At 37.0% G+C, this 68316-nt stretch overlaps 8 protein-coding genes, 1 non-coding gene and 1 pseudogene across 68 annotated transcripts; 2 read left to right on the top strand and 8 right to left on the bottom strand.

Annotated features, from left to right (window-relative positions):
- Window positions 1-71: 71 nt before the first annotated feature.
- Window positions 72-6863, bottom strand: LOC137732946 (zinc finger CCCH domain-containing protein 44). The gene is made up of 10 exons (XM_068472182.2): window positions 6139-6863; window positions 5818-5897; window positions 5523-5707; window positions 4296-5205; window positions 4077-4204; window positions 3547-3606; window positions 3411-3461; window positions 3129-3199; window positions 2748-2899; window positions 72-2637 (listed from the first exon to the last, which is right to left on the bottom strand). Exons 1-10 carry the CDS (start codon window positions 6495-6497, stop codon window positions 302-304), a joined length of 4332 nt encoding a protein of 1443 aa, XP_068328283.2. The 5' UTR covers window positions 6498-6863; the 3' UTR covers window positions 72-301.
- Window positions 6864-21852: 14989 nt separating this feature from the next.
- LOC137743157 (PHAF1 protein At3g51130) lies at window positions 21853-26013 on the top strand. Its single transcript, XM_068483053.2, has 15 exons — window positions 21853-22097; window positions 22479-22561; window positions 22783-22857; window positions 23414-23481; window positions 23554-23659; window positions 23767-23827; window positions 23922-24088; window positions 24336-24398; window positions 24506-24553; window positions 24641-24754; window positions 24858-24957; window positions 25043-25116; window positions 25285-25389; window positions 25614-25680; window positions 25829-26013. Exons 1-14 carry the CDS (start codon window positions 22001-22003, stop codon window positions 25662-25664), a joined length of 1212 nt encoding a protein of 403 aa, XP_068339154.2. The 5' UTR covers window positions 21853-22000; the 3' UTR covers window positions 25665-25680; window positions 25829-26013.
- A 423-nt stretch (window positions 26014-26436) lies between these two features.
- Window positions 26437-26509, bottom strand: TRNAE-CUC (transfer RNA glutamic acid (anticodon CUC)). Its single transcript has one exon. It is a non-coding gene; the product is annotated as a tRNA-Glu (tRNA).
- A 46-nt stretch (window positions 26510-26555) lies between these two features.
- Window positions 26556-29041, top strand: LOC137734527 (protein CHAPERONE-LIKE PROTEIN OF POR1, chloroplastic). 9 transcript variants are annotated; one of them, XM_088686334.1, is made up of 6 exons: window positions 26556-26771; window positions 26971-27059; window positions 27175-27337; window positions 27426-27529; window positions 27949-28393; window positions 28627-29041. In XM_088686334.1, the coding sequence occupies exons 3-6, from the start codon at window positions 27189-27191 to the stop codon at window positions 28775-28777; spliced, it is 849 nt and encodes a 282-aa protein (XP_088542460.1). In that variant the 5' UTR covers window positions 26556-26771; window positions 26971-27059; window positions 27175-27188; the 3' UTR covers window positions 28778-29041. The 9 variants fall into 9 exon arrangements, with proteins under 9 accessions (XP_088542460.1, XP_068329893.2, XP_088542462.1 ...); XM_088686335.1 differs by having other exon boundaries at window positions 26606-26771; window positions 26971-27088; XM_068473776.2 differs by having other exon boundaries at window positions 26631-26771; window positions 26971-27088; window positions 27423-27529.
- Window positions 29042-30269: 1228 nt separating this feature from the next.
- On the bottom strand, window positions 30270-33847 carry LOC137734516 (putative serine protease EDA2). Of its 2 annotated transcripts, XM_088686330.1 has the most exons (12): window positions 33422-33847; window positions 33169-33324; window positions 32897-33079; window positions 32658-32774; window positions 32491-32544; window positions 32336-32407; window positions 31829-32034; window positions 31607-31701; window positions 31263-31337; window positions 30952-31035; window positions 30624-30722; window positions 30270-30539 (listed from the first exon to the last, which is right to left on the bottom strand). In XM_088686330.1, exons 1-12 carry the CDS (start codon window positions 33749-33751, stop codon window positions 30532-30534), a joined length of 1479 nt encoding a protein of 492 aa, XP_088542456.1. In that variant the 5' UTR covers window positions 33752-33847; the 3' UTR covers window positions 30270-30531. The 2 variants fall into 2 exon arrangements, with proteins under 2 accessions (XP_088542456.1, XP_068329867.2); XM_068473766.2 differs by having other exon boundaries at window positions 30401-30722.
- A 1064-nt stretch (window positions 33848-34911) lies between these two features.
- LOC137715030 (putative serine protease EDA2) lies at window positions 34912-38688 on the bottom strand. Its single transcript, XM_068454239.2, has 11 exons — window positions 38137-38688; window positions 37888-38043; window positions 37599-37781; window positions 37367-37483; window positions 37191-37244; window positions 37036-37107; window positions 36410-36615; window positions 36196-36290; window positions 35816-35890; window positions 35396-35479; window positions 34912-35173 (listed from the first exon to the last, which is right to left on the bottom strand). Exons 1-11 carry the CDS (start codon window positions 38605-38607, stop codon window positions 35058-35060), a joined length of 1629 nt encoding a protein of 542 aa, XP_068310340.2. The 5' UTR covers window positions 38608-38688; the 3' UTR covers window positions 34912-35057.
- Window positions 38689-39634: 946 nt separating this feature from the next.
- Window positions 39635-41887, bottom strand: LOC137715667 (B-box zinc finger protein 19). Of its 2 annotated transcripts, XM_068455010.2 has the most exons (5): window positions 41522-41859; window positions 41146-41242; window positions 40911-41026; window positions 40565-40810; window positions 39635-39902 (listed from the first exon to the last, which is right to left on the bottom strand). In XM_068455010.2, exons 1-5 carry the CDS (start codon window positions 41612-41614, stop codon window positions 39897-39899), a joined length of 558 nt encoding a protein of 185 aa, XP_068311111.2. In that variant the 5' UTR covers window positions 41615-41859; the 3' UTR covers window positions 39635-39896. The 2 variants fall into 2 exon arrangements, with proteins under 2 accessions (XP_068311111.2, XP_068311107.2); XM_068455006.2 differs by lacking the exon at window positions 39635-39902 and having other exon boundaries at window positions 40206-40810; window positions 41522-41887.
- Window positions 41888-48541: 6654 nt separating this feature from the next.
- On the bottom strand, window positions 48542-49140 carry LOC148690803 (uncharacterized; annotated as a pseudogene).
- Window positions 49141-49950: 810 nt separating this feature from the next.
- Window positions 49951-54177, bottom strand: LOC137729275 (uncharacterized). 50 transcript variants are annotated; one of them, XR_015957135.1, is made up of 9 exons: window positions 53832-54173; window positions 53285-53449; window positions 52999-53073; window positions 52222-52288; window positions 51983-52067; window positions 51687-51749; window positions 50836-50914; window positions 50414-50481; window positions 49951-50307 (listed from the first exon to the last, which is right to left on the bottom strand). XR_015957135.1 is itself a non-coding variant. In XM_088686671.1 (9 exons), the coding sequence occupies exons 5-9, from the start codon at window positions 52006-52008 to the stop codon at window positions 50179-50181; spliced, it is 333 nt and encodes a 110-aa protein (XP_088542797.1). In that variant the 5' UTR covers window positions 52009-52034; window positions 52222-52288; window positions 52999-53073; window positions 53285-53449; window positions 53832-54145; the 3' UTR covers window positions 49951-50178. The 50 variants fall into 50 exon arrangements, 19 of the variants coding, with proteins under 19 accessions (XP_088542797.1, XP_088542795.1, XP_088542793.1 ...); XR_015957127.1 differs by having other exon boundaries at window positions 51983-52082; window positions 53832-54172; XR_015957118.1 differs by adding an exon at window positions 51351-51557 and having other exon boundaries at window positions 51983-52294; window positions 53832-54170.
- Window positions 54178-56450: 2273 nt separating this feature from the next.
- On the bottom strand, window positions 56451-57628 carry LOC137717481 (glyoxylase I 4). The gene is made up of 3 exons (XM_068456867.2): window positions 57385-57628; window positions 57086-57188; window positions 56451-57001 (listed from the first exon to the last, which is right to left on the bottom strand). Exons 1-3 carry the CDS (start codon window positions 57546-57548, stop codon window positions 56714-56716), a joined length of 555 nt encoding a protein of 184 aa, XP_068312968.1. The 5' UTR covers window positions 57549-57628; the 3' UTR covers window positions 56451-56713.
- Between the last annotated feature and the right edge of the window lie 10688 nt (window positions 57629-68316).

Genomic DNA, 68316 nt, shown 5'->3' on the forward strand with positions numbered 1-68316 from the left:
ACCCTATATTTAGGTATGATTGGATGGAGTTGCCATTTAAGATCAAGCAACTTAGCAAAATGCACGAGAAGAAAACACAAGGAATTAATTCTTGAGTTGGGTAAAAGGTCCATTGTGGACGTCATTACTTGTTCATCAGATATTACTTGAAACATGGAATGAATACCACAATATCATGGTACTCTAAATTAATATGCTAAATCTAATCCCAAAAAAATAATTATTCACTTAAGCAGTCTCCTCATTATGAGCAATGAATTCAGAATTAAATGTGTCTAATTTTGTTGTTTGAGACCCAAAATCAGGGGTGCAAATAACTACACGACGCTCCCTTCTTGCAGTGCCCGCTTTCGTAATATTTACAAACCCGCTGCCCTTTGGGGGGAGGCCTGAACGAACCTCCGTTTCCGTTTCCGTTTCCATTTCCATACAATGTCTGCCTGTTCCATCCAAACCTACCCCTACCGATACCTAAATCCCTATTCTGGAAACCACGATCTCGTGGACTGAAGAATCTTTCTTCACCATATCTTGGTTGGCTTTCCCACATGCCCCTGGCCGGCAACTGATGACCTGGATGTATGCTCGTGTTTCCATGTGTTATGCCCTGACCACCTCCCCAACCCAGGTTTACACTTCCTTGGTCTGGTCCTCCCCATCCCATGTTGGCATTTCTCGGAACTGGCTGAACTGCTTCCCAACTCCTTCCTGTGCTTTCTGACCTACCATTCCAATGGTTGTCTGTACTGGCTATGTCCGACGGTGCAGTGGTTCGTATCTCTGTCCCTGCCTCAAATTGGTTAACTGAAACATCACTGTACTTTCTGTCTCCCTCCATTCCAGGGCTTGTGGACGAATGTACACCAGATCTGTTTTGTAGATCAAGAGCATTTCCCTGACATATCCCAACTGGTTTGTCCGTTTCCATGGAAACTTGTAAATCGCCAGTGGAGCTCAAATCAAGAGCATTTCCATGACGTACCCCAAGTGGTTCATCTGCCACCATGGAACCCCGTAAATCACCAGTGGAGCTCAAAGCATCACCTTTTCCAGGGTCGGGTGCTGGGCTAAATCCATCTACAGAACTTATACTACCGTTTTTTGAACCCTCTGTAAACTCCCCTCGACAGTTCATGATTGAAGTTGAGTTAGCCAAGCTGGTGAGAGTCTCCATTGCTTCAACTTCAGCCAGAAGATCTGAAACTGATTCATCAGGTAAAGTACAAAATTCAGTTGGTTCTGTAAACTGATCCATCTCGCTTGGTTTAAAAGAAGATGCAGAGACAAGACTGGATTCCCATTCCTCTATAGAAGATGGTTTAGCTGGAGTAGGGGAATATCGACCCCAGTCACCACCTACTTCCGGAAGTGGTGCCCCACCACCCACTAAACTAGAAGAAGTGCTCCAGCTATGGCCAGCGTCCTGAACAGGAGCATTTGAAGGCACAAACTGTCTAATTTCAGCAGCCTGACTTTTTAAGTCTCCGTTGCTTGGTTTTGGAGTGGGACTGGACATATCTGAAAAATTGTGTTCCTTCTGATCTTGTTCTGCAGTCTCAGGTGATTTAGCGAAAGGAACAAAAGTCGAGTTGGAATGACAGCCGTTTGAAGGACTGCTTACAGGTGGAGGTCTCCAGTTTTGCCCTGAAGATTGGCCTGAATGGCCATCACTATCAGATCGGCTCTCATTACACTGTCCATTCGCAATTTGACCTTGAGCAGTTTGTTGGGGATCCAAATTTCCATTCGTCTGATCAGAGTTAATTTCCGCTCCTCTACTTTCCCCTTCTTGATGCAACAGAGTTTCAGATGGCATCACGGGCGGAGAAGGTTGTGAACTACTCTCTTGGGGTTGGTTAGGTGAAGAATTATTATCCTTCAAAGGAACCTGGTTTTGCAAAACGATTCCATTTTGTTCATCACTAGAATTGACAACATCTGCAAGTGCAGTGTTCCTTACAAGTTCACTACTGCCACTATTATGCAAACTCTGGCCATCCTGCTTCGTGTTCCAGCTCTCTTCAACCTGTTTATCATCCACTGCAGCTGGGTTCATACTCTTGTTCCTTCCATCATCCTGACCATTGTTTCTATCATCCAAGGCAACTGTAAATCCCTGAGAAAGTAACGGGCTGTCATGCAGCAATAATGGTTCTTTATACTGTCCACTCAATGCATCAGCCAAAAGGACGGAGTCACCTGGATTCTCATTTATCTTCCATATTCTATGATCAAGAGGGAAGTGCCCAGCTGTACTCCATTTACGCAACTGCATCAGTGCAAATGGTCCTTGAACTTTTCCAGTGGGGTCCTGGTAGTGCCATATTATGTCTGCCTCAAAATCATCAACACATAGGTTCGCATTCGTCACTATAGACAAGGGCAATGATGAATTTTCTGATGCAACCTCAGAAAGTGTATTAGATTCAACTGCTGATTGATTATTCCCATCAAAAGACACCAAACCAGTGAGATTGACCTGGCTCCTTGTTGTATTGCGTCCATTAATTCCAAATGTTTCTCTACCCGAATTTTTCCGTCCCTTGCTTCTTGAATTGCTTGAAGCATCACCTTCCCTTGGTTGTGAGAAAGGTTCCCTTCCCCTTCTACCAGATCTTCTTGGTCTTACTTTAGCATCTGCATACACATCAGCGCAATTAAAACCAAATTAAAATTTCCAAAAGAAACCTTGAAAACTAGAAACGGACAAGATGTTATTCCATGTCTATTAAATCAATGCAAGGGACCTTGTTTCTTATCGAATGCTCCAGCACTGTCTTCAGATTCGCAACTTGGATCCATAGTAGGATCAGGTCGTACTTCAGGAATTTCACTGAGTCTGCGCTGACGTTCCTCTGGCGAGTTCAGAAGCTGTAGTTTCTCCACGCATTGCTTAAGCGTACACTATGGTCAAGGAAAACTTGATGTTCTTAGACCAAAATACCTCAGCCACAAGACAGTACGAAGAATAGAGTACACAGGTACCCATGAAACGGCCTCTCATACTAAGTAATGTGCTACAAGTAATCAACAAGTAAACCGAGAGTGAAACTGGAACAACCACAACAAAGTGCAAGAAATGTCTACATAGAAACTAAAAGCATTGAACAATCAACAAAAAAGGATATTCTTTTCTGCGTCCTTTTTCACTTGCTCGATCGCGAAGGTGACTAATCCGTAATACCTCTGCAGCCAGACACTAGATCATAGAGCAAGACCATTGGCAACCAAAAAGCAATATCAGACGTCGCACTTGATTTATTTAGAAGAAACAATAAAAGCCAATGAATATACTTAAATGGGGCAGTATAATTATTAACTAAAAAGGGAAAAGAAAATTCATCTAAAATCCTTCCATAAAAACACATGTATTCTCTTCTTGCCTCAGCATTAAAAGTAACGAAACTTACATCATTTACTCTAACTGCATGAAGTGCCATTGCTTTCTCCTGAATCTCACCCTACACCCAGCACAAATTTCCTTTGTAAAAAGAGTTGCAATTATCTTGCACATGACATACAACAGAACATAACATGCAAACCTACCACAGTCAACTGTTTGCTGAGCCCACACCTTATACTTTGACGTAATCGTTTGCATTCATCCTGTGAAAATAAGTAAAATATCCGAATTGAATAAGAGGGGATGAAAGGGAATAAGTATCTGAACATGATCAACACACCTCAATAGACTGTCTTGTGACCAAAAAAAAAACTTGTATGTAAACACTAGCATGCCTTAATCAATGTATTTTTTGGTTATATCATTATTTTCCATGTTAAGAAAGGATTGAAAATAGTGTGCATATGGGTTTCAGGTCAGTCATTAATGGTGCGGGTAAACGTTCCCCCAGCATCCTTTCATGCTATAGTTCACATAACTGAAAAAAGGAGGGCAAAAATAAATAATTGGGCTCCAAGAACTTTCATTATTGATATATATATACTAATTCACACGTATTTTTAACCTTCAGTTCCAAAAGAATTATCGAAAAAAGAAAATCCTACCATGCGTAGATAAGTTATATCAAGGAACCCTGGTCCCTGGGAGGAGAGCAGGCAATAAGTTCACTGACCTGGGAGAACTCCTGATTAGAGATCTCGTCAATTGATATAACCTCTTTCTTGTTTAAGTTCAAGATCTCAAGTTTAACATGAGTTGTTCTTGTGCCAACTTTATAAGGTTCAGCAACCTTGCAGGTACCTGCAGACAATGATGTCATCAATACAAATATTGCATGGCTTATTGTGAAAATATAATAAATAAGTTGGAGCATTGGTTGTGTTACTAATACCTACGACTTGGACAAGCCTATAAATATCTTGCTTTTGATCACCACTAGGAATTCTTATTCGCACAATTGAACCAACCACCTTCTCGTGCAATTTATCAATGTCTTCAAAAAAATTCTCCATCGAGTTACGACGCAAGTAAATCAGATTAATGTTGTGAACATCAATCGCTGCAAATGCATCTGGATTGGTCAGTGGTCCTCTCTCATCTACCCTTTTGCGTGTTTTACGCTTCTTATCATTACCCATCATGGTTTGATGATCATAGTTCCCATCAATCTCCATTTGGCTGGCAATAGTATTAACAATTCCAGCACTACTAATATTATCTGCCTTGGAACTTTCCTTTACGGGGAAGTGAAATTCAAGAAGCTTTAACATTTCAAAGTGACCCACACATTCTTTCCCAAACAGCCTTATGAGCTTCGAATCACAAATAATTTGGCATTTCTGGCCAGGATCACGAAGATTGTTTTTCTTTATGTACTCAAGCAAAAGCGCCTGGACCTCAAACTGAGATAGCACAGATATATCACCATTTCTCATATGAGCAACAAACTCCAAGAGCTCCTTCGATGCCCAAACTGTGTCTTCAGGGAGAGGCATCCCTTTTTCACCAAGTGATTTTTCAGCACTCAAGTCCTTGTCAGAAGTTCTAGGCTTTTTATTACTTCTTTTGGAGTGTGTAGCTTCCAAATCTGCACAACAGTTGACAGCACCTGAATTTGTTTTATTACCATCGTAAAGTTCAACTGAAGAATCCCTCTTACAAACCATAACAGTAGCTTGATTTGATGGATTTTTAGCTTTAATAAGCTCGTCCAAAGTTAACGATAGTTTCCCTTTCAAAAGAATCCAGTAAACCTTGAAGAGATACTCCCAGCTGCTTTTGTCATCAAAATCAACTTGAGCCTGCAGAAAATTTCAATGAGAAAGGAAAACGATAAAATTGCACCGCCAGATGGAAAGAAACAAAATAAATAAACCTCCAAAAGGGTAGAACGTGATGGAATGCCACTTTAATTACAGCAGCAAATAATGCACTAATGCGGGCACAAAGTACAATTAAAGAAATAAATAAAATAAAAACCCAAAACGATTCTCAATATGAAAGAGTTCTCTTCTGTTCTTAAATCAATCCAATCCCTCTCCAAAATTCAACAAAGCTGAGAATCTTCAATCCATAGGTAAAAATGTCTGTAAATAAATAAATACGTGTTCAAGCATACCCCTTCCTTGTTTTCTTGCATATTCTCAATTAGCATTATAGTTCTCATACATGTTCCGCAAAATCCTTTATTTGCTCGTACACATTGATAATCCGCGCCTTTAGTACATCCTTTGCACAGAGAATATGTACAAGTATAGCACCAATAATGGGCAGCCTTCTGACAACTGCTACATATATGCCAACCTGACATGATTAATATCCAGGAACACCGAAATGTCAACAAACCACACAACCATGATAACTCAACTTACCAAAGAGACAAAAAATGAACAGGTTAACATAGTGCAACATACCACAATTCCATTTGGCTTTCGATTTAAAGAAGGCCTCATCCCGCTTGATGCACGAAGGATGGTAAGCCTTAGGGCATCCCCTATCAAGTATCAATCCACAAACAAGACTTGATTAAGCAATGCAAATGAGCAACAACACATCCACTAAATTTCACAAAACGAAACACAAAATCGACTCGAACTGTCCATTCGATTGCCAATAAGGAGATGAAACAACCCAAATCAGCTAAATTAAGTAAAATCTCTCAGCTTTTATAACATGGACTAATCAAAATTGGACTGAATTGACTAAGCTGCGACCATGAAAAACCGGATTCTCACCTGCGATCACAAAGCACGAGGCTTCCGCCGTCAAAGCAAATGAAGCAAACGTCTTCTTCTTCGTCCTGCTGCTTCCTCACCGCCGTCGCTTTCGGATGCCCGCTCGGCGGCCGGCCCCGCCTCCGCTTCCCCAAGCTCTTTCCCGCCTCCTCTTTGACCACCACCATCTGCCCCGCCTCCCCGGCAACCATCCCCCCGCCGATCGTTTCGCATTGAAAGGCCGCCAAGATTTCCTCCCCCGCCGGCATCGACCGGTCAAACACCTTCTCCGGTTGCGGCGGTTCTCCTCCTCCGCATCCGTCTTCTTGTTTACTGGGTCTGTAGAAGGCGGAGGCGAGCTGAGCTTGCTCAAGCTCCATACAAACAATAACTGAAAAGAATTGGATAGATTTGTACAGAGAGAGAGAGATTGAAAACCCTAGGAGTTGGAACTGCAATTATAAAAAGTGACTAAAGCGGCAGCAGCAGCAGCGCACATGGAAGATCGGGTGCCGATGGGACAAACATTTATCGGGTCGGGTTTAGGTCCGGTCCGGGTAAATGGGCTTAAAAGTGAGAAGGACCGGCGACACACGGCGCTGCCGAAAGACGGACACCTGGGAGGAGATTGGCTTGGAGAAAGAAAAAGAGAAAAAAAATGGAGGAGAGAGAAAGAGAGAGGGGAGAGAGGGGGGGAGGTCGTTGTTTGGGTAGGCAGGGAAGGCAGGGGGCTGTCACACAAAGGTTGGATGAGTGGAAGGGAAAGGGAGGGAGTGGGTTAAATTACCATTCTGCCACATGAGGGGGGTCAAAACGCGGCTCTTGTGAGCCTATTGATATTCGAGCACCACGTGGTGAGTAGGCACCCAGAAAAGGTGATCGGCTGTGGGGGCCGCCCTTGAATTTTTGTTCAACTCTTTAAACATGACGATACCGGATGCTCACTCCTCTTGCATTCATTCACTTCCTAACTTTGATTTTCTTGTTCATATTATCTTTTTTTGGGTATGAATAGTAAATTTCAGTAATTTTGTTCATAATTATTGCAGTTATATTTAAAATAGGAATGTGATTATGTAAATTCTAATATATATATGGATATCTCTTATATTCCAATCAGGAATTAATTATCTATTAAGAATTGTAATCCTAAAGGGTAAAGTTTTTGTCTATCCTACTATTATAAATAAATGCACAATGAGATAATATAACACACACCTCACAATTAAATCTCTCTCTTCTCCCTCTTGCTACCACCGGCCCCCTCTCTCTCTAATCCCTTAGATAGCTCAGTTAAATAAGCCTACAACACGTTATCAGTACACTCTTGCCAGAAGCTGAGAAATTAACAGACCATAGGAAAAGGCTATCTTCCACAAAATTCAAAAGCTCTTCTTTGTTTTCTGTCAATCATGTACGCTTAAAATAAATGAAGATATTTGAAACGTCCACGAAGCATGAAAACATTCCCCATGATGCATGAACCCTTATATGTTTATATTTTCCTTACGATATATATATATATATATATATATATATATATATATATATATATATATATATATATGTTTCATGCATTACGCAATTAAATTGCTATGTGGAATTGTAAGTCAAAGAATATAAATAAATTAGAAGCAACTCTAGGGTTTGTTCAAACCTTAACCATGTCGGAAAAAAAAATTTAAAAAAAAAAAAAAAGAAACAAACAAACAAACAAACAAACAATTTTTGCATTGGCACTGTGCGGCACCACCGCCGCACCCCCACCGTGGCATCATCTGACCATCACTGGCCTGAAACCCAGTCGAGTGGACCACATGGCAACAACCTTTGGGCTTGCTGCACTGACCTAGACATCCCAAAGCCTTAGGGCCTGATCTAGTTAATGGGCCTGAAGTCCCTTAACCTAAACTAAAAGCCTGCAGCCTTTTGGGCCGATGTCTTGCGAGTCCCTAGCCTACTGGGTTATGCCATTTTGCCCCAGCTTGCTTCCTGCAGCCTTGTCTGCTAGGTTGAGCTTGCCCCGACCTGAACCCAACCTTGGTTAGGTTTCCTACACAAACCCAATGCCAGCGTTCCGTTGGGCCTGACCCATGCCCTCCCATTCGGCCCAAAAGCTAGTAGCTGTTGTTGCTGGGCTCACCTGTCTCGACCCGTGGCCTGTACCCACTTATGGGTTGCTATTGCAGCCACGCTCAAGCCCAAACCCCATTCTTTGGCTATGTTTTTTCAACCCAATGCTATTATTTTGGCATTATTTTGCTTCCACAATCGACCCCGTTTGGTCCCAATCTATTGAATTAATTAAAAGTGACCTGCAATCGATTAATCTGATAATGAATCCAAAATTATTGACTTGAAAATCACTTTTGGACATTAACGATTCAATAATTTATTTTTATACTTTGAACCGTTGACATACTTTCGTAGTAACGAAGCTCTCACACTTGAGTTCCTGAAGAAACTCAAATCCACTACACTTAAATCAGCATATTGCATTCTATGATTCTTGCAAGAACCTCCCCTCTATGAACTAATCGTTCATAAAAGCTAAATTGAACCTATAGTTTCATAGTTAGTGCCTTTGAAACCTCGAAGTTTTCATTCAAAACTTACCACATGAAACCTGTAGTTTTCATGCATGAATTAAACCAATACATGTCTATAGAATCTGAATGTACTACGATATATGTCTATGGATTACCATATGACTAATCATGTCTTTTTTTGTACCTTCCATTTTAGGGGCATGTCGAACTTGAACAAACTCGATTTCACCACTCTGGAAATCTCTAGAAGAAACTACCTAAAGTGGGTTCAAGATGTGAAGCTTCATCTTACTGCAAAGGGTATTAGAGCCACAATCAAGGCACCCACCGACAACAAACATGTCGACGAAGCTTAGAAAGCTACTGCAATGATCTTCATTCGAAGACACATCCATGATGCTCTGTAGACCGAGTACCTCGTTGAAGAGGACCCACGCACCATCTGGCTTGCTCTGGCCCACCGTTTTGATCATCAGAAAAACATATATTTGCCTGAAGCAAGACACGACTGGCAGCATATTCACTTTCAAGACTTTAAGTCCGTGAATGAATACAACTCTGAAGTTTGTAGAATCTGATCATTGCTGAAATTCTGTAAAATGGAACTAACCGAATCAGATCTCCTGGAGAATACTTATTCGACATTTTATGCCATCAATATTGTCCTGCAGCAACAATATAGGGCACAAAATTCACAAATTTTTGGATTTAATACCTATCATTTATAAGTGAAGAAGAGTAATAAAAGACCATATCATATAACTAAATGAAGGTAAGCATGTTTTAATAAATATAGAAATATCAAGACAATTCAAATACATTTTCTATGTGATTAAAGATGTTAATGTTAGAATACTAATCGAACTTAAGAGGTCGAAGACTTGCTTGATTTGTTTTTTTGGTCAACTTCACTCCGGCACGTTATTGAATAATTTAACACATTTTGGTAGATGAGGATGATCATAATGTAGATACTTAGAACTTAGGACCATTTGCTATTTTTTCCACGTTAGGACCATTTGCTATTTTTTCCACGAACAGAAAATTTTAATTTCGAAAGCAACCTCTCATAAAAATGGAAGCTATACACGTAAATAATTAGAAAGGGAGAAGTGTCAACGAGGGTTGGCTCAGTTGGTAAGATCCTTGCCTTATGTGTTGCTTCATCAAAATTCGAGTCCTGCTATCAGCACTCCTCATTGGCGAACAATTTGTAAATCCTATGTATATCTATACCGGTGGCACTTGATTGTTAGATGTTAGGTGTATGTCCTTTCAGTTTGAGATTGTGGGTATGTCCTGGCGCTGGAGATGAGAGTAACCAATCTCCAATCTCCAATCTCCATTCTCCCCATAAACCTTATTTCAAATATTGTCAAACATTTCCTGGATGTAAACTATCAAATATTCACATTCACAATTGAGCAGTTTCGAAGAATCAAGGGAAGAATTAGAATAGGAAATTTAAAGGGGCTTTTAGATCTAGGTCCAAAAACATAGATGGTTTTTAGGAGGGAGTCCAATTATCTAATTACATGTTTTTATTTCTTTTATACTCATTTTATATTTTTTTAAATATTAAAAATCAATTAAAAATCTTCTAATATTATGCATTTTTCAACTCTGAAAAATCTAATTAATATCTTACAACAACAAAAACTAATATACTAACATAAATTATCTACAAAACATTCTACCTTAACTCAAGTAACAAATATATGAATATATATTATACCTGTAAGCGAGATATGAAACCTAACTAAAAGGTGGGAAAAAACATAATATACCTACAAGAAAGACACATTAATTTGTGACACGTTGATTATAAAAAAGAATCTGTTATATAGATACATAAAAATAATTAACATGTGATATAGGTTGATTATAAAAATTAAAAATAAAATCTACAAATAGGGTTTAAAGCAGGAGGAAGAACAAGAAATAATAAAAAATAAAAATAAAAAGAAATAATCAAAGAGATAATTAGGAAGAAATTTGATTTTTTTAGTAAATCTTATCATTGAATAGATAATTATTGATAATTAAATAATTAAATTTAAGGAATTGGACTTATTTTAATAAATTGGACTATTCCTACTATTGGCTAAAAAAATTAGACTTATATCAAGTTTCCCCAAATTTAAAATCACGAGTTCAACAAGCAAAGCTATTTCTAGGTGTGTAGAAGTGCAACAAATGTAGAAACACTGTTGTAGGTTTACAGCAAGAAACGTAGAAAACTAATGCAGAGATATTTGTGGAAGTGACGATATTTCATTCCTTCATTTGTTGTATATATATAGATACATGTCTATCAACTATACAAAGAGTTGTAACAGGATTATAAAATACCCATCATAATCTGATATTACAACATAAGTGAGTAAATCAAATATGTAACAACCTAAGATAAGGTTGTTGAGTACTACGCTAACAAGGTGGATAGTAATTGTTGCTTTAGCTTTGGCTATGAGAATTACATTGCTCCCCATTCTTTTGCGGCAAATTAAGTTGATAAGTATTGTGCAGTTACTTCCCAAACGTAAGTTTTAAACTTTAACTTGATCACTTCATTGGACTGCTTTGTAGTTTTACTCTTGCAATTATATTTTGTAGATTGAATGCTAAAGTTTGGTTTAACTAGAAACAATATTCATCTCGTTTGGATATTTAATAAAATATCTTTTAAATATATGTGGTGCGGTTCGGTTTCGGTGCGGTTTTCAAAAGTCAAAACTGATACCAAACTGCTTTCTTACACTGTGGTTCGGTTTCAAACCGAAACCGTTTCAAAACTGCAAAACCAAACCGTTTTGTGCGGTTTGATTTGGTTTTGTTTTTCGGTTTTGGTTTTCGGTTTCAAGTGCCTACCCCTAGGTTTAACACAAATTCTCTCAATATTGTTGTATTAAAAAAGTAAATCGAGTTAATACATGGTTAACTAACCTATAAGTCCAAAATAACCTCTGTGACGATTAACAACAGCTTAAAATACATTGGCGTCGGCTCTGTACTAACTTAGCTGTGCCACTTACCTCAATGTGCTCAAATCTTATCCTTTGTTCCAGGCGGACAGAAACTTTCAGCAAATTTTGGTGCTTAGCGGGTTTATGCAAGTTGGTAGGTTCTATGGGTTTGTAGCGGGCAACAACGGTGACTTAGAGCAACTCTAGCGTTGGAACCTTTCTCCCAAGTTATTCACTATTCAATCCACCTTATGAATAGTAACTGCCCTTAATGAACAGTAATAGCCCTGACAATAGCCTTTGCATCTCTACCGTTACACTTTAATAGCCCTGGCAATAGGCAATAAAATATTAGTATTTTTTTTATTTATAAAATAATACAAAATAATTTTAATTGTAATTTCGGATAAGATTTTTAATCGTTCTCGTTGCGCCACGTGTCATTATCCGAAGTATTATTAAATAATACAAAATAATTTTATTTGTAATTTCGGATAAGATTTTTAATTGTTGTCGTTGCGCCACTTGTCATAATACAAACAAATAATTATAATGTAAGTATGTAACAAATAAATAATACAAACAAATAATTATAATGTAAATTTGGGTATCAAATAAATAATATATTGTTACCTGATCCGAGTAATTTTCTCTACTTCGAATATTACTACTAGCTTGTGCCAATGCGTCTCTCCACGTACTAAGCGATTGGCTAAGTAATTTCCAACAACTGGACATCGATTCTTTGGTTCTTTTCCCACCAATTTTCTCAAGATAATTGGTATGAATAAGACTCCACATTTCTCGCAACTGCATCTCATTACCCATAAGTGAACTATGAGTAATTTCAACCCAGCTAGTACACAACGCAACATCTTCAAGAAGCGACCAATTCGTACCTGCACTAGTAGTCATTTTGTTGAAAAAAAAAATGGATTGAAACTTTGAGACAAAGAAAGGAATGTGATTGAAAATAGTTGAGAAAATATGAAATTGTTGTGTAAGGTAGATGATAATGAGAAGGTATTTATAGAAAAGTAAAAACAATTTTTTTTACAATTTTTTACAATTTTTTTTTAATTTTTATCCAACTAATTTGACACATCCCGACTCGGAATGTCCACTAGGATCTCAAATCAAGATATGTTGGTCGACACCTGGAAGGTGGCGAAACCATAAAATGTGATAGTGTATAAAAAGTGAATAATTTTGAATCTAAAAGTGTCTAAATACTAGAGTGCGCTACGAGTGAGAGCGAACCCATTTTACACGCGATGTTAGAGCATAAGTAAGGTACAGTAGTATGGGTAAGAATCATACCCTTAAAAGTAGACACCAATACTAAGATTAGCTATATATCCTCGTCGATACGAACTCAGCAGTTAAAACCTGAAGGGGTACAAAACAGAAAGTATGAGTAAGCAATAAAACCAAGCTTCCCAAAACTATTACCTTTCTAACAGTAATAACCCCTCACTGTAATTCCCTTATCGTTTTCTATAGAACAGTACAACATATATACATATATCCAAACCATACTCAGAAATGACCAAAACCACGGTTTGCCATCAACTCCACCATACATTAATAAGTAAGCCAAATGAACTTAATCAATACAAAATGATATATCAGTCAGAGTCATCTAAAATGACATGTACAACTTATCCATATCTCATCAATCATGGCTAACATATAAGTCGGAGTCACCTATAGTGACCTGTACGACTTATCCATATCTCATCAATCATGGCTAGCATATAAGTCGGAGTCACCTCTTGTGACCTGTACGACTTATCCATATCTCATCAATCATAGTTAGCATATAAGTCGAAGTCACCTATAGTGACCTGTACGACTTATCCATATCTCATCAATCATGGCTAGCATATAAGTCGGAGTCACCTATAGTGACCTGTACGACTTATCCATATCTCATCAATCATGGCTAGCCAATAGCTCAATAAGTATACCTGCACACGAGTCGGAACCACCTAAAGTGGTCTGTACGACAGGATTGGGTGTAAATAAATACGCTTAAGTGCTACGATCACATGAAGACTGTGCGAATAATCGCGTGTCACCTACGAGTCGGAACCACCTAAAGTGGTCTGTACGACAGGACTGTGCACCTACCTTGGATCCAAGGTGAACGTAAGGTGCGGGAGGTGAACATCACGTGAAGGACTGTGCCTTGGCCACGGGCGGGAGCATTGACACCGGGGTGCAGGTTTATGAGCTATACTATATCTCAACACAATCGTACTCACTACCATCACTAACATCAACAAGTACTCGCCTGAAGCTTACCTAGCCGTTCATGGCATCATATAGCACTTCAAAGCATTCACAATAGTTAGGTTCATGTAATATCCATATGAATATGCCATGACGCAATCTATACCCAAACATTTCATGATATTCCCAAAATATATAATCCGGCGTAACATGTACAATCAATAACACCCTACTCCCAAACTATTTACTTTTGAGAGTAATCATCAGCGTTAAGCCCAATTAGACCCTAGTTACATTAACTATTATTACTTACCTTTCCTTACTTCAATTTCTTGATTCTTCATGCATTGATTCATGATCAACATTAATCGCCAAATCATAAAGCTAAATCTCACACTTCCCACCAATGTCCTTCACATTGCTCAATTTACTAAACAAAGCTATTGTCTCAATTATTTAATCTCATTTATTATATGGTTGCATCTAACGTCTTGTTAGACTGCCTACATACCCTAAATAAGGATCAAGCTATTCGTAGCTCGAAATGATTAATTGTAGGTAACAAGCATAGATCACTATAGAAGTGCTTGTGGAACTATCAATTATATGCCTATGAAAGAAAAAGGCCCACTCACCTGGAGTCCACACTATGATTATCTTGCACGCACATCGAGACATCACGATCTATCGTTGCCTGTGACCAATTATCAAATCACGTCTCAAAGTTTTTACCGATAGAATACATAATTTACATAAAACATATCCTCAAGGACTTTCAAGAATAATTTGAGACCTATTGACCAAAAGTCAACCGTCGATCAAAGATCGACGGTAGGGTTTACAACCCTGTATAGCTCGATTTGGAAGATCCGCATATCAGATTTCCAATCCACAACTCTCAACGATCCACAATATGTTTCTAGAATAACATATTAAAATTTCATTAAGATCCAACGGTTGGATCTCCGCCATTTGCCCAAAACCAAGTGGACGTGAACATTTATTTTACTAACTTACAAATTCAATTTGGGAAGATCTGTACATCGGATTCCCGATCCATAAATTCCTATGATCTTTAAATATTACGTATTATAATGTATCCAAGTTTGGTGACGATCCAACGGTCAGATCGTCGATTCACATTTTCATCAAGCAACGTATCATAACGAATTTAGGTTCCAACGATCAACCTATGTCATTCAAATAACAAAACTGAATTCAAGACATTCGGCATAGCCTCAAAATAGCATTGGCGGCCTACTGGTCACGCGCCGCCCCTACTCGCTGAAAAATCTAACTATTTCCAAAAATTCTCAAACTTCACAGAAATGAAGATCTCAGTGAGTGGAGCAATTTTCATACCTGCAACGAAGTCCAAAAGTGGACGGAAGATGGTCGATTTTGCCCACAAAGCCGGTGGGTGCCTAAAACTTCCCGATTTCGATTCGTCTTCTACAGTGGTCCAACAGGGTCAAGGTTGGTTGGGTTTTTCTCCTGGGATGATGGGCTACAAAGTCCAAGTGGTGGCATCGGGCATCACTTTGCCGATTTGCCGGAAAATAAAAAACAGTGGCCGGAGCACCGTTGATTTTCGTAGACTTTCGTGGCCTCAAACCGCCACATACCATGATTAATCAAGATGGTTCTTGGGTGGGTTTTGTAGAGGGGAATGAGAGCTTCAAGATGGTGGTGGTGGTGTCGAAAAACTCCACCGGAGTTGGCCGGAATCGGCCTTGGAAAATGGGAACTTGTGGTGGGTGTGGGTGGACGGGAAAGCCATTTCCTTTTTTTTTTTTTTTTTTTTTTTTTTTCTTTCCTCATTTCTGATTTGGTTTCGAGCGTCTGTAACTATACCGTTATAATACGGACTCACAAACGGCTTTCGCCTATACGTTCGTACCAACGAGTACTACGAGGATATGTTAAAAGAATAAGTTCCACATCTCTCAAGTCGATGGTCAACGGCCTCTAGGGCAATTTCGTAAATTCACGCTTTTAAAATAAAATAAAAACGTAAAATTTGGAACGGGTTGTCACAAATTAATCTCTGCCGTTGGATATAAAAAAATTGGAATTCCAACACTCCAGATTGTGTCCCGTGTCACAACGATAACTTTTCTTAATTTTAAAATTATTTTTTCTTTTATTTTTTTATTTATAAAGCATATTAATATCCACCGTTGATCTCAGATCGAACGGTGGATATTAAATAAGACTTTTTTTTTATTACCGTTGAGATCGAACGGTCCAAATTAAACATCCGTTGAGATCGAACGGACCATGGGAAGCCACATAGCTTCCCAACGGTAACTAAAAAAGCATTTTTTTTTTTTTGATTTTGTGTCAGCGACGCGCCCCCATGCGTGAGTGGGGTGCACGCGCCTGACAGAAAAAAATTAAAAAAGGCCTGATGCCAGGCTGACGTTACATCCACTTGGGCTCTTGGGCTGGCAATTCTCGACGGGCCTGGAGCTCGGGCCTTCACCTCCACTCGGGCTTTCCAATGCTAGTGCCGGTCCATAGGGCCTCGGGCCCCTTTTCTCTAGCCTGTCCCCCGAGCACCTAGCAACGCTGGGCTTGCTCTAGGCTTTGGGATCTCCGTTGCAGCCTCTGTTTATTGTCCTTGATAAAACTGCGGGTCACGTGCCCTGCTACCAATGCCTCTATACCCGATCTTCTTTGTAAATCCGTAGTCGGTTTAGTTTAGGTTTTTTTTATGCATTTAGTAGATTTATGTGTTGCTTTGACAATTTGTTTCTGTCACATCAATGATTTGCGTGGCATTGTTTCTTAGGAAAACTAATGAAAATGGTTTGAAAACTTTGAGTTTTAATGATAAAGACAAAATAAAGGATAAAGTGAATAATACCAGGATTGACTTTTTAGTGTAAAAATATGGTTTTTCGTTAAAGTGAACAGTACCGTGACCTTTTTGTTAAAACTCCCTTGTTTCTTTGCGATGGTTTTATGTGAGGCATTGATGACAGGTCTGTCACGTCTGTCGTCTTTGTGATAGATTTATCTTAAGATTTTTTATTTTTATGATTTTGAGTGGTGGCCATATAAGAGTTTTAAAATTATTTACTTTCTGTGCGAATTATTTCCAAATCATGAAATTGATCACTTAAGACAATATTTTTGGGAATTTTAACGAAAAGCTCTCGGTACTGGTCACTTTAACAAAAAATCATATTTTTACACTAAAATGTCAATATTTTGAATATTGTGGTACAAATTGTAAATATTTTGTAATAATAGGTCAATTACTTCTATACTTGGCAGTTATTTTTAAATTTGGGTTTTGTTTAGATGTTTATAACTAGGTGGGTTTTTGTCTAGGAAATAAGAGTTGCAAGAGTCTATATTTAAAAAAAAACCCTTTATTTTATCATTTATTTTGTCATTATCGTTAAAATTGAAAGTTTTCAAACTATTTCCATTAATTTTTCTTATATTTTTTTAACGCCTCTCCTACACGTACATAATTGTTCGAAACACCCTTTCACTCTCTGTCACAAACAATGACATTTGATAGCACTTGTTAGAATAAACAATTCATTTTGTTCATAAAAAGTCAAACAAATATAACGTTTTATGGTCAATGTCAACAACAAATATATTATGTGATTTTTTTTAAGAGAAAATAATGAAAAGTGGATGAAAATTTTAAGTTTTAAGGATAAAAATAAAATAAAAAGTAAAGTGAATAATATCATGATTATTTTTAATGTAAAAATATAATTTTTTATTAAAATGAACAGTACCGAAAGTTTTTCGTTAAATTTTATTTATTTATTATAGTGTACTAACTTCGTGGACCGTGGTGCTGATTTTTACCAACTTGATTTTGTACAACTTATTATTGTCAACTTTTCTTTTAGTGTAATAATCAAATGATTATGTGATACAATTACACGTGTTACAATACTTTAAACAACAAACTTACACTTGGTTTGGTACTGAGGTGATTCTGAAAAAAGCTAGTATCAAAAAAAGCTGGGAGCTGTTTTTGTGTTTGGTAAACATTTAGCTTCAGCTTTTTTTTTACAGTTTTGGGTGAAAAAAGCCAAAAACAAGAAGCTGCAAAACCCAGCTTTGAAAAATCGGCTTTTTTCCACATCTGTTTTACATAAAAGTTTACCAAACACTATAATATTGTTTTTTTTTCTTTCAAAAGCACTTTTACAAAAAAGTTTACCAAACACTCTGCTGCTTTATTTCATAGCCGCTTATTCTCACAGCACAGCAAAATCATCTTTTTTTCAAAACACAGCAATACCAAACCAGCCCTTAGCAAGTTATCTAGAATATAATATTAATAACTAAATATTGTGTTTTGTACGAGTTCGATTTCATTTATTTTATGTACATTGACTGCTTGTGGTAAGAAATTGCGAGTCTCTCAATTTAGTGCCAATCCTCCGCAGAAACTTTTGAGTTTTGACTACCATTATTTTATGTGCATCTTTTGGGTAAATTGTTTGTTAGTTGGTTGTTTGGTCCAAGTAATTGCACATGATCCTATAATCTATATTGGTATCAAATTCAAACTATGGACAAAAAAACTAACAAATATATGAACCTCAAACTTAGAGCCATAATTCGATACCAAAGCCCGAATTGAAGACCCAAACACAACCTTAAGATCCTCATCATGGAACTTAAATGTGAATATAGGTAAATAGGTTTAAACCTTTTTCTTTCTTTTCTTCTTAAAGGGGACCAGTTAGTGACTTTGCTATGGCAGTTCACTTTTTCGGTGAAAGTTTTTTTTTTTTTTTGAATGATCAAAAGTTTTAGTCTCGCAAAATGTCATTATTCATGAATTTGATCTCTTAAAAATTTGATTGTTCAAGTGGTGAGGGAATGAGGAGTCAAATATATTATTTACCTTATAATCACTTTGTAGCCATGAGTTTTTAAATGCGGGAGGTGATGAATGCTTGAATACTTAACTGGTGACAAAAATTATTCTCCAACAATTTCATAAAAGAAAGTAAATTTTTATTGAAATTATATGTTTCAATAACTTCCACTACCTAAACTAGTATAACCATAGAGGTTATAAAAGGTAGTCTATAGGTTTTTTTTCTAAAAATAAATAAAAATTCAACCGTTGAGTTGCTTCAGAGTCTCAGACAGTCGGACTAGTTTTCCATGTGGCTTGTGTTTATTGAACAGCCGCATACATTTTATGACCAAATTTGGTTTTTTGTTTGTTAGTGCCGTCCCATTATTGGCAGGGCTAGGATCGGGGTTAATGACTCGTTTGGATGTGTTTTTAAAATAGCTGAAAGCGTTTTCAGATAAAATATTTTTGGGCTCCAAAAACATTTTAAATGCTTTCTGCAAGAAGCACCAGTTATGTGCTTCTTCTAAGAAGTACTTTAAGTGTTTTTTTAAGATTTACTTATATTTTTACTAAAAATTGGTTATAAAAATATTTTTACCAAAAATGCTTTCAATTATTTAAAAAATACATTCAAATGAGCCATAAGTTTTTTCGACAACTTCACTACTACTTAAACTAGTATCTCTACTCTACTAATTAATAAAACACTCACTATCAACTAATACCCTATGAAATTACCGGTTTAACCCATCTAATTAAAATCAAACATGAATAAGAAATATGGAGCAGAAATGTAATTTCACACAACCAAATTTTACTTTTTTTTTCAAAGTCTCATATGCATGTAATCCTAACATATCTCTAATTAAAAAATACAAAATAAAAATAAAAATAAACTTTCCACTCCCACATTCTCTATCACTCTCTTCCACAAAAATGTAATCTCACATAACCAAATTTTGTTTTTTTTTTTTCAAAGTCTTATCTACATGTAATCCTAACATATCTCTAATTAAAAAAAAAAAAACAAAAAACTTCCTACTCCCACATTCTCTATCACCCTCTTCCTCTCTTCTTCTATTTCAAAAATAAAAATAAAAAATTTTCTCACACGCTTTGTGTGTGTCCATATGCTAGTAACAATTGAGGTTAAAAAAGTAGCCATTGAGTTTTTTTTTTTTTTTTTTTTTTTTTTTAATTATTATTTTTAAATTATTTTTATTTTGTATGTCAGCCATTAAGTTGCTTTAGGCAGTCGGACAAGTTTTCCATGTTGCTCGTGTTTATTGGACTACTGCTACATATAGCAACAAGTTTATTTTTCCTTGTCCAGCCCCATCATTGGGCACGCCTGACATGAGACTAAGGTCATCTCCAACCAACTTAGTCAAAGGGTCATAGGGCTAAAAATAGATCGGAATGACTTGAAAACTGTCTCCAACCGAGGGCTAGATCAAAGGGACGGTGGCTAAGCGAAAACCCCCAAATCAGGCCAGCTAGCTGGCCATTTCCAACTAGCCTTTCAACCCAGCCCTTTAGCGTCAGAATGTCAAGATTGACTTTGTGGCAGGTGCAAGAATACCACGCTTTCTTCATTATTGTGGCAAGTGGCACTCAAAATATGTCTAAAAGTCTTATTTTAATATGGTAATTTAGTTTAATTAACCATATTAATTCAATTAAAATAGTAAATTATTGAGGGGTTATGTTTGGCCTATGGCTTTTTGGCCCCCTCAATTGGAGATGAGTTTTTTGTCAAAGGGCTATGTTTGGCCTATGACCCTTTAGCCCCCTCGGTTGGAAATGGTATAAAATATGGTCTGACACCGTTCATTAAAATATAATTTCTTGTAAGGCTATAGGGCTAAACATGGACCTTTGGTCCTCCTTTGGTTGGAGATAGCCTAAACTAACCACTTAAAGCCATGTGATATTTTACCCTAGGTCGAACATGACGAAATGGGATCTTACTTGGCAAAGTCGTTTGTCTGGTCTTGCATCACACTCACATTTTTATTTTAAATCAAATCGCATTTTAACTTAAAATGTCGATTCTCTAACTCTTCTTTCTCTTCTAATGTTAGAAATGTTCCAAGTTAAAATTTTTGTTATCTCCATCATAAAGAGATAGAAACTTTTAAAAAAAATCGACAACTTGTATCTCAAGTAGTTAAGATCATTTAATTTGCACTCGAGATCCTAAGTTTGATCTACATCTCCAAATTTCAATTGTCACCAAATAAAAAATCAATAGCTATCTTCCAATCATAATATTAACTTAGATGAAGCCGCGCGTGAATGTAAAAGATTTCAAGAGAAAAAACAAATTTATGGAAGATAGAGAATTGGGGGGAAATGTGAAGGAGGGAGAGAGAGTAAAAGGTGGGAGTGGAGAAAGGGGTTTTTATTTTTATTTTAATAAATTAAAGACATGCTTATTAGTGACGGAAGAAAAAAATGTAAAATTTTTGTTGTGCGAAATTACGTTAATTTTTATGTTTTATTTTTGATATTTTACATTTAGTTATACATGAAATGGTATAACAAGTATTTACTTCTTAGTTTTTGGTTGATAAAGAGATTGAAAGATTATTTCATTAATAAGAAGTATAGATAGATAACTCTAGTGTTTAAATATCGATATGCAAATTTATGAAAATATAAATGAATATATCGATATTGGTTGCCTTCATGGAAATTTGCAATGTAGTAGGTATATCAACTCATTCAAATTTAGTCGAAATTCGAAAAAAAATTCTCATAAAAAATTCAAACGTTCGCTATCTGAAATGAGTTTTGAAAAAAATTATGTGGGGAATCGGTAAATATCGATATTTATTAAATTTTCTATATCTTGCTGATATAGGTTGAAGTTTGCATTTTACCCCACATTTTCATATTGATCCTTAACTTTCAAATATTTTGACAAAAATATCAACAATTTCGCAAATATTTTAACACTGGTTAGTTCCCACTTATTTTGACAAATGTAAAAGAAAAACTATATTATTCTAACAAAAACACAAAATAGTTGGGGAAAAAAAACCACAAAATATTAACGAGGAAAAAAGAAAAAAGAAAAAAAAATAGACGAACCGAACACAGGGAGATACCGGGCCCAATAATGCTGAGCGGGGACGTTTCGTACGCAGCGAGGCAAAGCATTCACATCGAAGCGTTTTTCGCGTATTTAAGCAATCAACACCTGTGCGGTTCCTTTCGCGAAAGTAACGGAGTCCACCATCGTCGCCTAATACCGTCATCTTCTCGAACCAGTAGTTATGTTGCAGAGACCTCGACGCCGCTGCGAAGGCACCGCCATGGGCGCCATCGTCCTCGATCTACGACCCGGCCTCGGAATCGGACCCTTCACCATCGGTAATCGCCAGTTAATTTCTCAATTTTTCCTTGATAATTGTAGAACTGATTCGAAATTGTTCGTTTCTTCGACCTAAGAGTAAGAATTATTTGTGAAATTGAAATTTGAATTGCATTATTTGCGAGCGATTCATCTCTGTAAAAATTTAAACTTTACCATATTTGTCAGCTGATTGATAACTGTGTAGGTTAAATCTTGGTTAAATTTGAGGAGTTGTTTTTTTTTTTTTTTGGGATTTTTAGAGTCAAGTTGATGGTGTAGAGATTGGATATGGATGATTGATTTTGCATGTGTTCGTTTTTGAAATAAATTCGTTGGTGTTAGAACAGCAGCTTGGTGAATTTTCGGAGTTGAATCATTGATTGAAATGTTTGTTACAGGAATGCCGATATGCGAAGCATTTGCTCAGATAGAGCAGGAGCCTAACATTTACGACGTTGTCCATGTGAAGTATTATGATGAGGTTGGATCAGTTTACTAAGTTGTATATCATTATGGCCTTTGTAGTATAACGTAGACGCATATTTTGTAGGATTTCCGTTTTTCTTTTTTTTCTTTTTTTAATCTTGGACGTATGTACATGTTTCACGGACTGAATCAAATGGCTAAATGATTCGTAAAGTGCATGTAATTAAATAACCAGAAGTTGTAACGAGAACTGATTACCGTTCTTCTCCCATGCAGGAGCCCCTTAAGTTGGATATCGTTATCAGCTTTCCAGATCATGGTTTTCATCTTCGCTTTGATCCTTGGTCACAGGTTTGTTTTTGCTACGCCTAATTTGTTCTCTTTGGTGCACGTGCCTTGTTTCTTTGCGTATCAAAAAATTGTTTTCACATAGGTTGTGATGTTTTGTTTGCTCTGACTCCGCATAAATATATGATCCCGAGGATTATGCATCTATTAAGTATTGGCCTTGGAACTGTGGCTTGTGGTATTTACTCATCAATTAAAATTGTTACTATTTAAAGAAAATGCATAAATACTTGACCGGATTTTGTTATATTAATGGTTGTAGTAGCTAATAGCTTGTGTTGAAAGTTACCTTCATTGGTATTTGGTACAAAAGAAAAATGCCTGTGGGATGTAAAAGTGGAATGCCATGGGTGGTCCATGAAACACTGGCAGATAGCCATTATCTTCAGCTATTATTTTCTTTAGCGTGTTATACGGCTATGCTTTTGATTGTCGTATCTGGGCTATCCTATTTAAAATGACTGGTGAATTTGTACATGATTGGTATTCCTGTTGGGTTGTAATATCTATAACTACCTCCTGTTATGATATGGCTGGTTGATTTGAAATTTTGGTGCAGAGGCTACGCCTTGTTGAAATATTTGATATAAAACGACTTCAAATGCGCTATGCCAATTCTTTGATTGGGTGAGTTACTTTACTTGAGACTTTCTATTATATACAATGGGGCATACTATTGAATTTTGTCTCTACTTTCAGTGGACCATCCACTCTAGCAACTTTTGTAGCTGTATATGCACTATTTGGGCCAACTTTCCCTGGAATTTATGACAAGGATAGAGGTGTCTACACTCTGTTTTACCCAGTAAGTAAATTTAACTTGATCTTTATATTTCTTTATTTTTATCTACTTATGAATCATCTTACAAATTGGAATCTGTTTAATGTATTTTCCAATCATGACTATGGTAGGGGCTTTCCTTTGCTTTTCCAATTCCGAGCCAGTATACAGATTGCTGCCTAGATAGAGAAGGTATTTTACTGACAGTGTTTACTTAATAGTTTCTTGCTTCAAAGAGTTTGCAAGCACTAATTACTTGATCTTTATTTGCTTTTGATTATTAAAGCGGAATTACCATTAGAGTTTCCAGATGGAACCACACCAGTGACATGCCGCGTCTCCATATACGATAGTTCTACAGATAAAAAAGTTGGTGTGGGGTCCTTAATGGATAAGGCTTCCGCTCCTCCACTACCTGTTGGCAGCCTCTATATGGAAGAGGTGCATGTTAAGGTTGGACTTCTTTCTCCATCTTCACGGCAGCATTTCAATGGTTTGTTTATTTTCTATTAGAATGAGGGGCTTCATGGAGAATTTAAATCAGGATTTGAAGAAGGATCAAAGGCTTTTGCTTTGTTGCTTCCTTAGTGGTTTACTATTGGCCCCTTATGTTACTGAAGTAAATTCTGTCAGTGAAGTTGTTTGACATTGGCGACTGTAGTTCTTGGATGTGATTCAGTTCAGTTTTTATTTTATCCAGCTAGGGGAAGAATTATACTTTGCTGTTGGTGGTCAGAATATTCCTTTTGGTGCATCACCTCAGGCAAGTGTTGTTCTCCTGCAATGAGTTCTAGTTAGTCTTTGTTTATGGCTGGGCATTTCTACCATTGCTCTGTTGTCTGTCCTGTTTAATACCTTCCTATTTTACAGGATGTTTGGACTGAATTGGGTCGTCCTTGTGGGATACATCAAAAGCAGGTACTGCTGATGTCATGTCTAAGCAGTGTATGCTTTTCTGATTGCATTTTATCACGTTGATGATTGTTGATTCTGTTTGCTTTGTAGGTAGACCAAATGGTTATTCATTCTGGCTTGGACACGCGCCCACGGACAACTCTTTGTGGCGATTATTTCTACAATTACTTTACCCGTGGGTTGGACATTTTATTTGATGGGCAGGTATTGACTTATTTCTGGTTGTTAATGTACAATCAAGATGTTTTCCATGGTAATGTTTGTATTCGGAAGTTCACAGATCACTTTTCTTTTTGTTTGTCTCCAGACTCATAAAATCAAGAAGTTTGTTTTGCATACAAACTATCCTGGCCATGCAGATTTCAACTCGTACATAAAGTGCAATTTTGTCATATTTGCTTCTGATTGTAAGTCCATTTCTGATTCGAAGTTTCCAGTTGGATCTGCGACTCACAATTCACAAACTGATATAACATTAATTAATCCTTGCAGTAGGGGGTTCTTATCAGGATGTCAATAACTGCAAACATAGGATTACAGCAAGCACAAAGTGGGAGCAAGTGAAGGTAAGCTTTCTCTTGGCCGTTTCTCAAACTGTTACGTATGTACTTTTTTCCATTGTTCTCCGACAGTGGGGACTTTCTCATTTATAGCATCTTTCATCAGTGTATTCCTTTCGGTGTATGTTGATCCTGATTGGGGTGATGGTAGTAACAAAAGATTACTTTTTGTAGGAATTCCTCGGGGACTGTGGCCGAGCTGCTATCCAGACTCAAGGTTCTACAAGCAATCCGTTTGGATCTACTTTTGTATATGGTTATCAAAATGCTGCATTTGAGGTGAGTTGATGAATGCTTGAATCGTCGTTGCTTATTTTTTCTATCCCCTTTGCAATAATGGGGAAAAGCATGTTGTAATTGAAGTTGATATTTTATGCAGGCTTCCTTTGTTGTGCAATGTTGTAATTAAAGTTGATATTTTATCGCCCAAGTTGGGTTTATTCCACCTGTGTGTTATGGTTGTGCACGGGATTACTAATAAATATTATGTTGATAATCAACAGGTGATGAAGAATGGTTACATTGCCACTGTGACTCTTTTCCAGTCGTCGTGATTATATTGCAAATAAGGTACTCTTTTAGCAATATCATGTTTTTGTACACATGGGCAAACATTATATCCCATCTTTGAGATGATCATCAACAATGCTTGTCAATTGCTTTCATCTGCCGGTTGAAATGTATTTCTTGGTTCACTGTTTTGGTTTTCTTTCGGCAGTTGGATGATGGCACTTCAACAGATGGTGAAAGCGGCAAATACTTTTTGTAGATGTCAGCTTGGCCGGGCTCAACAATTGTACAGTTGTATTTGTTAAGTTTGTACAGAATAATCTGGTACTGTAAAAACATGTAAGTATTCTGTATCTTGTGTCTGTGACTGTTTAAATGGAAGTTTGTTGTGCACGTCCCCAGATTGTATGATGGTGTTCACAGTTGGTCGACAGCTTCAGATTTCTCGTAACCAAATCCGCTTTCTATTTTTGAACTAGTCTGAGTATCTTCCTCATTCAAAACCATGCACGAGACTTTCACATCGTGTGAAAGGAGGAAAAACTCATCTTCCATTTTGTGCATCTTCCTCGCATGTGTATAAGCTAAATTCTTTGATGTCTTAAAAGTCGGAAAATGGACTAAATCTAAATTTTTTGAGGAATTCGTCATCAACGAACAACTGATTTTTTTTTTTCTTAATCGTTTCGACCTTGGCTCCATTGGAGCAAGTCGGAAAGGAGGGGAAGACACTGAAGTTGTTACTTTTTACATTTATAAACTCCCTTAAAAAAAAAAAAAAAAAAAAAGATAAAAAGAGGGTTTAAAAACGTTACATTCCGTTGCCGGGACTTGAACCCGGGTCTTTCGGGTGAGAGCCGAATATCCTGACCAACTAGACTACAACGGATTTGATGTTCTCTCGTTTAATAATTAATTTTGTACGCACACAACAAGCCAAAGCGACTTGCAGTCTAGCACCTTCCTTGGTTTTCGGCAGCGCGGAAGGATTAGGAGGGTTTTAGCCTGTTTAGCCTTCTCTTCTCCTCTCTCCGCGCCTCTCCTATCCGCTGCAGACGGCAACGACGCTGTTGCTGCCGCCACAGTCCACCGCCAAAACCCAATCAACAACGCCATCTCCAGCCCCTTCATCTTTCACCATCCGCCATCAGGTATGCTAAATTTTTTCTCAATTTTTTTCACCCTTTTTTCTGCTATAAGTTTCTTTGCCGGCTCAGAACTATCGTAGTCTGTGAGTCCAATTTCTTCATAAAAACTCCAATTTCTTCATAAAAACAAAATAAATGGATTAACTTTGCAGTTGTTAAAAACCCACAAGTAAACTTCTCTCGAATTTACTGCAAATTTCAGTTCCAGGTAAAACCATCACAAGTCAAGAAAATTGGGATTTGGGCAGCCAATTGGGATTCAATTGCATTTTCCTGGCATTGCCTTGTTGGGTTTGTGCTCCGGAATATCACCATAAATTGTCAGTTATAATGATTCAGTGGTTATCCAGAAATGAACCATTTTTCTTGATGCAGTATATTTGATTCTGTTTCTTTGTTTCGACAGAGAGTACTCCCCATATGACTTCTGTTTCGGGACTGACTGGTAGTCCCTCCAGATGCTGCTTCCAAATTCCAGCATGCAGTTCTGGTTCACTACGTGGGCAGGTTTCAAATTTTCCTCACCGTTGGAAGCCTGCAGGAAAGAATGAGCTACTTCGTGTGGAAAGGTACAGCAATGGCAGTATGAGTTATTATATAAAGTAGTGTGGTTGCCAGCTTGGTTTGTTTATTTGTTTTCTTTCTAAAATCAAGCAGAAGTTATTGGACTGGTTTTGCACAAGGGTTGAGCGCGCGGAAAACACATCTGATCAAGCTTGCCATGGATGCATCCTATGGCGATATGTCCAATGAACCAACTGGTAATTTTCATCTTATTTTTCTGGGGGCTGTTGTATTGTCATTTACTTTTGGATGTTGTTGAATATGTATGAGTGCTTGTGTATAACTTCCTTCAAGCTTGAACAGGCTGGTCCTTATTGCACAAAACTAAGAAAATTGGAATGTAGAACTTAACATGAAGGATTCTTAACAACCGTTCAGCTGGTGCATTTGATTACAGCCTTTGATGTGTCTAAACTTCGTAACCAAGTTGAACCAAAACAGTTAGGTGTATTTGTAGGAGTCTTAACACCAGTAGCTTGGTTAGGTTAGATGTATTTCGTTCAACCCTCTTAATTTGATAAATTACCATTGACCTGATTCACTTTTAGAGATTGTAACGAATCAGCATCTTTATTTCTCTGAACTGTTTTCTTCTTCACTGCCTTTGCAAGTAAAGCTATCTTTCCTAGGATTAATGTGAGGGACCCATACAAACGACTTGGAATAAGCAGGGATGCTTCGGAAGATGAGATTCAGGGTGCAAGGAACTTCCTTATCCGACAGTATGCAGGTCACAAACCAAGTGTGGATGCAATTGAATCAGCCCATGATAAAATAATCATGCAGCAGTTCTACGACAGGAAGAATCCAAAAATTGACTTTAAGAAAAAGTACAGGGAAGTCAATCAGTCCCGTGTTGTGCAGGCTGTGAGAAATAGGTTCCGAACTCCGTCCACAAAATTCATTATAAAAACGTCAATTGCATTTGTAGTGCTTGCAGCTCTCACTGTTCTATTTCCAACCGAAGAAGGTCCGACTCTTCAAGTAGCCCTTTCCTTGTTGGTTACCATTTACTTTGTATATGACAGGCTTAAGAGCAAGTTACGAGCTTTTCTCTACAGGTACGTAGATAATTTCTGTTTAATCACCGTATTTTGTATGGCTCTGTATGATTTTCTCCATATAGGGCAACTGAAACTATTCTTTATTATACTTTATGGTCATCGGCGCTCTTGAAAAACCCTACCAAAGTTTTCCCTCCAAATTTTAAGTCCGTGTTTCGAGTCCCTGCGTCCAAACCTGAAAATGTGGCAATAGTGCAAAAGGTTTGATTGAAGTGTTTGCTTTGGTGCAGTGCTGGATCATTTGCTTTGTCGTGGCTCTTGGGAACCTTCTTGATGGTGTCTGTGGTTCCACCTCTACTGAAAGGACCAAGGAGTTTCGAGGTGACAACGTCATTGATAACCTATGTGCTACTCTGGGTCTCGTCGACATACCTGAAGTAATTTCTGTTCTTGCAACGCACCTCAATTTTGTTGGAGTGGAAACCACCGATTGTCTCCGAGATTTAGCTCATGCACAAACGTTTCCTTCATCGAGACGGTGCTGATAAATCTGGCAAATTGTAGGACAAGAGAGGTATTTTATGTCATTCGGAGAAAGGGTGTAAAAGTAGATGAAGGAGCCGATCGGTTTAAGAAATTGACCTTTTGTTTCTTTGTTTTTGTTAATTATTATTAATCAGTCAATTATTTTCGTTTCGATATAAATGGAGCGCAAAGTATATATCAAGGGTCAACTGGTCAAGGCAGAGAATTTGAATTTGGTTGAGAACTGCGTCCTTAAAGGCATAAAAAGGCAGATAATTGGAATTTTGAAGAGACCTAGTGACGCATCCAAACTTTTCTAGGTTGTGATCGCTCAGATAAAAGAAGTCATCAACGCATTCGACACCAGCACCGCATTGATTTACTCACCAACCGAGTTCGGTCAACGAGTTGGCATGCTTTGCATTCAACCGAATGACATATTTAACTTATTAGCTATTCGGCTTGTGCAACATGTATGTGTAGTAGTTTTTAGAGTCTAACACAGAGAGTTGACCAGTGTTTACTCTCAAAGAGGCACCCAGCGCAGCATCCAACATCTTCTCTGCTGACGCCTCCTTCGCAGCCTCCACGATGCTTGTCCTCTCCATGGCCAACGAACTCGTCCCTCACCAGCTCCACTCTGACTCTCCTCCCACCTCACTCTCGATATTGACAAGCACTCTGGCATGTCCCCAAACCAAGTCTATGACGCTGCTGAGCTCTACCACCGGACCAAGATCAGCCCTTACTGGATGGTCCTCCAGGCACTGGAAAATCGAGCTTGACCGCGGCCATGACAAATTAAGTCAAGTTCGATGTGTGTGACTTGGAGCTCACTAGTGTTTACGGCGACTTTGGTGATGGAGGATATCGATTGCAGTCTGGAAATGCAGAAGCGGCAATTCGAGGAGGAGCAAATGACGTATCAACAGCCTTAACGACAAGTTCAGTACTCGTTTGCATCTTTTATGAGTCGATTGCAGTTGACACTCTCAGGGCTACCGAACTTCACCACGAACCACCAAGGACCATCTTGACCAGGCATTGTTGCGTCCGGGTCAAATGAACGTGCACATTCACATGTCGCATTGCACTCCGACTGGGTTCAACATCTTAGCCGCTAACAACCTTGGTGTTCGTGACAGTAACGACAACTACCTCTGGAGAAATTGAAGGGTTGATAGAGAACAGAGGTCAGCCCTCACCAGGGTTGCTCAGGAGCTCATACGTTGACGTTGCTCTTCATGGCCTCGTCAATTTCCTCAAACGTATGAAGGTCGAGAACGATAGAACGGAGGAGGATGGACCAAAACAATGAAAACAACACCGTTAGATTCGTTGGACCAAGAGGAGGAGGAAGAAGAGGCCAAGATGGGCAAAAATGTAAAACTACGAATCATTGAAGATGTAAAAATAAAATGTCGCATATTTTCCATTCAACATGGAATAAGCATCATAAGATCAATACAACGGATTACCAAAGCGGTTTTGAATGAACCCAAATGTGGATTATGAACAAAAGCATCGATATAAAAAAAAAAAAAAAAGAAGCGTACGTGCTTGTAATGTTTCAATGGATTGTCTTGCTATGTACACGAGGAAGAAGAGAACAAGTGTATACCTAGAACATGATCTGTGTACATACGGGGATATCCGTCATAGATTAATAATCAAACATCTGTTGAGAAGGTACAACGTGAGATTAAGATTAGTTATACACATAGTTCCAACGTCAGATAAATATATTACATGTAATTCCTACCAGTTTCTTGGCATTCCGACAGCCACAAGTCAATGTGTTCAACAATTTGTTGCCTTACTTTGTTGACTGCATCAGGGTTGCTGCAGTTCTGGGAATTGCCTGAAATACAGGTCGTAAATTCTAATTAAATACGATAGCAAGCACAAAAAACTGGTCAACAAGCACCGCCGTCCATGAAAATATTGTTCGGATTCCAACTAATTTGAGGGACACACTTAAAGCCCTTTACAAACATGGAAAACTTCTGATGGCCACCGAAATTGGGAAGCTTTTCATCAGAAGCTAATATGTGTCACTAAGGTTGCAGAGTTACACTAACAATACATACCTTCAAGGGTTAAAGGAGACTGAGGGCATCCTCTCAAATCAGTTCCATGGCCACAGTTATGGCAAGATATGACGTACGAAGGCACTGATAGTTATACAAAAACGAGAATTTAGAAAGATCTAACAACATAGTTCGAATATTTTTCACATCAATGCATAGGATATCATTTATCAAACTTCTCATCAAAGGCACTGATAGTTATACAAAAAACGAGAATTTAGAAAGATCTATCAACATAGTTCGAATATTTTTCACATCAATGCATAGGATATCATTTATCAAACTTCTCATCGAAGCAATGTGATACTCACTATCTGGAGATGAAGTTTGTTTGGATGCATGACGCCAGGGATCCTGTGAGCCATTTGTAAAAACTATTTTTGAACCTGCAGATTCATTTTTCGTAAGGTCATGTAAATCACCGATTGATACACTGATGTGGTTTAATGTAGAAAAAACATGAAAATGAACAAACGATGCCATATCTGCACTAGTAAAACAGATGCTCTTAGTAAGTACCAGTCTCCGGCGATAGGTGGGGTAAGGTTAAGAGCCAATATGAAATGGTAAATAGAAAATATGCTACTTAAATTGATATATAATAACCGGGGAAGATAAAACATATAAATAGGGAAAGAGCGATCAATGTTTTTACCTGCAATTTTTGTGCCTCCATAGTATAAGTTTGTTGCAACAACGTCAGGATAGATGCCGTCTCCAAAAACATTTTTGCAAAGGTCTTCATGGTATCTGCGACAATGAAAAACTATGAATCAGAGATGCATACAAGAGCTATAAAGTTGAACTACACAGGAAAAGGGTAAGTAGAAATAATAAACAAAATAGTATCATAAAACAGACATTTCCAGAAAAATACCTTGTGTCAACTTTTGAAGACCTGATGCTATCATTTGCAGGCGCCACCTGAAAATATGCAACTTCAGTACAAACTTGGAACCACCACAACCGATCAGAACTGCCCTCACTAACAGCAGTGTTCTTCAAGTGTTTCTGGTTATATGTATCAACGTCAACGCCAAAAGTACCAAGGTAAAAATCTTTAACGTATTTGGCATACGCTTCCTGCAAGAAGATTACTATATTCGATTAGAAACATTAGACAACTACAGAAAATTAACAAAGGTAACTTCACGAAGCTTAAAAAGCCCATGGACCAGAATTAGTGGCACTTCTTACAAGTTAAAACACAGAGATATATGTGCATAACAGGTAATTCATTTAGACACTGGAAGGTAGACTACAATTACTGTAAACATGTTGACCAAAAAAAAAATCTAGTACTGAGGATAATTATAGAACACAACTGTGGAACAAGCTTGCTTCAATTAAAGAACCAAATGGAATGAAAAGAAGAGAAACATACCACCAAATCCTCTCCATTCGTCTTTGCTTGAACAAGAGGTGAGCATAATTTATCGGGATTTCCATACTGAAACTGCAAAGTGTCAAGAAAATAAACATCAATAATTTGATAAACTGAAAGCGGAGTGACAAAACTAAGAAAGAAGTAACTTTTACCGCTATAACAGCAGCATCCGCCAGAAAATACATGAAGTCACCATCAATATCAAGCTGCACACAGACTTGGTCAATATGCAAGTGACAAGTGAAAAAAAAAAATTTCCCACCGGTGGGAACTGGACTCATGATTTACAAATGGTGGGTGCAAAGTGTGAAATTCCAACCTGGCTTGCACCAAACAACGCCCTTATTGCTTTTCCATTAGATGTAAGACTTTGTTCAACGATGCGAGTAGTTTCTTGAAGTGCAGCTTTACATTGTGGACCTGCAGACTCACCAATCTGCATTTTGGAGGGGATTGTAGTTAAGCGAAAAAAGATTGAAAGTAGAGACAGAAACTACAATTTCATTCTCGTCCTAAGGGCAAAGAGAAAAAGGCCAAATTAACAGAGTGATCAGACACCTGCTGGTCAAATTCAGTGAAATCATAAATCGCTTCCACAACTGCAGAACTTGCAAGACTTCCACATGTCAAATGCGGAAACTTAACACGAAACCACGCACTAAGAGCTCCCGAGTAAGAAACACCAAACACGAACCACGGATTGTCACCCTTGGTTCTATTCAGCTTCACATTTAACCAATTCTAAACAATCACAACAAAAAAGCCAGTAAATTCCAAGCTCAGTTGGGTAAACTTTTTAATTCAAGGCAGCAAATTCAGCAATTTCTTGCCTGATAAAATTCACGAAATGCCGCCAAATCGAAAAGCGCTTGCTTGGATGACAAGTACTTCAAATTCTGTGTCGTATGAGATTTGAAAGGAGAGCTCTTTCCATAGTATCGATGCTCGGGAGAAACGATAGCTGCCCCAAACTTCTTAGCCAACACCTGCACATAGACAATTCAATAAAATCTCCAAAATTTTCGATTTTTCTTCCAAATTTACAACTTTTACAACAAAATTTCAAGAAAAACAAGGACTTGCACTCAGATAGTCGTTGGAGATGCCGCCGCACGACGATTCTCCGCAAATTTTGAGGAAAATGGGTCCGTCGGAAGGTCTAAAGTAGTCGAGAAATTCGTAGTATCGCTGCGGGAATTTGCGGCGGTCGTACGGAGAGAAGTGGTCGATTGTCTGATCGAACCAAAGCTCCTCCTTCGTCAAGTACTTGCCGCCACCGCTTCCCGACGAGCTCTCCAGCTGAAGAAGTATTCGGGGATTCACAAAGCCATAAGAGAGCGGCGCCCAGAGCATCATCGTGAAGAAGAAGGAGAATGAGAACGAAAATGACGTCTTCATCGGAAGTCGCTTCATCGGAATCGGGTGGTTGATACGCCCCGGTGGTCGGTCTGTCAAAGTCTCAACAGAAAAAACAAGTGCAGCAATCCGTTACTGTCCTTGATTTTAATTAGATTTTGTTTTGGTTTTATTTAGACCGGGGCCGGTTTGTACAGTTACGGAGGGATTAGGGACCAGACCAAAATTTGGTGGGCCTTCTTGTGGGCTGCTGACTCTGATTCTGTTGTCTCGTGTGGATACTAAGAACAAAAATTGGAATCAATCACTTTTTTGGAAGTGCTTGTACAAGAATCACTTTTTGTTGTGTATCATTTGTTTGGAAGATCTTTTTTTTTATTTTTTTTATTTTTTTAAGGACGGTAGTGGATTAGACGAGTCAAACTCCGTATAAGATTTCGTCACTGGACCATAATAATAGCCTTATTTTCTAAATCTACGCAAGACAGTAAAAAAGAACCATGATCTCGGAATCAACCATCTACTACAAAGTAGGCTACTTCCTTCCTACTTAGAATGAATAGTCAGAGCTCACTTCCTAATAGATCAACCATCCCCGTCCTCTATCTTCGAATTTTATTAAATACTAAAATGTGAAAATAGAAAAATACAAGCTAAAGACAAAACCTAAACCCACGAAAAAAAACATCAACGAAAACGAAAGACAAGACGTAATCAGTGTCACGAACATATTACCTTCAAAATCCAAATACTTTAGGTGGGCATGTTACCATCCTTGTTAATCGGACTTTTTCTTTCTAATATTTTTTTTTTTTTGGAAAACGATTATGCAGTGTTACTTGATACTCAAAAATCATCTATTCTCTAAGTAACCCTTAAAGGTTAATTTTGCACAAAATTAACCAAATCAGAAATCAATAACAGTTCGACTAGCGTTGCCATAATTTTAGTGTTTAATCGAAAAACATAATTCATTTATTTATAGGATAACCATTAGATGACTTTAAAAAAAATATAATTTAGTTATTTTTTTAAGAGCCAATCTTTAAAAGAAGACCTAAAAATCAAGTTTTGATCAAATTGTCAAACATTGCAGGGTTGAGATACATGCTATAATCAAAACAGACCCAGGATCAAGCAGATGGTACTAAACACACTCTAACCTCTTTGTCTGAAGCTTGTCATCCGATGAGGCTTCACGTTCAAAGCAATCAATTTAGTATCCACTTTTACACGTCCATCGGCATTGGCATCCGGCACAAGAATAGGAGACTCCCGGGTGATTTTGCGGGTTCTCTCCTATTCTCATTCTAGGTGGCTGCTGTTGTTGTAGAACTAGTTCCCCGCATCAGATAAATACGCATTACATGTAACTCCTACCAGTGTCTTGGCATTCAGAAAGCCACACGCCAATATGTTCCACAATTTGTTGCCTTACTTTGTTGACTGCATCAGGGTTGCTGCAGTTCTGGGAATTGCCTGAAACACAATCATAAACCCTAATAAATATAACATCGTCAACATGGAAACTATCAAGCACAGCCAGCCATCCATGAAAATCATGTTCGGATTCAAATTATCCAACTTTGATGCACTTTAACGCCATTCACAAACAATAAGCAGACAAGCACTTCCACTATCAAACTAGAATTCCAGACAAATAAAAACACACACACACACACACACACAAATAAAACATACCTTTAGGGGGAAAGGGAAACTGAGGACATCCTCTCAAATCAGTTCCATGGCCACAATTATGGCAAGAGATGACATAGGAAGGCACTGAAAGTTTATTCAAAACAAAAAAGATTTAAACAACAATTTAGGAAGATCTAAAAATATGGAAATCTAGTGATAGTGTGTTTTATCCCTTATAAAACGATTTTGCATAATAGTTCAATGAAAGTCGTAAGGGCACGGTAGACATGCAATATCATTAGAATACAAGTTTTAAACTGCATATGTAACTATCGACCGAAAGTTTTTGTGGTACAAACGACTGTCTACAATTTGGTGTGGAATATAAAACCTGATACAAACAATATAGTTCGAATATTTTCACATCAATGCATAGGACATCAATAGTGAGACTTCTTATGTGAGAAATGTGATACTCACTATCTGGAGATGAAGTCTGTTTGGATGCATGACGCCAGGGATCCTGTGAACCATTTGTAAATACTATTTTTGAACCTGCAGATTCGTTTTCATAAGATCATGTGAATGAATGCTAATCAAGAAATGAATAAATGATGCTTTTGGCGAAAAAAAAAAAAAATGATGCTTTTGACCAAAAAAATTAAATAAACGATGCCATATCTGGTAGTAAGAAATGCTTTCAGCTATTAGGGGTTTTCTGGTAGGCAGCAAGGCTGGAGGAGAAGGGGTAAGGTTGAGGGCCAAGATGAAAGCGTAGATAGAACTTATGCTATTGAAATATTAATATGCAATTACGAGGAAAACATATAGATAGGCAAAGAGAGATCAATGTCCTTGACCTGCAATTTTTTTGCCTCCATAGTATAGATTTGTTGCAACAACATCAGGATAGATGCCCTCTCCGAAAACATTCTTGCAAAGGTCCAAATGGTATCTGCAACAATGTAAACTATGAATCAGAGATGCATACAGGAGCTACCAGACATTCTACGGTCTGTAGAAAAAGATAACAGAAAAATCGTATTTAGATTAAAAATATTTTCAGAAACATGCCTTGTGTCAATTTTTGGAGACCGGATGCTATCATTTGCGGGTGCCACCTGAAAATATGCAACTTCAGTACAAACTTGGAACCACCACAATCGATCTGAACTGCCCTCACTAACAGCAGTATTCTTCAAGTGCTTCTGATTATATGTTTCAACATCAACGCCAAAACTTCCCAGATAATGATCTTTAACGTATTTAGCATATGTTTCCTGCAAGAGGATTAAGTTTTTGCCATTAGAAACATAAAGAAACTTGATATAGGCATCTTCATAAAGTTAAGTCCAAGAACCACGATTATTGGCATGGCGGCTTACAAGTTACGAAATAGTTTTTTTATCCATCATTCTTACTTTTCACTGAAGTTTAAAATGAAAATATTATACAGCATACACTATGAATACCAGAGGAAATCGCATGAAATTTTCATACTACTGCTAAGTTCGAAGTTTGAGATTTGACATAAAGGGGTTATTTATTTGGACAATGCAGGGTATACATGTTGCCCGTAAGACAAGCTCAGTAACCGAGGGCTAATTATAGAACATAACTCTGTGATTACATAAAGAGCACAGTGGACCAAGATTATTTCAATTAAAGAACCAAATGGAAAGGTATGAAGAGGAACATACCACCAAATCCTCTTCATTTGTCTTTGCTTGAACAAGAGGGGAGCATAACTTATCTGGAATTCCAGATTGAAACTGCAAATTATTAAACGAATAATCACCACTAGTTTGACAAAGTGTAAACTGAGTGACAAAACTAAGAAAGAAGTAATATTTACCACTGTACCAGCAGCATCCGCCAGAAAATACATAAAATCACCATCAATATCAAGCTGCACAAAGACTTAATGCAAGGCGAGAAGTCAAGAAGAAACTCCTATGGGCGAGAATCTTGATTGTGCTTTAAAGTACATCATGTTTACAAATGGTGACTAGAAAGGATGAAAAATCCAACCTGCGTTGCACCATACAACGCCTTCACTGCTTTCCGGTTAGTAGAAAGCCTTTGTTCAACAAGACGTTTAGTTTCTTGCAATGCAGCTTTACATTGTGGACCTGCAGACTCACCAACCTGCATTCGGAGAGTGTTGTAGTTAAGTGAAAAAGGGTCTAAAGAAGAGACAAAAAAACTACAATCTCATTCTTTCATCTTAAAGGCGAAAATGCCAAATTAACACAGTGATCACCTGCTGGTCAAATTCAGTGAATTCATAAACAGCTTCAACAACTGCCGAACTTGCAACACTTCCACATGTCAAATGTGGGAATTTAACCCGAAACCACGCACTAAGAGCTCCCGCATACGAAACACCAAACACAAACCATGGATTTTCACCCTTGGTCTTATTCAGCTTCCCATTTAACGAATTCTACAAATATTCACACAAAATAAAATATAAAAGAAAACTGTAAATCACAGGCTTATTTGGGTAAAATATCTCCAACAAATTCATAAATTTCACAATTGGCGCTTGCCTGGTAAAACTCACGAAAAACTGCCAAATCGAAAAGAGCTTGCTTGGATGACAAGTACCTCAAATTCTCCGTTGTATGCGATTTGAAGGGAGAACTTTTTCCATAGTATCGATGCTCAGGCGAAACCACAGCTGCCCCAAACTTCTTAGCCAACACCTGCACAATGGGGATTCCATTAAATTCCCAAAATTTCAATCTTTCTTCCAAATTCACAAATTTTCCACAAAAATTTGAAAAATTAGAACTTACACTAAGGTAATCGTTAGCAATGCCGCTGCACGCCGCTTCTCCGCAAATTCTGAGAAAAATGGGTCCGTCAGGCGTTCTGAAGTAGTCGAGAAATTCATAGTAGCGCTGCGGGAATTTGCGGCGGTCGTAGGGCGAGAAGTGGTCGAGAGTCTGATCGAACCAGAACTCCTCCGTCGTCAAGTAATTGCCAGTGCCTCTGGCTCCGGACGAGCTCCCCAGCTGAAGAAAAGTTCGGGGATTCATAAAGGCAGAAGCGAGCGTCCAAAGCATCGTCGTCATTAGCAAGAGCGAGAACGAAGACGACGTCGGCATTGGAATTCGGGATGGTTGATTGGCGGAGGTGCGCTGGTGGCTGGTCTGCGAAAGTTTGCAGCAACTAGCAGTCATGCATGCTGTACAGGTGTTCACATACAACATTGGCACGTCAGCAGTAAATAGCGGACTAGTTTTTTTTATTGAAATTTTGGTCATCACAAAATCTACCCCTATAAATGGGAAGTGGTTCTGTGACGTAGAAAGCTTTTCAACTCAACGCTCTACGCGAAAATCTTCGTTCTATTCTACGTAAGATTTTCTACTTGCACTTTGACAAAAATACTAATATTCCTCATCGTTTGTCAACACATCTTCAGTTTGGATTATCAGTACTGTGTTGAGAACTGGAAACATATTCAATTTGGATTAACGTCACTAGAACCATAAAATCAAACGATCTAGGAGCATTTTTAATTTAGATTAACACTGCTTCGAGTTTCATTGGTGTTGACGATGAGTCTTTGATTCTATTGCCGAACAAGGTCACTTCATTAACTTTTCAACGAAATGAGTCGTCCTATGATTGGTTACTCCTAGGTGCACTTCAAAGTTTGACATTCAAACAGTCGAATGACATTCACCATAAAGACATTCATCTCCCTTGAGCATCTTTACCCGTACAGCTTGATACGAATTATGTGCACCTATATTTTCACAAATATAGTCGAAGCTGATAAACTTGATGCGGAAGACTATGAACTTAGTAGTGTATTGAATAACCTTGTCATGAGGTTCGAAAACACTGAGAGTGTTCCTTTCATCACTGTAGTTGCTCAGTGCAGAAGTCAACAGTAGGTTCGACAGCACACCACCACACCTATTATACCCGTCCAACCGAGATTGGTCACGAGTTAACATGCCCCATCAACAAAATGACGTAATTAGCTTAGTAATGACTCGATTAGCATGCCATGTATGCTTTGTAATTTCTAGGATCAACCATACCAAACAAGCATACTTCTGAATAAAAATAACGTTGAATAATGTTATTCAAACCGTTTTCTCAGAATTGAACAAGTACTTTTAAAACTCTCAAATTTCAGATCGATTAAAAGGTCCTCAATTTTTGCATATACAAGTGAAGCACTTTCCTTTGAAGCAAAGTTATGGATACTTTTTTAGAAAAACTAATGAAAAAGGTTTGAAAACTTTGAATTTTAATGATAAGGACAAAAATAAAGGATAAAGTGAATAGTACCAGGATTGACTTTTTAGTGTAAAAATGTAGTTTTTCATTAAAGTGAACAGTACCGCGGACTTTTTGTTAAAACTCCCATACTTTTTTACTATTATATCCTCTGCACAACTAAACTACATAATGATCAAATGCCCATTTTACAGTTTTACGTGAAGCAGCAATATAAGAAAGGTATACAGGAAGCACCCTTTTTGCGACTAGCTAGTGAAGTAATCTGCGCCAGCCGATGCTTCCAGATATGCCGATACTAGTCCTGATTAATACGAAAAGCCAACAGGTTATGCACTGATCTAGTTCAAGTGATTCAGGTATCAATTGAGAGAATGTGTTCTGTTGAGTCATGCACAAGGTTGTAGAACAACGGTAACTTGACGTGTGAGTATTTAAAATTGGATAATCGACACAAAAACACAGAAGTGTCATTTCTCTAATAACCTCATTTTGCTCTCATGATATCCGAAAGACGGACTTGAGTTCAAGCTGTGTCTACTATATATTTGTGAAATGCAAATAGATATATAAAAAATGCAAACTCTTTTCTTCTCAGACACAAAGATGGCAATTCTCAACTTAGCAGTTCCTATTTTAACTGCCTTTCCGGCTTCAATTTCTTAGCTTATGAAGTAAACCGACTTGTGTTCTTAGTTTAGCTGCACATACATTACAAACTTTTGCAGTTTATTAACCACTTTGCTCACGTCCCTAATAAGCAACTATGACGCAGACTTGTGAAAATGTTCCACCCCCACCCCCCCCCCCCCCCCCCCCCCCCCCACCCCAAGTGAATTACAGTTACAGATGGGAACCATTCCATACGAATGTGACAAAGTTCCATTTGCAGGGTTGAGACACATGCTAAAACAAAAACAGAGCTAGGATCAAACCGACAGTACTAAATAATGAAAGCACTCTAACCTCCTTGTTTGAAGCTTGTCCATGCATCCGATGAGGCTTCATGTTCAAATCAATCAATTTTTTATCCATCTTTACATGCTCATCAGCATCGGCATCTGAAGCACGAATAGGAGACACCCGATGATTTTGCAGGTTCTCTCCAATTGTCATTCTAGGTGGATGGGGTTGTTGTACTCTTCTGGTCTCGCCTGGATCAGTGGGTTGGGAAGCTGGGTCCTCAATATTACCAGGTTTATCTCCTGGAAACTATGAAACAACCAAACAGTGTAAAACATTTAAGTCATCCGCAACACCTAGGTAAAAATAAAATAATCCAATTCTTAGTAAGTAGGATCAACAAACCCACCTCAACTCTTTGTCTCAGTACAAGATATCTTCCATGCATTCTTTTGCCTCCAACATGAACAATCAAATCACATTGCAAACAGAGGGAACTTCCATCTATCTCGCAATAAAAGAAAGCTACAAGTAGTTTCCAAGAAGATAGAACAAGCGTCGTTATTTTTGTTTTCTTTCTTTCAAACAACATTAAGACATATATCAGCAGGGAATCGATAGAATCGAAAAATAGGTCTGCATACCAGGTGCATTTTCACAAATGTCGCAGCGGGGAACTTCACTGGGAGTTGCAAGACCAACCCGAACATGCCGGCTAGCAAGCTTATTGCACATATGAACCTGCCACCGGATCAACAGTTTAAAGCATCTCGAATACAAGCCGTACAGAGAATATAGAAACATGAAAACAAATGTAAATTCCAAACTATTCTGAATCTACGCGAAAAAGGCGGTCCAACTGACTTAACCCACATTTGCTTACCTCACATTAGTTAAACAGGGAAGCAACTAACAATTCAACAAACTAATGTGAAACTGCAAATTGGGCACTGTTTAAAAAAAAAAAAAAAAAAAAACACTTTGGAAAATTTAACAGCAAAATGGTAAAAAAGGTCATACCTTCTCGTCACAGGCGCGGCAAAGAGCAGCCTCGTCGGCAGCGCAAAACACGATTGCGGCAGCGCTTTCACAGGAGTCACAAAGTGTTCGCATAATTACTAGTCCCTTTCACCGCTCTCATATTTCTTCTATCCAACCACAGCTCAAATGCTCACAATCCAATCCAATCCAGTCCAATCCAGAAAACATAAAAGTATGAAAATTTCAGCGAACCCAATTCAGCCAGATCGATTGGTTGTGTTTGGAGAAGTCAATAATGAAGGGGAGAACTAAACAAGAAAAGGATTGGAACAGAGATAAAAGTGGGTTGTGTTGATTCCAGAAGCCAAAAGAATAATAACATAAATTATAAACAACAAACCATTTAGGACTTTGGTTAGTAATATTTTTCTTCATTTACAAGTGAGCGTACTTAGTTTTGATTATCATCAAACATGAATTTGAACCATATTATTGCTAGTCTATTTCTCATCCCCTTAGTGTAAACAATATTATTTGTTAAAAAAAAAATTATATATATATATATATATATATATATATATATAAACAAACAAATATACAATTATACACAGCGCCTTTATCCAAAGGGATCCCCACTTTTGGATAGAAATGAGGGCTAGTTGTAGGGCCCACTCCATGTTGGATTTCAACAATCCAAACCGTTAATTTTAGAAGTCTTGATTCGTAGATTATTTTTACACAAATTCAATTTAATTCAAAATTATTTGCCTATTTAATTATCACGTTGAAATTTCATTGTTTCTTAGAGAACAAAGTGTTTGTCAATTTCTTTGAACTCAATTAGATGCTTCAAATATTTCCGATCTGGCTAATATTTTGCAAGAATGATCTATGAGGTGCAACTTGAAAAGAAACGGTTTGAATCATTAAAATTCGATGTGGTGTAAGCCCAACAACTAATCAACTTTTTTATAAAAAAAATAGAAATTCCTCCCTAAAGACTTCTTAATTATACAATATATACATATATAATATGTAAGATAAAATATATGAAATTTGATGGGTGTGATATTCACACACCCCATTTTACTTTTCACATATCCTTCTAATTTTCGGCCGTCGGATTAGATGAATTGAAGAAAATCAACGGATAGAAATTAACAAAAGGTGTGTAAGAAGTAGAATGAGATGTATGGATAGCACATCTCAATTTGATAAACAAATTTCAATAGAACAGATAATGTCATAAAATAAAATAAAAGATTCTTTAGAGATAAGCCTTTTTAACTTTTGTTTCTTCAACATAAATCCATCTATCATTAAACATTTAAATAAAACTCAAAATTCAAATTTGTTGACATGTGGACAAGAAAGTAACTTGCTGTTACAAATTATTTACAATTTAAGTCACAACTTTCTAACTATAGTAACAAATCATATTATTATCTATAACAATGATGAATTTTGTTAATTTTTTTTTTTAACAAATGATATTATCTATACTAAGAGATGGGGTGGCTTAACCTCATAATGAGTTAGCAATAATGTCATTCAAATTTGTCTTTGACGAGAATCGAACCTAAGACATCTTACTTACAAGTAAAAAAGGAATATCATTAAACTGTAGTACTAAGTAGCTTCAAGGATTTTTTATAGAGCTACTAGACCTACCACATGTCCTATTTTTCCACTCACATTATAATCTCATCCACACAAAAAAGTTGAAAAAAAATTGAAATGCTATTTCCTCACTCACTATTATTCCTAAAATAACCTCTAATATGCTCTTTTCCCACCCACCATTATCTTAAAAAATTAAAATACTATTTTCCCAACAATGAAGTCTCATCTGACGATAATCTATAAGCAAATGAATGTCCCTCTTAATGCAATTATGCACTCCAATACCTATCATTAATATGTAATCATCATAACTCTTTTCAGAATTTTTTTCTATCCTCATCTTTAATGTCTTTTTTTGTGAATTTGGGTTACATATTATCCATTTCTTCCAAAACCGAATACAAGTAGGGCTCATGTTACCTTTTTACCCCCAACCTATTTTTATTACAAATCTTTTAAGGTTCTTATCAGTCATTTTACAAATAGATAAACTTATAATTAAAATTTTCATTAAAAAGTGGGTGAAGAAATAAGACACTAGAATGAGAATAACACTTAAACATTGCTTCCATCTTCCTTTTTTTTTAAAGCAGTCTAACATTTTAAAATTTAATTAATAGGTGTACTATTTGTTGGTGTAAAAAATTTTGGTCTTTTATAAGAGTGACTAAGATAATTGTAAATTTTTGATATGCACATACTTCATTTATATTTTACTTAAACTATGGATAAATTAACTTTGAATTAAATAATGTCCATTTTTGTACTAATTGATTTACCTATATATAAATTTATTTATGATCAGTAAGTAAATTATTGTGCATGTGTCATTGTCTTTTTTTTTTTTTTTTTTTTTTTTTGAGCAAACGATAGTATTTACTTTCTACACTAAAAGGGTGGGGGAGTGGGCGAAGCCTTACAAAGGGTTTGCTATAATAATGTGGTTTTGACTTCGCCTTTGAAGAGAATCGAATGTAAAACCTCTCACTTATAAGTGGAGAGAAATACTATTAGACTGTAGTACTAAGTAGCGCATGTGTCATTGTTTTATGTGCAAATAATTTAGTATATTAAACATTTCACATAATATTTCTTTATTTTGTAAATAACTTATTTTGCATGAAATTTTACATATATTAAACATTTTTTTTAGTAGTATATACGTGTGTGTTTAAAAATAATTTACCCAGGTTTATATGCAAAAAATGATTTTTGTAACATTTATTTATTTTTTACGTAACTTATTGTGCATGTGTTATCAGACCAACTCCAATAGTGGGTTAAAAGTCAAATTACCCTCCAAAATTTCCTCTCAAACCCCCTCCAACCCAAGGGGAAAATTTGGGCTAAATGCTAAACCAAGGCCAAATTTCCCCCAAAATTTAGCCCAGAAATCGGAGTGGACTCCATCCAATATTTATCGGAATTTAAATTTTTTTAGATTAAAATGTTCATAAAATTAATTTACGATAGTCTACATATTTATTTAAAAAAAATAATTTAACAAAAAAAATAGTCTAAGTTCATTCTTTAATAATCCCATGCTAAAATTTTAGGCTAGAACGGCTGAAGCAGAAAAACTGTTTCTGAACTAAAAGCTAAATTTTTCGGGCTAAAATATTTGGCTTTTAACCCAACCATTGGAGATGATCTCATAGCTATTAAGCATGTTTAACTTTTTATATTGTAAGCAATGAATTTATAACATTAATATTTTATTTTTGTTTTTTAAAATCATTAATCCCCTTATCATTTGCATGGAACTAATTGTGTTCATCACACATTCAGATAGAGGTATTTCAAGCATTAAAAAATTGTATAATGTATAAAGTTAAATATAATTAATAAATTTAATTATGTGAATCTAGCCACTAAATTATTTTCGAATAAAAAATTTATATGGATTTATGCGGAGAAAATTATGTTTCAATAGTTTGAAGTCCATTTTCAATAAAAAGAAATCGTTGTGGACTTGTCAATTTTGTTAGCTCAAGCTCAAACTCAAACTCTCTCTCTCTCTTTGGAACTTGAGAAAGCTGAAAGATTGCAGCTCCGCCACAAGTTTTGAGAAAACGGGAGGTGGGGCTGAGTTTCGATGGAGGGTGATGGAGATTTCTGAGTGGAATATGATTCTCTTTGGATTCTCTTTATGGGATTCAAATGATCAATCAATCGTGTCCGTTCATCATAAATCATGCGGTGAGAAATTATTTTAAACTATTTATTTGAAATTGAATATAAATAATATTTAATGAAAATTGACTGCACGATACGTATTAAACGGACATGATTCATTCATTTCCAGATCCTTACTGTGACATCCCACATCGCCCAAGGGAGTGATCCTTAAATGTATATTCTCATCCTTACCTAGCACGAGACCTTTTGGGAGCTCACTGGCTTCGGGTTCCATAGGAACTCCGAAGTTAAGCGAGAAGGGGGCTAGAGCAATCTCATGATGGGTGACCCACTGGGAAGTTGCTCGTGAGTTCCCAAAAACAAAACCGTGAGGAAATGGTAAGCCCAAAGCGTACAATATCGTTCTGTGGTGGTGCCTAGGCCGGGATGTGACAAATTTGGTATCAGAGTCTAACCTCCGTCGCTTGTGTGCCGACAAAGACGTCGGGCCCCTTAGGGGGGTGGATTGTGACATCCCACATCGGCCAGGGGAGTGATCCTTAAATGTATATTCCCATCCTTACCTAGCACGAGGCCTTTTGGGAGCTCATTGGCTTCGGGTTCCGTAGGAACTCCGAAGTTAAGCGAGAAGGGGGTTAGAGCAATCCATGATGGGTGACCCACTGGGAAGTTGCTCGTGAGTTCCCAAAAACAAAACTGTGAGGAAATGGTAAGCTCAAAGCGTACAATATCCTGTTGTGGTGGTGCCTAGGCCGGGATGTGACAAATTTGGTATCAGAGTCTAACCCTGGTCTCGTGTATGCTGACGAAGACGTCGGGCCCCTAAGGGGGGTGGATTGTGACATCCCACATCGCCCAGGGGAGTGATCCTTAAATGTATATTCTCATCCTTACCTAGCACGAGACCTTTTGGGAGCTCACTGGCTTCGGGTTCTGTAGGAACTCCGAAGTTAAGCGAGAAGGGAGCTAGAGCAATCCCATGATGGGTGACCTACTGGGAAGTTGCTCGTGAGTTCCCAAAAACAAAACCGTGAGGGAATGGTAAGCCCAAAACGGACAATATCGTGCTGTGGTGGTGCCTAGGCCAGGATGTGACACCTACAAAGAGGATCTTGGTCTTTTCTTAGCCACCAGTTGGATATCTGACATGGGGCCCATTGAGTTTCTAGTAAACTAGCATTCCTCTTAGAAGATTTTGAATCATGGTGTGTTACGTACGACTTACATGTTTTAAATGTATTTATATGCATAAATTGACAAAATAAAAGTCAAATATTTGAAGTAAATGAATAATTTTAGATCATGTCAGAAGAAATCTCTCATAAACTAATTAAAGCAGTTGAATTCACATAATAAAATCAGTTTATATAGAATTTACATTAAGAGTAGAGAAAATAATATTTAATAAACAATTGATTGAATTACATTATTGTCAGCCCATTGTAAGGCTAAGCCCACCCCCTCTAGTGTAGATAATAAGGAAAACTAATGAAAAATGCTTGAAAACTTTGAGTTTTAACGATAAGGACAAAATAAAGGTAAAGTGAATAGTACTGGAATTGGCTTTTAATGTAAAAATATGGTTTTTCATTAAAATGAACAGTACCGGGAGTTTTTCGTTAAAGTTCCCTTGATAATATCGTTTGCTTTTTTTTAAAAAAAAAAATCATTTGACAATTAATTTAATCACATTAATATCCGTGTGAGAAATACTTTTTTTTTTTTTTTTTTTATAAAGAAAATAATATTTAATAAACAACTGATTGAATCACATTATTGCTAGCCCATTGTGAAGTTAAACCCACCTCATTTCCCTTAGTGTAGATAATATCGTTTGTTAAAAAAAAATTAATCATTTGACAACTTATTTAATTACATTATTATACACGCATCTTAAAATTTTTTATTATATTTTTCTTTCCCCTTCACATGGGCACCATCAACTTTCACTCATCCTTCCTTTTTTCTATTCTTTTCTCTCTTTCCACTTTTATATATATATATATATATATATATATATATATATATATATATTATATTTTATAATGATCAAATTACCAAATTACCCATGCATTATTTGATATATTATATTAGGCTCTTTTTGAATTTTTTGGTTAAGGGGTAATTGTGTCCTATTGTTTTTTGTCGAAGCCGTGACCCCAAAGTGGGGCTCTGGATTTATATATTACTAGCTTTTCTGCACGTGCTCACGTGTCACATCCCCGCCCGGGGGGACCACTTCCTGGGCCCACTCCATCACCGTAGCACGATATTGTCTGCTTTGGGCTTACCATTTCCTCACGATTTTGTTTTTGGGAACTCACGAGCAACTTCCCAGTGGATCACACATCATGGGATTGCTCTCACGCGCTACTTGCTTAACTTCGGAGTTCTGATGGAACCCGAAGCCAGTGAGCTCCCAAAAGGCCTCGTGCTAGGTAGGGATGAGAATATACATATAAGGATCACTCCCCTGGGCGATGTGGGATGTCACAATCCACCATCCTTAGGGGCCCGACGTCCTCGTCGGCACACACGCGGTCAGGGTTAGGCTCCGATACCAAATTGTCATATCCTGGCCCGGGGGGACCACTTCCTGGGTCCACTCCACCATCGTAGCACGATATTGTCCGCTTTGGGCTTACCATTCCCTCACGGTTTTGTTTTTGAGAACTCACGAGTAACTTCCCAGTGGGTCACCCATCATGGGATTGCTCTTGCGCGCTACTCGCTTAACTTCGGAGTTTTGATGGAACCCGAAGCCATTGAGCTCCCAAAAGGTCTCGTGCTAGGTAGGGATGAAAATATACATATAAGGATCACTCCCCTGGACGATGTGGGATCTCACATCACGTGCGTGCGAAAGACAGTTTTTTATCATGGCGCTCTACGCTTGACTTACACATTTTAGATGCATTTCTATGCAAGGATTGGTCAAATGTATAGAAACATAAAATAAAGACGATTATCATCTCTAATAATACATGCAATAATTTAAAGTATTTATCTAGAATTTGTAAAAATAAAAAAAAAAAAAAAAAAAAAAAAAAGGTAATAAATAACAGAGAATATCCTTATAATTTAGTTGCAACTAAAAGCTAAATAAAAAGTATAAAAATAATCCAAGAACTTCAATTGACCTTGATACACTTGACAACAAAACATATTATGAACTCATATCGCCGTCCTGTTGAAAATTTAATGTGTTTGGTTAAAATCAAATATTAGTATTATTTGTAATTGAATTGCATTAAAAGTTGAAAAAGGGAATTAAACATTAAAAGAAAGAATATAACCTTATGTTGAATTCGAGGGAAGCAAAATATCTTTATACAAAACATTCCTTGTGAAGACTCCTTCATGACCGTGTAATTCTCCTTTCTTTACCAAGACTTTTGTTGTAGACGCTGATACTCCTCTTGATAAGGCCACGTACAATTGTCCATGACTGAATACGTGATCTAGTAGATAAATACCCACATTTGGTATTGTCTGCCCTTGTGATTTATTTATGGTTAGTGCAAAACTCAATTTCACTGGAAATTGTTTTCTCATCATTTCAAATGGGAGTCCTGCGCTTTCTGTGATCTTTAAAGAGATTCTTGGTAAAAACACTCTAGTTCCAGCAAATTGTCTAGATAAGATTTCAACATCAATTAGATTATTGTAAGCTCCATGGCAAGCCAGTCTTGTACCATTGCACAACCCCATCTTCGAATCGATATTTCTCAAAAGCATTATTGGGGCACCTTTTTCAAAGTTAACTAATGAGGGGGCATTCCACCAGGTGAGATTGAATTCAAAAACTCTTGTTGATACAAATTTCTCACATCGTCCTCAACAGAATTGAAAGAGTATAAGATATGTTCAGTTCCTGGAAATTTATCGATGATCATTTTATTGAGCTTGTCAGCATCCTCATTTTTTGGAGTTATAATTACTTTATCAATATACTACATCTATATCCATTCTCCTTTCCTTCAATTTTTGCCCTTTAGTAGTGGAATATAATTTTTGGTTGGTCCTATCGTGGTGGTTTTTTTTCCTTCACAATTTTTTCCCTTTAGTATCGATATACTATATCTTTATGTGATGTTCTTTTTATATTTTTACTTTGCAAAAACAGCATAATGTTTAAGTTTTATTTGTTTTTAAGGTGTGCTAGCCATTCTAATCAATTTAAAACGTTTTTTTTTTCTTGATTTAGGGCCTATCACGATACTTTTAGATTATTAGTGTTAGGTTTCATTTAATGATTCCATTACTTAATTGTTTTAAATTTTAAACTTTAGTTGTATTGCTAAAAGTTTGATTACAAAATTACTTTGCCGAAACAAAGTTGACAATTTTTGGTTGGTCCTAAATCATAAGATTGCATTGCACTTGGTTTCTTGGTTTTCTTAAAAATAATATAGTATATTCAATCACGTTGAGCACTGAAGATTATGAGGAGGGAAATCTTTGTTTTTATATTTTTCCCTTGACCATTATAGTTGAACTGATATTCCAAGTTTACACAAAATTTTTATCACTTACCGTTCCAGACATATTCCTTTCCTTATTTTTTTGTTTTTTTTTTTTTTGTTGTTGGAGTACTTGTTAAAACGTTGGTCACTGTGGTAAATATATACAATTCAAATGTTGAAATTGTTATAGACATAACAAAATTATTAAATGGATGTTTCCATTGATAGTACAAAAGGCAATGACAATGTAAAATAACTATTCGTTCAATCTTAATGGATGTGTCTTAATAATTTGTACAAAAAATATTCATACAACGTATGGATTTACAAATATATAATTAATAGAGACAAAAAAAAAAAAAAGAAATATGTTGGTCCTATGTCATCTTGGTTTACTTCCGTTTGATTTTGTACTATATTTACCGAGTTCAATCGGGTTTGATAATTTGCATGTCGTCGCATTGAAATTCAAGCCCGCTGTGATGAATTCATAGATTGTCGTCTTTGCCCTTGTTGATTGCTCCTACGATACCTTTGGTTTGACTGTTGAGAATTGTGAACTTTTGTTTGTCCGAAGTGAACTCCTTTATTGCCGACCTACATTGAGAAATTGCCAAAAAGAATGAATTTTATTTTATTTTTGAAAAGGAAGAAAAAATAAATCATCTCTACATAAGAGGAATAATGTAGATAAGGTAAGAACCTCTAACATATTGGTTCTATCAATTCCCTCCATACTTGATATGTTGAAGTCCTCTGGAAATCTTAAAACTGAAATTTCAATTTGATGATTCTTAATAAAGGTAAAATTGAAGAAAAATATGGAAACATAGCATTGAAATTCAACAATGGAAATTGATGCTTGCACAAATTAGATCACAGTTAAAAGATTCATGAAATGTACACTATCGAATTGACAGAATACATACCATTGAGAATTTCGAAAAGGAAAAAAAATACAGACTAACACAAACTAATAGGAGGGAGCCAAACATATACCACCATAACCAAAATTAAGACAATAGGCATTAAAAAGTGATGCCTTTAACGGCATTCAAAGTAAATATTAAACATGCTATGCGATTGTCTACCATCTAACAAAATTAAGAATGGATAGGGAAATACCTTAGTAATGAAATGAGGGAAATCCCTTAGTAATGCAGTAATTCTATTTGTACTTCTGTTTGAATGATCCACTAATTCACTGCACCAAAGCATATTTAACCAAAATGAAATGAGGAGAATGTAGACAGGGAATTGATATTAGTAATGCAAACCACTAAATGAAATGCATGTATACCCACTACCGATTAATAGTCCAAGTTTGTAATCCCTATTTAAGCTTGCCAAAATGAAACTGAAAATGAATTATGGTAAGTATACATATATGCACGTCCAAGTTTGTAATCCCTATTTAAGCTTGACAGACAGGGAATTGATTTTAATAATGCAAACCACTAAATGAAACACATATATACCCACTACCGATTAATAGTCCAAGTCTGTAATCCCTATCTAAGCTTGCCAAAATGAAACTCAAAATGAATTATGGTAAGTATACATATATGCACGTCCAAGTTTGTAATCCCTATTTAAGCTTGACAGGACCAAAACAATTTGAGGTTGAGAAGTATTTTCACTTTTAACAGTGATACACAGCTTTAATCGCTGAAAATGGTGGAATGGAAACCTAGGAGAGGGAATGAAAAAAGAATTTGATAGAATATCGGGGTAGTTGTGGGAGGTTACTGGGAAATAGATAAACACTACGTCTCCTTTTACACAAAACTCCCTAGACCAATAAGCAGTTCCACAGGGAAGCAGTTCAACAACAGTCACTGCAATACCTATGCCAATGAAAAATACAGAAATTGCAGATTAAATGAACAAAATTTACGTACAGAATATGGGAAAAATAGATAAAAATAAAAAATGCATAAGTAACTTAAAAACTGCACATAAACAGAAAACTTTACCTGCTGCTGTTAGGTATTCCTCCCATTTGCAGATTCGATTGAGCTAATTTTCCGGAGCTTACCCTATGTGAATCACAAGCACCCAAGAGAAAGCAAGCAATGAGAGGTGCAAGCATATTTGTAGAGCACTTCGATTCTTTTCTATCAAACCCATTCTTCAGAAACCATTTAAAAAAAGGGAGGTTGCTAAATTTCAGTTCTTACATATCACATCCCTTTTCATAACACACCAATCTCTGGAAATGGTGGAAATTTAAAAAAATGCATTAGTAACTGCACATAAAAAGAAACTTTACCTGCTGCTGTTAGGTATTCCTCCCATTTGCAGATCTGATTGAGCTAATTTTCCTGAGCTTCAACCACGGACCCAATCATGAATCCCTAAATTTACCCAATCTTAACAAGATGAAGAATTTAGTACAAATATTTAACCGAGCAGTAAACTTCGAAAGCAAAAAGAGTTACGAAAACAAATAGAAAATAGAATGGTTAAACATACAACAAAACATGGAAGAGAAACAAAAGAGAATAAGACCATTTTAAGTCAATATGCATGTTGTGAGTCTTTGCTTCTTAGTAGCCTTTTATAGCTCCTGTGAACTCTGTTTCTGTCAAGTAATTTAGTAATCAAACTTTCAGCAATACAACTAAAGTTTGAAATTTAAAACAATTAAGTAATGTAATCATTAAACGAAACCTAACACTAATACTCTAAAAGTTTCGTGATAGGCCCTAAATCAAAGAAAAAACGTTTTAAATTGATTAAAATGGCTAGCACACCTTAAAAACAAATAAAACCTAACCATTTGTTTTATAATGCTGCTTCAAAACTACAGTTCTTGTCTTCCGTAGCGTACATATTCATCATCGGGGTGTTTTATTTTATTTTTATTTTTTTTGGGGACATTGTAGCACCTAAATGCATTGACATTACCAAAGTCTATAACTGTAGAAATTAAGAAAATAGCATAATTAACATTCTACAATCATTTCATAAATTGTCAGTTTCATCAAAAGTCTGGTAACAAGAAACCAAGTGCAATACAATCAAATGTAATACTCAGATAAACAAAAGAGAGACCAACGTCCCTCCACCAACTACCCATTACAAAATATGCATAAAAAAATAGATGAAGATAAAAAATCCAAGCAACAAATGATAAAATTTTCGAGCAGTACAACCATGTAAATGAAGAAGGAAAAAGATAAAAATACAGAGAATGCAGACTAAATGAACAAAATTGATGTACAGAATATGGGCAAAAGAGATAAAAATGAAGAATGCAAACTGCACATAAAAAGAAAACTTCACCTGCTGCTGTTAGGTATTCCTCCCATTTGCAGATCCGATTGAGCTAATTTTCCAGAGCTTACCCTATGTGAATCACTGGCACCCAAGAGATACAAACCAATAATATTAAGATTGACATGAGCAAAAAGATTGAGAGTTAAGAAGCTGTAGCGAGGAAGACTCTTTGAAAATAAAAGATTAAGATAAATATGTTTTTCACCCTTGACTTTTCAATTAACAATTAAGCATGACATAGGTTCTGAATTGAATTGGTGATGGTAAAAATGGAAAATCAAGACATCAATACCCGCTCGAATTTTTCAGAGCTTCCACTTCGTAGTCCCAGTCCATATTCACAAATTTGCAAGGAACAAAGAAAATGAAAAGAGTGAAAAATAAAAACTGGATTGGTGGTGTAAAATGTAAGTACCTGAGCAAGTTGCAATTTTTTTGGGTGCCCTCTCCCTCTCCGCTTGATAGAAAGAAATAATCAGTAGGGATGCATAAAACACAAATATTCTAACAAACCACATTGCACATCCAAATAGACTAAAGAATCAACATATTGAAGTTGAATTGGAAATAGCTCTGTCGATGCCCAAATTAACAACAACAAAAAAACCTAAAATTAAACCCTAGTTTTTTAAATTGGGAAGTTGGGTACTTGGAAAAAATGGAAATGAGGCATCCGTAGGTGGAGGAGAGAGAATATGCAGAGGATTTGCATGCACTCAAGAGAAAGCAAACAATGAGAGGCGCAATCATATTTGCAGAGAATTAGATTTCTTTCTCATTAACGACAGGAAAAAAACCCAAAAATAAACCCTAGTTTTTTAAATTGGGAAGTTGGGTACCTGGAGAAGATGGCAATGAAGGCGGCGGCAGCGTAGGTGGAGGAACACGGCCAGGAGATGGGCTCCTGAAGGTGGGCGTCCGGGATCGAAGGTGTGAAGAAGGATGGGTTCCAAGATGCGTACCGGAGTCTGGTTCCGAAGATTGGGCTCTTTTCGATGATTCATCTGTGTGTAGCGGTGGTACTTGGGTAGTTATTGTTTAACCTTCAACTGAACTCAGATCGTGGGAATCATTAAACTGCTCTCTAGTTTCGATCGTGGGAACCGTAAAACTCTCTAGTTTTGACTGATAACTAAACTGGCAACTCTACTCTTTTTCACTTTCATCCCACGTTTCAAATTCTGTGGTTAATGCTTTTACCTTTCTATCCCTTATCAAAAGTCTGTATAATTTATTGCACGACTTAATTTTTTTGTTTCAAGGGCTTTTGTGTCCAGTTCTTTTTCGTAAAACCTTGAGACACAAAACTCTCGTTACGGCTTTCTAATATTAAAGATATTATAGATGTCGTTACTTTGCTTTGGTGGCTCTTGCTTTGGAAACTCTGTTTATGGCTCCGATCCTGCATTGCCGTCCACAAACTATCTTTGGGTGCATAAATATATATGAGTGGGATGGAAAGGGCGTGACACCATGAATACTGCTAACCTACTATTTTATTCAAGAACTGGTAATCCAAAAGAAAATTTTGCTTTTACAAGAGAAAAATATATTTCATACATTTCATGGTCTTTGACTTTTTTGTTTTTTCATATTTTCTTGATTCACGTATAATTATTTAGATCTGGTGACAATGAAGAAGGAGAGTAACAAAATAATAGAGAGCGAAAATCATTTCATTTCTATATAATGCGGTACATATTCAATTTTATTTATTATACTACTGTTGTGATGTCAGAATATGATACAAGTGATTTGATCTCGAAAGCTCTTTGTGAGAAGTTTTCACCAAATACGTAATGCTAATTAACTGTGGACTCATGAATATTTTCCTGTTGGGAACAAAGTTAAAAGGCTTTTAAACATTGAATCGCTGATTCTAGGAGCTTTTTTACCTGTTGGCAATGCAATTGCTCCAAAACATCTCCAATGGGCCAAAAAATGGAGGGCATAGTGGTGGGTCAAGCAATGCTCGTCCAAATGTCTCTGCAATTTAAAGCCGGTCTTGCGCCAGCAGGCATGGTTGACTTCAGTGTTCCAAGAATTCCAGCCTAGTACCTAGGCGGTGCTAAACAGCTGATCATCGTCAGTATTAATCATTAGGGGTTTAAAAATAAGATTGGGCGTCTAGATCTGCCTAGAAGCTCGCCTAGGCACTTGCCTATGTTGCAACTCTCATTTAGACAAAAAATAAATAACTTCCACTTTGTATTTTATTTTTCAATAAATTTTTGGATACTTGTATGAACAATCATTATATACTTGTTCCCAATATTTTGAATATGTTCTAGTCCTTTATAATTTAAATCGCATTCTATTTTGTAATTTATATATTCCAATATAATTATGTATTTTTTAAGTATAAGTAAACATTTATTTATATGTTATATAATAAATTCACTAAAATTAAAAACCCACCTAAATGCCTAGGCACTAGGCCTCTTCCCGTTGCTCGACTAGTGCCTTTAGAACCTCGATTAACGTTAGCTAACAAAACCTACAACGGTGAGGCCTGCTGCAACATATCCAACAGAAGAGCACAACGGCTCCATGACATGGCGCAATGAGAGGTGTTTGATTTCCAACAGCCCGATAACTTGGACTGTTGGATTTTCGAAGGAAAAAAATTGAAAAATTACCGTTGTGCCATGTGTGCCATGTGGTACATTCTGGTGCATCAGATTCAACAGTAAGAAAAAACAAACGGTCAGGATTAATCCAATTGTTAAAAATGAAAAAATAGAGGAAAAATGGAAAAATTAATTTTTTTTTTATTCTATAAATACCCAACAATTTTCTTCATTCTCCACACCACAACTCAGTATTCCATAATATCCAACCACTTGTTGCCTTGTTGTAATCATGCGCTTTGCTTTGTATTTGAAATTAAATTATTTGAGTTAAACATGAGTTTTGTTTTCAAAGAACAAATTTATAAAGTTCACACTCAAACACACAAGACATAAAAAATATATTTGTGAATAGCAAACGCCCTTACAATTGTCCAACGGGTGGAGTTGCACAATGACAAATACTTTTTAGAGTAACAATTACTTGCCATTGCCCTTACCCTTGTTCTCCTCCAACACTCCAACAGTGGAATTCCTCTAATAATTTTGGAGAGAAGAATTTGCTCCCTTGCCAAGTTGCCATGCCTAACTTTTTTAAGAGATAGACATTTTGTCCAACATGTTGCTTCCATGACATAATTTAAGGGTAGTGAAACAAGCGAGCAGGAATGTATGGGGAACAACATTCCCTCGTCCTAGTGCAGATCCACCACCATCGTTAATTAAGTTAAAATTTATGCGTTTTATTATGTTCGAAACCTATCTTTTATCTGGTCATCCAACCTTCCTGTATGCATTCAATTTATGTGCTTTATTTAACCTCAAATTAGAACAAGTGAAGAAAGAGAAACTTCAGTATGATATGTATCCAACTCTATGGGGCCAAAATAACTAGAACTGTATTCGGGAGCTTCTTTTTTATTATTATGAGCGTAATCACATGCCACATATTGGCTTCAAGAGATTCAAGTATATTCACACACAGTACAACGCAATCTTCCTCGCATTTTTTTTTATTACACAGTAGAAAACCAATACAACTTGTCTTCAGATCAAGACATGATAGATATATATATAGACACCTGCAGTACACTTGTAACATTTTTCCCCAGTAGACAAGAAGCGGTGGAACATTTCTCTCTTTCCGAAACTCAAAACGAGAAGTTCATCATGTCCAGGCTCAAGCTCTCCATCATCACAGTTTCCATGAATCCACAACTAGTCGGTGCCTTCTTGAAACTGCTACGTCGGGGCTTTAAGTAACAAGCAGAGATTGGAATGATGGGGATGTTCTCACAGTTGCAGAGCTCGATCATATACCCATCCGGGTCATGGAAGAACACCTGGTCGACCTTGACCCCATCGTCCTCCACCACGGCTGTCACGTACCTCATCCCCATATCTTGCAGCCTCCTCTTAACAAGTCCAACATCAGTGCACTGCATGTTCATCACGGATAAATATCTGTTATATTTGACCATAATTAATATTACAGGTTCTATAAGTAGCAGTGCAGCTCTTACTTGGAAGGAGATGTGGTTGTCCTTGGGATTGATCGGTCGCAATTCATAGTCTTCCATTGCCGGACTTTCAATCAAGTGTATCCCAATGCCATAGTTATACAACCTACACAAGGTCAGACAGATTAACTAGTTATTTTCTTTTACTCAAAGCCGTGGATATGCATGTATTTGTTTACAAGATACAACCGTAATATTCAACTTTGCTGCATGTGAAAAACAAGTCTGTACTGTTAGGCCTTATGTTTATTGAATTTTATTTTTGGCACTCTAAAAAGCATGATAAGAGAGAGAAAGCTAACCAGGCTCCATTGAAGTTGAAAGACGAGGGGCGTTTGATGAGAACAAAGCCCAACACTTCTTCATAGAACCTCATAGAAGTCCACACTGATCTGCACAACAAAGACACATGATTTAAAGAGAGCAAAGGCAGTGCCTCGCAGTTGCTGGCTTCCTCAATCTCCATATCACACTCTTACGATAACTCTCACTTGCACTTAGTCTCTCTTTGATTTTTCGTATGCCCTGCATCACAAAACTAGAAGGGAGTGCCTTTTATAAAGCCACACTTTGGAGCATCTTTCAAGTCCTATTCGAAATTTTGCACAGCATCCTTACTCTTGTGAGGAACTTTCCTTGCAGATTCTCACAAGTCACATCTGACAAGTTAAATCTAGTCATCCTCTTAGCTAATGTCCACCTTGATATATTGGGAGGGGTGTAATATCTTTGAATGCCACATCGACTATGTCACAGTAGAGGGTATTTTTTCCACTCAGGGCGGAGAGGAAAAATCGAATTTGGATCTCTTCCATCGTTGGGAAGAGAAATAACATTATACCAAAAGCTAGTTGGTACGTAAAAAGATAAGTACTTATTTTAGACGCTCTGCAATTTTTTTTTTTTTTTTTTTTTTTTTGAGGCTTGAACCCATTTCAAGTTCAAATGCTAACACAGAGTTTGCTAGCCTAAAGCAAAAACAAAGACAATTGTGGTGATTTGAATTTGACTCAACCTTTGTCGGAATCGAGGCCTTTTCATTAGTTCTTTGAAGCTTTTGAAAACAGGGAACAACAAGGTGCCAAATCTTGAGAAATTTCTTTGATGTTTCCTCTCCCGCATCACATTCTTTGTCCTCTGATCTTATAAACTCAACAGATCCAAAATCGAAGTTAGGGCGAGATATCATCACCAAGAGATTGATACGCCCCTTTGAGCAAATTTCGGACGGTAGTAATCATGTCTTGAATGTGTTTCTAATTCTCTCTAGCACATGTAGCCTGAATTTGGGGATTTGTTCATATGTTGTGCCCTGTTTAATATATGAAAGTGACAAAAAGTACTGGCACGACCATTTTAATCCGTCATATGTTTTGTAGCTTTTTCAATATTTTTGGGTGATTCTATATCTTGTGTTTAGGCGTTTGTCTTGGGTAAATTTTTGCTTTTGGGCTCTTTTTTTTTTTTTTTTTGTTTTTTTTGGTAAACTGGACATTTATTTCCAGGACAAAGCCGAAGTATAAAGAAGGCCCAGCAAAGGACTAATAGGAATACAACAAAGGAGAGTAAGATGGATACAACAAAAGAATTGACACTGAAACAGCTTCACAGCATCACCCTAAACACTCCTACAAAACTAAACTTGATGTGGGCAAGGCAGTCAATCTCTGTTCAAAATATGCACAATCGAAGATGGAGGTCTATTGACCCAAGTAGCTTCGCTCATCTTTGAATTCTTAAAAGATGCAATCCAATCAGCCACCATATTTGCTGATCTAGGGACCCAAGATCATTGACATGATCATAATGAATCCTTCATCTTCATAATTTTCCATAAAAGGAAAGCCTCTCATCTACCATTACATATGGAGTTTTTTAAGCATAGAATGATCTCCATTGAGTCTGATTCTATAATAATTTTATCTAATCCCAATTGTTTAGCCAAATTACAACCCTCCAGTATTGCCAATGATTCTGCTATCCTTGAAGCCTTGTTGCATGATTTCTTAGCTGCAACAAACTTGCAATCTGAATCTTTGATCACCACTCCCACATTTCCTGATTTAGCGGTTGTGTTCCAACTAGCATCCACATTTATTTTGAAAAAAGAAATATCAGGTGGAAACCTAGTACCAAGTTGAGGATTACCAATTAGATTCATCAGTTGCGCGAATTTGACTGCATTGAGTTGCAACCTTTTGATTTCTTCTAACAACCTCTATAAAGACTCCATAAGCGCAATTTGTCCTATCCCAGCCCGGGCACCCATCACATCCCGGGCCCGCTTCACCACAGTAGCACGATATTGTCCGCTTTGGGCCCCGACCACGCCCTCACGGTTTTGTTTCTAGGAACTCACACGAGAACTTCTCAGTGGGTCATCCATCATGGGAGTGCTCTCGCGCGAACTCGCTTAACTTCGGAGTTCCCATGGAACCCGAAGCCAATGAGCTCCCAAAAGGCCTCGTGCTAGGTAGGGATGGGAATATACATATAAGGATCATTCCTCAGGGCGATGTGGGATGTCACAATCCACCCCCCTTAGGGGCCCGACGTCCTCGTCGGCACACCACGGCCAGGGTTAGGCTCTGATACCAAATTGTCGCATCCCGGCCTGGGCACCCACCACATCCCGGGCCCGGTCCACTACCGTAGCACGATATTGTCCCCTTTGGGCCCTGACCACGCCCTCACGGTTTTGTTTTTGGGAACTCACACGAGAACTTCCCAGTGGGTCATCCATCATGGGAGTGCTTTCGCGTGAACTCGCTTAACTTCGGAGTTCTTATGGAACCTGAAGCCAGTGAGCTCCCAAAATGCCTCGTGCTAGGTAGGGATGGGAATATACATATAAGGATCACTCCCCTGGGTGATGTGGGATGTCACACAATTAATCTTATGAATAACTTGTTGGATTTATTCAACATAAATCAACCATAAATGGTCTACTATATGTAATAGGAATGTATAAGTTGGAGATCAGTTAAGTTGCGATTTGATTTCCTTATATTAACCCTACATTAAGTGTCTTACATTATAAGTAGGTTTTGATTGAATCCTTAATAATATGATTTTGATATTTTACTTGAGAGCCAAGAAAGAAGAGTTTTAGTTTTCCCTTATGGATGGAATCTAAGACTTTTTGGTTAGTATATAAACACCGGTCCCTGCTAACCCTAGACATGACAACTAAGGCTTCCCATAGAGCATTGTCATCAAGCTAGGAGTTCGCAGAAGAGTTGGTGTTTTCTCTCGATCATGGCAAACGTACCAAAGTTGGTGTTCTCTCAATCACGCATTGTTTGCATGGCTGCTGCACATTCAACAAGTGCTTCATATAAATTTATATAATTGTATATCTTGTGTTTTGATCATACAAACAATATGCATAACAGTTGGTATCAGAGCCATTGTTTGTATGGTTTAAACCAATAAAGAATCAATACCTCATATGTTTTCGATTGATCAACTTGCATGTATAAAGTTATAACTATATTTGATGACTGTCGAAAACATTCAGTGTTTGCATAGTTTTTAATTCATGTCAGTTTTAACTGTTCTGCTTAATCATTACTACTTCGGTACTTATAAGGTTGATATGGACATCATCTGCATAATTCAGTTAATCATATATTCAAGCTACAACCGTTTATCATGAGAGATTGAATCTGTAGTAAAGTTGTTGTTCATAAAATTGCATTCAATATATGATATAGAGACTGTTCTTCTTGCTCACAAGTGTTGATCATTGTTTTCTGGATCATATATGAATGGTATGACATGATTTATGTGCTCTATCAGTAGTGAAGGTTCTCATCTTGCTCACAAGTGTTGGGAATTAGCATGAAGGTAACTGGTATAACACATAAATCAGTGTCAGAAGACATACTGATTCATCTTGCTCATAAGTGTTGGATCAATTTCGTTTTTATAAAGTTTTTGGGATTGGTTTAATCAATGCATGCATGTTATATATATATTCAGTGATGAATGCTATGAACACTGTTCAAACCCTAAGTGGAACAAACTACAAAAAGTGGAAACAAGACTTGGAAATCTGTCTGGGATTAATGGATTTAGACACGGCAACAAGGGAAGATTCTCATCCAGAACCTGCTGCAGATGCTACAGTTGATGTCAAAGCAAAATATGAAAAGTGGTAGAAGGCTAATCGAATTGCTCTCTTGGTGATCAAGAAGTCCATGTCTAATACAATGAGAGGTGGCATCCCTGAGTCCGAGAATGCCAAGGATTTCTTGGCATCTATTGATGAAAAATTCAAGGAATCAGATAAGGCAGAAACTGGAAATCTCATGAATAAGCTCATGTCTAAAAGGTATAATGGTATAGGTTGTGTAAGGGAGCATATATTAGAATTGCTAGATATTGGTGCAAAATTAAATGCTCTCAAGGTCCCTATGAGTGATCCTTTCTTAGTTCGTGTGGCACTTAACTCGTTGCCAAATGAGCATTCACAACTGAAAAGCACATACAATGCACAAAAGGAAAAGTGCAGTCTGAATGAACTGATTGCGATCTGTGTGCATGAGGAGCAACACATAAGGCATGAAATTTTTGAAAATAAAGTGAATATGGTGACTGACCACCATAATAATACTGCAAGGCAAGATTACAACAAGAGGGCATCGAATCACTCCAACCTAGGTGCAAACAAGGGTTCCAAAGTTGTCAAAGGCAAGTGTTTTTTCTACAAGAAACCTGGCCACATGAAAAGACATTGCCAGAAATACAAAAAGTGGATTGATAGTGGCAAGGGGAAAGGTAATGTTATGATTTTTAAAGGTGAAGTTTTAGTTTGTTTTGAAACAAATAATATTGAATATGCTAGGGATTCTTAGTGTATTGACAGTGGTGCTTCAATACATGTGACAAATTCATTATAGGGATTCATAAGCAAGAGAGTGCCAAAAAGGGATAAAGTCTTAGTGATCGTTGGGAATGGAGGAAGAGCTGCTGTCGAGTTCATTGGAACAGTTAGAATAAAGTTAGAGTCTGGTTTTACATTAGACCTTGGGAATGTGTGTTGTGTACCTTCAATTCAAAGGAATCTAGTATCAGTTAGTCAACTAGTTATGAAGAATTTTGTATTTTCAATAAATGATAGTGGTTTTTCGATTTATAAAAATTCTCAGCTTGTTGGAAATGGTTTGCATGTTGGTGGGATGTTTATATTGAATTGCAAAGAGTCAAAACATGTAGTACACATGGTCGGACAAAAGAGATTGAATCAAAATGAGACTTCCTCCACTCTTTGGCACAAAAGATTAGGGCATATTTCAATTGAGAGAATAAGGAACCTAAGTAAAAGTGGCATACTTCCACCACTTGAGTTTGATAATCCAGCTACATGTATTGAATGCATTAAAGGAAAAATGATGAGTTTGCACAAGAAATATGCAATCAGAAGTAATGGATTACTAGAGCTCATACACACTGACATATGTGGTCATTTCCCTACGCCTACGTATGATGGTTATAGGTATTTCATAACATTCATAGATGACCATTCAAGATATTGTTACTTATATTTGCTTACTGAGAAGTCCAGTGCTTTGAATGCTTTTCAAATTTACAAGGCTGAAGTTGAAAAACAGTTGGATAAGAAAATCAAAACTGTGAGGTCTGACAGAGGTGGTGAATACTATGGAAGATACACTGAACATGGAAGAAATCCAAGACTTTTTGCACTTTATCTGCAAAGTGAAGGAATTGTAGCTCAATATATAAATCATGGAACACCATAATAGAATGGTGTCTCTAAGAGAAAGAATCGTACCTTGAAGGATATGGTAAGGAGTATGATAAGCATTACCAACTTGCCAATGTTTCTATGGGGTGATGCAATTAAAATTGCAAACTATATCTGCAACAGGGCACCAAGCAAGTTTGTCACATCAACACCCTTTGAACTTTGGAACAACAGAAAGCCTAGCTTGTTACATTTGAGAATATGGGGATGTAAAGCAGAAGCAAGGGCATATAATCCTCATGAAAAGAAGTTAGACTCCAAAACTGTGAGTTGTTATTTCATTGGTTATCCACCAAGAACCCAAGGATATAGATTTTATTGTCCTGAAAATTCTATGCATTTCATTAAGACAAATAAAGTGAAGTTCATAGAAGAGATGACAGAGGGAGTCTCAAATCATAGCTTGGTTTTTGAAGAACAAGATGAATCTTATTTTGCAAGAAAATGTAGAAGACACTGGTGTAGAGACTTCAAACACAAGTCACAATCTTTTCTTGCCACCAGTTACTAAGAATACTGAGAATGTTGTGCAAAATGATTTAATGGATGTCACTGATAACACCATAGGAAACATGGAAGAACCAAATGTCACTAATGATGCTCCATATGAACCAGTACAAGTCACAGAACCAATTCCTGAAGTCTTTGCACCTGTGCTTCGAAAATCTACAAGACTAAGGAAGTTAGCCATCTCAAATGATTTTGTGCTGTATTTGAGTGAAGCAGATATTAATATTGGTGAACCTGCAACTTATAAAGAGGCTATAAGTGGATTGCAGCAAGAAGAGTGGGTGAAAGCCTTGGAGAGTGAACTTGAATCCATGAAAAAGAATACAGTGTGGGAACTTGCAGTGCTACCAAAGGGAGCAAAACCGATCAGATGTAAGTGGGTATATAAGACCAAGAAGGACTCCAAGGGAGAAATTGAAAGATTTAAGGCTAGACTTGTAGCCAAGGGATACACTCAACAAGAAGGAATTGATTACACTGAGACATTCTCACCAGTCTCAATAAAATATTCATTTAGGTTTGTAATGGCTTTGGTGGCTCACTATGATCTTCATTTACATCAAATGGATGTAAAAACTGCATTCCTAAATGACAGTTTGGAGGAAGAAATTTATATGCAATAGCCTAAGGGATTCATTAATGCTGATAGTAAGGAATTGGTCTGCAAACTCAGGAGGTCGATTTATGGCCTAAAAAAAGCCTCAAGACAATGCTACTTGAGGTTTGATGAAGTCATGCAATCACACGGTTTTATTGAGAATTCGGAAGATGTGTGTATATATTTTAAATCCAGTGGGAGACACTCCACCATATTGGTGTTTTACGTGGATGATATTTTCATAGCAAGCACTAACCTAACTTTGCTGCGTGAAACTAAAATACTACTCAGTGACAACTTTGAGATGAAGGACATGGGTGAAGCCTCTTATGTCTTGGGAATCGAAATCACTCGTGACAAAAACAGAGGACTACTTGGGTTATCACAGAAGAGGTATATTGAGAAAATACTCAAGAGGTACAATATGTCAACATGCAGTGGCTGTGATGTACTGATGCGTGATTTATACGCACACAAATTAAACCCTCTTTTTGACAATTGTAGTATAGATATAAGTAGGGATCGTTCTTAACCGGGGATTAGGAGGGATTGCAAAATCACTTGGAAACTGACTCAAAAACGTAAAATAAAGTTTAAAACACTAAACTAGACTCAAAGAATGCAAAACTAAACACTTAAAACACTAAAACAAACCAAAAGATTCAAACAGCACCCAAAACACTCAAAACTGCCTTAAAAACACAATCTGGGCAGTTTTGAGCACTTTGACTACTTTGGACGAATTTGGGAAATAAATTGATTCAAAACACTTAGAAACACAAACTAAGATACTTTCTAACTAAATTGGACAATAAAGTAAAGGGGGATTGAGTTTTGGACGAAATTAAGCTAAATGCACAGATTGCAAATTAAAGCAGAATGTAAATATGAATTTGATGGAATTGAATGGATGGGAAGCTAGCTAAGGGGTTCATCTCAATACATGTTATACTTGCATATAAAATGATTTCCAATTGTTTTTCAATAAACCATGAATTCTCAACGCCCCAGATTAACCGTGAATTGCACTAATTAACCCTCAGATTTTCCTAACGTTATTGAATTGGATGATTGCATACGACAACCCAAGGCATTCCCCACAAGTTCCCTACATGAATTGCATAATAGAGATACAAGCAAGAATCATTAAGTTCTTTGAAAACCATAAGCATTAACGAAGCACTCGTTACTATGAATTGCATGAAACTTATGCCAAGAATTTACTTAACGCAATTGAGATCATCAACTTTTACTACTTGTGAATATAAGTTTGTAACGATTAGGTGAAACTTCCTTATATCCTAGCATTAGATTTACGCATGATAATTAAGCATGCACTCTCAACCAACACACACAAATCAATGTAATTCACATAGATAAGTAAATTGAATTCACAACTTATGAAACGCAATTAGAAGTAATCAAATCATATTGCAAGCATAAACATGTATTTCGAATCCCCCCCTAGCCAAAGGGGGGGTTTAGTTCCTCATACGTACAAGACAAAGATGAGTAAATTTAACCATTGAAATCAAGGAAAAGGAAACACCTAAAAATTCCAACAACTCAAACTTGAATTGTATGAACGTTTAGGCCCTCTTCTCCTCCTCTTTGTTGCAGCACAAGGTCTAAGGACAGGTTTAGGGCCTTAGGTGTATGGATGCATGGTTATGGAGGGATGTAGTAGTGTTTAGGGGAAGGGGATGGTGCGGCAAAGCTTAAAACTAAGGAGAAAGGTGTTTGGTGGCTGTGGCAAGGGTGTGGAGAGGTTTGGACGAATTTCTGGAATGAATGAATGTGTATGAGAGGTGGTGATCTGATCTAGGGGTTAATATGAGTATATATAGGCACTTAAAACCCTAGGGTAATCAGATATGGACTTGAATTAATTAATGGGAGAGCATGAGAGTGACAGCTAGGGTGAATGATTAAAGGGTGCTGCTAGGTTGGAAAGGTGTGTGGATTGGCTGGAATGAAGGGAGTAATGCACGGCAAAGGGTGAATGGGTGATGGGATGCACGGTTTTGGGAGAGAATGGGAGTGTATGTGGCTGCAATGGATTAAAGAATGGGAGTGCATGTGGCTGCAATGGATTAAAGGATGGGAGTGCATGTGGCTGAATTATGAAGAGTGAATGCATGTAGGGTGCGGCTATGGTGGGAAATTTTGGGCAGAAAATATCCTAAGGTTTATTACATAATTTAGGAAAGGATTGGACCCCCAAATCCCTAAGGAAAAGGAGATATGAAATCAGAAATCAAAGGAAAAAGGGAAAGTAACTTGCGGCATTGAATTGTAAGAAAGGGAATGTGTTTTAAGGCTGAAATTAGGGAAGGATTTAGGATAGAAAAAGTATGTAAAGTGTGGCTGAGATTAAGGTAAAAAGGAATGTAGTTTAATGACATAGAATAGGCAACAAAGACCTCTCTTGCACGGCAAGGAAGGGAACCACTTATGGAAGGCCATGGCAAGGCAATTAGGTTGCAAGGAAAACTTGATTTGTGTTCTAAAATGCATAGGAGTCTTCAATGTTGCTCAAACATAAGATCTTTAGGTCTTCAATTTCGTCCATTCCTTTTGCTCCAAACATAAGCTATCCATTTCAAGTCCAATTTTGCTCCAAAATGCTCCAAAATGCATCTTTTTACTTCCTTAGCCATATGAACCTAAAAACACACGAAAATGGCTTAAACGACTAAAACAACTATGAATTAACAATATAAATGCACGAAAACAAGCTAAGTAAGTCGCCTAAATATGCTCCTATCAAATTCCCCCACACTTAGCTTTTGCTAGTCCTCGAGCAAAACAAAACGAAAGAAACTAAAAACAAACCAAAACACATTCTAAACCTTCCAACATGTATCTCAGGGATTTCAAACGAACATGACACAATATAGAACATCATTCCCACGACATTTAGCTTACTTTACACTTCAACAAACACTTAATCATAGTTACCACTTATTATTTCACATTTAATCAATTAAAACAACATTTTGAATGTAGTAACATGCCTTAGAGAATTCCCTCAATTCCTTACTAGAATGCACTCAATTTTCACATAGATTTTCTAACTCCACACCCTACACTAGGTATATGTGAGGAGATTGATGTAAATATGAATTCTAACACTCACATATGTTATATCAAAGAAAGCATTTTCTGGATTTACGACAATGACATGAATATGATCTCATGAATGGAATGCTACTACTTAGAATGAGAACCAGTGATTCCATATGCTCATACCAAATTCAAACTCCACAAATTGAACACATAACATCAAGATAGAAGTTGAGGGTTGTAACGGGGCTAAGGGTAATGGTTTAACAAAGAAAGGTAAAGTAAAACAAAGGTTCTTAAAGTAATAGGAAGCGAAGTAATGAAATTGACACTTAAACTCACTTTTAATGGCAGAAATCAACTTTTAAACACAAGGAAAGATTCATGCAACAACTAGGGTCAAATTCACTCTTTTGGACCCTTCCTTCAATAACCAATACTTGTGAGATCATTCTCACTTATTTTTCAACTCTTTTTCTTTCTTTTCAACACTTTTCTAATTTCTTTTTATTTTTCCACGAATTTTTTTCTTTTTTTTCTTTATTTCATTCTTTGGCCGTGCCCTATTATCTTCCCCCACACTTATTTTCTGCAATATATTGATCAAAAGGAGTTCATTCTAAGTCATGCTTCACTATCCTTTAAGAACAAGGGTATGGAAAGTCCTAATCTAGGCTAGGTGAGGATAATGTGGTTAACAAAGAAAATAAGCTTGAAAAGGCTCAAAAGGGGTAATCCTACAATACATGTGAAAAGGGATAGGCTTTTTGGCTTTGGCTTGACTAACAACTTCATCTTATTGTATGTTATGCAATCAATATCATGCTTTGAATGAATTGGGCATGAGTTCTAGTATTTGGAACTACAATGAAATGCATTCCAAGTAGCAACCAAGCAAAGAATGATGAGATCATGCAACGACTTTAGAAAACAAGAAGTTACAGATTTATACTCTCCAAAGAACGTTATAGGCTCAAGTCTCACAAGGATGTAGCTTTAGTTTAAGTTCCTTCGTTCAAGCATGTTACAAAAACAGATTTTCTCTTTGTAATTACATGTGAATTCATAAGCTATAACCATAACCAAGCATAAACCAAAGCATAAATCAACTTCCAGCCATGTTTACAACATTCTTTAATAGTCATGTAATTTAAAACCAAATCCTCATCATTGTGTTGGAAGGTGACCTAAGACGCAAACAAACACACAAAAACAACTTTAAAACAACTCTTTTTGGGGTTTTTCAAAACTTTTTTGCAATTTCTTTTTGTAAATTTTCGGATTTTCTGA

Source organism: Pyrus communis, chromosome 15 (assembly GCF_041283825.1).
Source record: "Pyrus communis isolate YQ-2024b chromosome 15, ASM4128382v1, whole genome shotgun sequence".
Taxonomy (NCBI): Eukaryota; Viridiplantae; Streptophyta; class Magnoliopsida; order Rosales; family Rosaceae; genus Pyrus; species Pyrus communis.

What these genes read in the sequence shown, in the direction of transcription:
- LOC137732946 (XM_068472182.2), bottom strand. Translation starts at nt 6,497, where the DNA reads ATGGAGCTTGAGCAAGCTCAGCTCGCCTCCGCCTTCTACAGACCCAGT. An exon ending in TGCAAGAAAACAAGGAAGGG is followed by an intron (nt 5,206 to 5,522) that starts GTATGCTTGAAC and finishes AATTTTCTGCAG; the next exon opens with GCTCAAGTTGATTTTGATGA. An exon ending in AGCATTCGATAAGAAACAAG is followed by an intron (nt 2,638 to 2,747) that starts GTCCCTTGCATT and finishes ATGTGTATGCAG; the next exon opens with ATGCTAAAGTAAGACCAAGA.
- LOC137734516 (XM_068473766.2), bottom strand. Translation starts at nt 33,751, where the DNA reads ATGAAGCGACTTCCGATGAAGACGTCATTTTCGTTCTCATTCTCCTTC. An exon ending in CGTTGTTTGGTGCAAGCCAG is followed by an intron (nt 32,545 to 32,657) that starts GTTGGAATTTCA and finishes GTCTGTGTGCAG; the next exon opens with CTTGATATTGATGGTGACTT. An exon ending in CGAATGGAGAGGATTTGGTG is followed by an intron (nt 32,035 to 32,335) that starts GTATGTTTCTCT and finishes ATCTTCTTGCAG; the next exon opens with GAAGCGTATGCCAAATACGT.
- LOC137715667 (XM_068455006.2), bottom strand. Translation starts at nt 41,614, where the DNA reads ATGCGAACACTTTGTGACTCCTGTGAAAGCGCTGCCGCAATCGTGTTT. An exon ending in GCCGCGCCTGTGACGAGAAG is followed by an intron (nt 41,243 to 41,521) that starts GTATGACCTTTT and finishes ATCCGGTGGCAG; the next exon opens with GTTCATATGTGCAATAAGCT. An exon ending in TACTGAGACAAAGAGTTGAG is followed by an intron (nt 40,811 to 40,910) that starts GTGGGTTTGTTG and finishes GTTGTTTCATAG; the next exon opens with TTTCCAGGAGATAAACCTGG.
- LOC137715030 (XM_068454239.2), bottom strand. Translation starts at nt 38,607, where the DNA reads ATGACCAAAATTTCAATAAAAAAAACTAGTCCGCTATTTACTGCTGAC. An exon ending in CGGATGCTGCTGGTACAGTG is followed by an intron (nt 37,108 to 37,190) that starts GTAAATATTACT and finishes AATAATTTGCAG; the next exon opens with TTTCAATCTGGAATTCCAGA. An exon ending in CAAATGAAGAGGATTTGGTG is followed by an intron (nt 36,616 to 37,035) that starts GTATGTTCCTCT and finishes ATCCTCTTGCAG; the next exon opens with GAAACATATGCTAAATACGT.
- LOC137743157 (XM_068483053.2), top strand. Translation starts at nt 22,001, where the DNA reads ATGTTGCAGAGACCTCGACGCCGCTGCGAAGGCACCGCCATGGGCGCC. An exon ending in GTGGGATACATCAAAAGCAG is followed by an intron (nt 24,554 to 24,640) that starts GTACTGCTGATG and finishes TTTGCTTTGTAG; the next exon opens with GTAGACCAAATGGTTATTCA. An exon ending in ACATTTTATTTGATGGGCAG is followed by an intron (nt 24,755 to 24,857) that starts GTATTGACTTAT and finishes GTTTGTCTCCAG; the next exon opens with ACTCATAAAATCAAGAAGTT.
- LOC137734527 (XM_088686336.1), top strand. Translation starts at nt 27,189, where the DNA reads ATGACTTCTGTTTCGGGACTGACTGGTAGTCCCTCCAGATGCTGCTTC. An exon ending in GAGCTACTTCGTGTGGAAAG is followed by an intron (nt 27,338 to 27,422) that starts GTACAGCAATGG and finishes TCTAAAATCAAG; the next exon opens with CAGAAGTTATTGGACTGGTT. An exon ending in TTACGAGCTTTTCTCTACAG is followed by an intron (nt 28,394 to 28,626) that starts GTACGTAGATAA and finishes GCTTTGGTGCAG; the next exon opens with TGCTGGATCATTTGCTTTGT.
- LOC137729275 (XM_088686661.1), bottom strand. Translation starts at nt 53,328, where the DNA reads ATGGACTGGGACTACGAAGTGGAAGCTCTGAAAAATTCGAGCGG. An exon ending in GGAATACCTAACAGCAGCAG is followed by an intron (nt 50,915 to 51,686) that starts GTAAAGTTTTCT and finishes GCTTTGGTGCAG; the next exon opens with TGAATTAGTGGATCATTCAA. An exon ending in AGAATTACTGCATTACTAAG is followed by an intron (nt 50,475 to 50,860) that starts GGATTTCCCTCA and finishes TTCAGTTTTAAG; the next exon opens with ATTTCCAGAGGACTTCAACA.
- LOC137717481 (XM_068456867.2), bottom strand. Translation starts at nt 57,548, where the DNA reads ATGGAGATTGAGGAAGCCAGCAACTGCGAGGCACTGCCTTTGCTCTCT. An exon ending in TTCAACTTCAATGGAGCCTG is followed by an intron (nt 57,189 to 57,384) that starts GTTAGCTTTCTC and finishes GACCTTGTGTAG; the next exon opens with GTTGTATAACTATGGCATTG. An exon ending in ACAACCACATCTCCTTCCAA is followed by an intron (nt 57,002 to 57,085) that starts GTAAGAGCTGCA and finishes ATGAACATGCAG; the next exon opens with TGCACTGATGTTGGACTTGT.